General features: G+C 37.1%; 1 protein-coding gene across 1 annotated transcript; it reads left to right on the top strand.

The window, feature by feature from the left end:
* The first annotated feature begins 36,507 nt into the window (after positions 1-36,507).
* On the top strand, positions 36,508-42,589 carry LOC127079711 (mitogen-activated protein kinase kinase kinase 3). Its single transcript, XM_051020089.1, has 11 exons — positions 36,508-37,171; positions 37,959-38,282; positions 38,704-38,791; positions 38,941-39,003; positions 39,122-39,282; positions 39,373-39,448; positions 40,230-40,289; positions 40,391-40,498; positions 40,611-40,847; positions 41,740-41,843; positions 41,968-42,589. The coding sequence occupies exons 1-11, from the start codon at positions 36,699-36,701 to the stop codon at positions 42,218-42,220; spliced, it is 1,947 nt and encodes a 648-aa protein (XP_050876046.1). The 5' UTR covers positions 36,508-36,698; the 3' UTR covers positions 42,221-42,589.
* Positions 42,590-72,089: the final 29,500 nt, after the last annotated feature.

Here is a 72,089-nt window from a genome sequence, read left to right on the forward strand (position 1 = left end):
CCCAAAACGTCCTAGGTACTCCTAGGGAGCCCTTTTCACAAATTGTTGTATGAAATGTGATTTATTTATGAAATATTTATTGTGCAAACATGATTGAAGGGATGAGAAAAGAATATACAAGTTATTATTTTTGTGTTTGAACGGATGAACCCGTTGCCTACGTACCTTTCCATGGAAGGTAAGGATCAAAACGCCGTAGTTCGGCTAAAAGATTTCTAAAATATGAGTGGGTTCATTTTAAAACAAAAGCCCTAAGGTCTTTCGTTATCCACGGGAGAAAACTCAACCTTATACAAACAACAAGTCCACCATGTGAGAAAAGCTTCAACTTGCTAGTGAGGGGTTAACCCTATAATAAGCAAGGAAGTCTTACAATTCAATCACTAAGGACAAAAGGTGAGATTAACATCAACCAACTAGGATAAATTAAACCTATGGCTAATGTAAGAAAACTTATCAAAAATGGACAAAGCCACAAAACAATTGAATGAGTGAAATTAGTCAATTAGAATTTATTCACAAAAGATGGTCAAAGTATGATTAGAATTCAATTCAAAAGAAGTATTATGAAAATGAAGTTTGAAAAGTCAAAGGCTTAAGGTCTAGGTTTCTAATTTGAAAAAGAAATGAAAATGTTTGCACAATGGTTTTCAAATTTGGATTAGCATGCAAATGGAGGTTTGAAGAAACAACAGGATGGGAGGGTTAAGGGATGTAAAACTTCTTAGATGTTCACCTCTTGAAATCATATGGAAGATGATTCAAGTGATTCCTTTGGAATAGGCAACAATGCAATAAGCAAATGAACAATGTATCAGACAAAGCTAACAAAGATGGATACCAGATGCCAATCACTGGACTTATACCAATCTCCTAAAACAAAAACAATGATACCAGAGGCCAATCACTGGACTTATACTAGTCTCACAAAGGAAAGAAATAAGGATACCAGATGCCAATCAATGGACTTATACTAGTCTCCTAAAAAAACAATGATACCAGATGCCAATCACTGGGCTTATACTAGTCTCACAAAGCAAAACAAAATATGGATATCAGATGCCAATCTATGGACTTATACTAATCTCCAAGAAATGATCATGGGAAACAACTGCCAATAAATGGGCTTACAATTGACTCCTCACAAGAAACAAATAACAAATGCAATAAGCAAGAGGAAACAAGTTGCCAATAAATGGTCTTACACTCGACTCCCAGGAAATAGGATGCCAATAAATGGTCTTAGTCCTAACTCCTACCAAATCATAGGAAACAATGGCCAACATATGGACTTACAATTGAATCCTCAATGGACAAACATAGATGTCACAAAGATATGAACAATGATCATGCAATGATGTACAATTAATGATGATAAATGCACAGAGGCACACATAAGCAAATATGCACAGATGAATCAAGCAATCAGACAAACAAGTCAATTAGCACACACTATATACAAGCAATTAGGCTCAAGCAAGGTTAGACTTTACAGTCAACTGGAATGGGGTAGTATTGTGCTCTTAACCCTAACATTGAGAGTTAGGGTGAAGCAGATGAAATGGAGATGAGGGGTGTGCCTCATAGCTTCTATCCCTGGCCTGGGAGAGCTTTAAACAATAGAAGGTGTGGGAGTCCAGAAAGTAGGAACTCTTTTCCACAAGTGATTAGACTCTATAAGATCTTGGGGTTAATATTCACAATGCATCAACACCTTGTGTGAGCAAAGGAATGACACACTGAATAGCAGGAGATGGATTGCATATCTCTTTTATCTGCCAATTGCCTTATAAAAGGACTTTTCCTGCTTGGCACAAAATTAAACACACAAGAACATGGCCTCTTAAGGAGGGCTTCAGACAGGTGCCTGCCCACATAACAGGACAGGTCTTCCAGACTACATGAAGATTAGAGATTATACCTAAGTGGTTAAGCAACCAAGCAAAGCAAAGTTCAAAATGAACTTAAAGCAACTTAAGTACCTGTGGAAACATCAAACAAATCAGTACAATGCTCAGACAATCAGACAAACAGCTAATATCAAACAGTCAAACCCAATGAGCAATGGCATAAACCATAAAGCAAACTTAAATGAGTTATCAACCCTACAAAACACACAATGTTAGTAATCAAAGGCAAACATCAATGCTCAAGTGATGAAGCATCAACAACTATGGAACTTGGATGTTCAACCTGAAATCAAAGCTCAAATGTGAGAGGCAAACCACTAGGTCAAAGCCTAGGGTCAAAGGTGGAGAAAAAATTTAAAACAGAAGCTGAAATTTAACATGAATCAACTTCAAACACAACTTGAAACATTCCAAAAGGTCTCACATCAATATCATATACCAAAAGCATTTCATGATCAATTGAAGTTCAAGGCAATTTTAAAGCTCAAATGTGACCAACCAGAATGAAAAATCTCAATTAAATCAGAAATGATTCAAATAATTCCCAGAAAATTCATGCTCATTCACAACATCCATAATATGCATCACACAAAAAATCAGGACAATTGGAGATCATTTGGCAAGGCAAATACATCACATAAGTTGAACAAGCAAAGGTGTGACTCAAATTGTCACACCAACTTAACATGATCACAAAACAGAAATGACACATGATAAAAATACCAAATCAACACCAAAATGTCAAGCAACATGTCTAGTTTCATCATGCAAATTTTCAGATTCATTGGATAAAAGATGAGCATTTCACAAATGATATAGCAAGGCAAGGTATAAAATGCATACATGTTCACATACCCTAGCACAAAAAATAATCCAGCCAAGCACAATTTATGGAAAAATGATCAAAAAATAATAGACAGAGTAAGGATCATTATGCAAAAAACCTCATAATTTTTGGATGATTTTTCAATTATATATGGATTTTGTAAGATGAAGAAAAAATAAAAAATGCATGAAGCAAGCACATGAATACATGGAGGGAAAAGGAAAAACAATGAAGCATTCCAAAAAACTTGCACTGGTTGAGGATCGAATCCTGTCACAATTTGAAAGTTGGCGCCAGGCTGAATGAAACACGGTCGTTTCATTAATTGACCTGGCCGGTCAATGCATGCGTGGCTCAGTCAAACCAAGGTAAGCCAATCATAGTGCCATGCGTGCAAATATGTGGACCAATCCAAATGAAACCCTAGGCTAGCGTGTCATGGAAACAGAATAGTGTGCTAAAACATGTAAAAAACGTTGCCAAAGGGAATCCGCAGCAAACACATGAACATTGCAAGAAAATTCGCAGGTAATCTGGAAATATGAAGAACACATGAAGAACACGATGAAGATCATGAAGATCTTCATCCAACTTTTTCCAGATTTTCTCAAAAGTTCCAGAAATGAAAAACAAGCATAGCATCGTGTAGATCTTTCATCATACATCAATAATCCACAAACAATTCATCAATAAACATCAAGATATGCATGAATCGAAGCAAACAAGAATCAACACCAAAACTTCAAACAAGCATAAATCCATGTACAGTGCATCATTTTACTCGATTCAAAGCTCAGATTACTCAGTATCAAGAGATCTATAACAATATCACAACAATTTTAAGAATTAAGAAGGTTGATTCATAACCTCTTGAAGAGCAGATCTGGAATTCTCGAGCTATAGGCCTAGGCAATGCTTCAATACTCCTCCAGGATGCTTGTATGAGTGATTGGGAAGAAGATTGAAGCTCAATTGTGCATGATCTCACCAAATTCTGAATTCACCATTGTTGCTTCAAGCTTGGTGAATGCTTTGATGCAGCTCTGTTTCTACTGATTCCACGTGCAAATCTTCTTATGAACACTTCAAGATAATGAATCAAGCAATGAAATGTGCTTTGATGTGAATAAGTTTGAAGAAAATTTTGAGAGAAAAATTTGTGTGTTTTGATCTAGATCTGAAATTGTGATTGTTGTTAATGCTGAAAACAGTTAGGGTTTCATTTATATATGCTATGCTAATCACCCTTCTAATCATGTTTAGCCAATGGTAAGTGGAATTAGCAAAATGAGGTGTTTGTGCAATTTAGCTTTTTCACCCTATGCATGAAAATGCATGGTGAATAGTGCACGGGATCGTGATTCATTTTCACTTAAAACATCATTTTGGAGCCAATGGTAATGGTAGAATGTTCAAATAATGCACCAATTTTAACTTCATATTTTCCCTCCAAGAATCAAGTGAAATGGCAAATGTTCATATGATGATAGTTGATGAAATGCAATGCATGATTTGGAATTTAGAGGTCAAAATAAGAACAATGCAAAAAGAACCATCCAATTTGGAGTTTTGGTTGAGAAGTTATGCCCATTTGAAGTTCCATGCATAGTTTGCCATGTTTTGATTATATCTCCTTAACCACACATGAGAAATTGATGATCTTGGACTTTTTGGAAATGGGAGAGAAAGATCTACAACTTTCATGTTCAACAAAATTTCATTTGAAGCTTTCTTGATGATGTAATTTGAAGTTGAAGTTAGGTTAAAACCTTTCCATTTTTGGCAAATTTGAATTATAGGTCACTTTCTATGTTTGGCAAATTTTGACTGGACCTCAAATTCATCAATGTTGATGTTTGAAATGTCAAATGAGACTTGTTTGAACATGAATGAAGTATTTCTAATCACTTTCCACCTCCAAATCCACAGTTGACTTGGCAGTTGACTTTCTAGGTCTTCAGATGACTGGAGAATGTTCTGATGAAATTCAAGCCTCTACCACTTGGGATTTTGCTTCAAAATGATATCATAGCTCATATGAACTCTTGATAATGACTGTGGGGTCCAAATTCTCAAGAATGGCCACCATCTATTGCTCAATGAATGCCTTTGACTGTCTTGACCTGTGATTGCTTCATCTGCAAGACAAAGGTTAAATGACATATTTTTGTACTTTTGGTTAGTGGTAAAAAGAAAAGCAATGATATACAAATGCAAAACATGCTTGGTGATCAAGAATCACTCTCAAAAGGTAATCCACCCATAGGGAAGGAGGCAAGGTGTCCAATGATCCTTGAGGCAATGATATGATATGATATGATGCCATGAGGGATCTTAGGGACAAAATTGGGGTCTTACAGATGCCCCTATTTAAGGTCATTCTAGCCGGAGAAGTGAAGTTTAGAAATCTTCATCTCGACACGGTGGAATGGGCTTAAATAACAATAATGAGACAAATTTTGGTCCCTAAGAGACCTCATGATGCAGATGTATGCATGCAAAAGAAATCACAAAACTCTGTGGGAAATATGGTCCACAAAGAAGAAAAGATGATCCATCGGAGTAATACACTCACCAGGAACAAAGACTCCAACAGGGCTCTAATGGGGATAAGAAAAAGAAAAAGAATGCGTGAGCAGGACACGACTCTGAATTAGGGTAAAACTGACACTGCGTGAACAAGACACGACTCTGAGTTAGGGGAAACTGACATTGCGTGAACAAGACACGACTGGACTGGAGACCTCACTGGGGAGAAAAGGACTCACACTGGGAAAAGAATTCCAAAGGGAGACACATCCCTTGGAAAGACTCAAGCTGACTCAAACTATCCACGAAGGATACTTCGGATGAAAATCCGGACTCGGACTTGGGAAAAGATTCACAAAGAACCTCCCTGCCGGGAAAAATTGCATATATTGGGGAAAACACCAATACAACAAGAGGGTAAAATCACAACAGAAACTCCACTGGAGAATGTCTAACAAAGAGACTCTCCTGGGGAAGCAACAAAGAACGAGATGTTACCGGTATAAGGGTAACAAACTCAGGAAGAATGAATATCTAAGACCGGTATAAGGGTGAGAGATATCAATCAACCAAACATCTGAGAAAGACCTGAAAAAGGTACATCAACTCAGGAAAATCTGACTCCACAGGGGACCAAGGTCATAATAGGGAGCAGAAAGGAAGGAACACCAGGGATACCGGTTACTGGGTATATAATAGGTGACCGACCAAAGCGTGAATTGGTATATGTGCCAAAACACTCATCATCCGAAAGGAGGGCTTGGAAAAGCAAATCGACTTACAGGATGGACATTCGAATCCGCAACGGGAAAACGAATCTTACTCAGCTGGGGACACAAACCCAAAGAGCGCATGAGATAGAATATCCATTACCGTCAGAACGTGGATAGTATACTCGCATGAGATATATTATCTATTACCGTCAGAACGTAGATAATATACTCGCATGGAAAGAACACCAGGGATACCGGTTACTGGGTATATAATAGGTGACCTACCGAAAACGTGAATTGGTATATATGCCAAAACACTCATCATCCAAAACACAAACTTGCTAAAGGATGGATATTCGATTCTACAAAGAATACGAATCTTACTCCATTGGGGAAAATCAACAAAGGACTCCAACCAAAGAGCGCATGAGATACATTATTCATTACCGTCAGAACGTGAATAATATACTCGACAAGGAAGAGACACCAGAGATACCGGTTACTGGGTATATAATAGGTGACCAATCAAAAAGAGAGACGATCGTTACCACAACAACAGGGTAAACGAAAGATAACTCACAGGGGATAAATTGCAAGCATCCGGCAATTATCCAAGAAACAAAGAATATTCGATTCCGCAAAGGAACACGAATCTTACTCGACTGGGGAAACACAACAGGCTTCGACTGAAGAGTGCATGAGATATATTATCCATTACCGTCAGAACGTGGATAACATACTCGCATGGAAGATTATCCACAACCGGTTACTGGGTTAATAAAGGATAAATCAACCGAAAAGAAAGGCATCGGGATACCAAAACTAGGTATATAAAGATGACCGATCAAAGGGAGCAACAACATTACCACAAAAGGGTAAATGAAAGATGACCCGCTGGGGATGAATTGCATAAACAGCAATTATCCACAAGGACTTACTGGGGATACAATTGCTAGCAAACGGCAATTATCCAGAAGCAAAGAGGGAATATCAACATCGAATATTGAATAAAGATAACCTCAAAGAGCAAGCATCATTGGTTAGGATGAACAACAAGGTTAACTCTGCGAAGGGGAGAAATTAGGGTTTATAACTACCGAATACGGGGTAGAAGACCAAAAACTCTGGCTAAGGATAAAATTGCTAGCAACCGACAATTATCCACAAGAAAGCACAGACTCCGTTGGGGATAAAACCACAACAACATAGGATTTACAACTACCGAATACGGGGTAGAAGACCACAAAATCCACCATCAACCAGAATGAACCACAAAGGTTACATCTGCTAGGGGAAAAGAGATAGGACTTACAACTACCGAATACTGGGTAGTAGCCCACAGCTCTGATGAGGATAAAAAGATAGGGTTTACATCTACCGAATACGGGTAGAAAACCAGCAACTCTCTGCGTGGGGAATGAAATCACAACTCCGCACAGGAAACAACATAGGGTTTATAACAAACCACAAACTGCTGGAGAGCAGGAAAATAGGATTTACGACTACCGACTACTGGGTAGAAAACCATCGACTCTCGCTGAGGAATAAAAGGTATATAACCACAAATTCCGCCAAGAGGAAAGGAACATAGGACTTACAACTACCGGTATAAGGGTAGAGGCCCAAACTCTGCTGGGGATAAAAGAATTAATGCCGGTTACTGGGCAATTTATTCATTTACTCCACAGGGAAGCACAAGAAACAGTTGACAAATAGCCAATTCAGGATCAAACCGAAAAGACAGACTGAATTAAGACTCGTCCTAATGAGGATATAACTCAATAGGAAGCTCCATCCCAATATATGTGTTGGGAGGAAACGGAAAAAACCGTCATCCACGAGGATATATCTCAGTGGGGAACTGCAGAAGGACAGACAGACACTTTCTGCTTATGGGGCTGACTCTATATTGAGAGATTAAAACACCCGACATCTGCTTGGGGGAGATCTACTGGAGATCTATATCACCCACTAGCAGGGAACAACAAACACAAGATATATGGCAAAAAATGCAATATGAATATCTGAATGTTTATGAGTATGCATGAATATGCGTGATTTATGTTTGATGAATGCTGACAAAACAGACATATCTAACACAAACAGGGTCCAGGAATCAAACGCCCGGTACTACACTTCCAGGGGAAACCAAAGAAATCCAACTGGAGAGCCAATCTACTGGAGATCTACATGTTAAAAAGCAAAGATCTGCAGGGAGGCAAAAGATCAGAGATATCAAGAAATCACAAAACCTCTGAGTGATGGATCACCAACCGACCCAACTGGGGGAACAGAAAGTCCACAACAGGCAGAAACTGCCACAAAGACAAGTCTGTTGGGGAAATGAAGAAATCCCAAGATATCTGCAGGGGAATTCTCAGTATCAACTGGGAAACAAGAGTTCACTGCACAAGCAAGAACTGCTACGAAAGCAACTCCAAATAACTCCACCGAGGAACAACCCACAAAGGGAGAACAGATCATCCATGTAGAATCTAACTGCACAAGCAACTCTACTGGGAATACTGTCAGCCACTCCATCGGGGATAAACTCACTGAGGGAAAATAGATCACAAAAGTAGATTCTGCAACAAGCCACTCTACTAGGGATCAAAAGCATCAGGGAATCAACCAAATCTCTGGATGATAGATCACCAACCGACCCTACTGGGGAAAACAACTCTGGCGGGGATCCTGACTCTGTTGGGGGTACCAACTCTATTGAGGAATCACATAGATACAATCCACCATACCATAAATCTACTGATGATTCAACTGGGGATGAGGAGGAGAGCTGGGGATCAACCACCAAATGCTGAACCTTCCAAGAGAAACCCAACCACTGCGGAGGAGGAAAAAAAAATCACTACCCTGCTGAAGGGATAAGAGGTGAAAACCTCAACAAGCACTCTGATGGGGAGATATAGCATAAAATGCAGTATATCATATCAACAACTCTGCTAGCGACAGTGCTGAGGAAAGTGGTAAAGTACCGGGATGTCAACCCACCAACCACTGAATCTTCCAAAGGAAAGCAACCATGCTGAGGAGAGAATACTGTTGGAGAGGACTTGAAGTCCTTAACAAATACTCTGCTTAGGGAACAACCCCAACAAAAGCTCTGCTTGGGGGACAACCCCAACAACAAATCAGCTTGGGGAGAAACCCCCAATAACAGTCTGAAGAAAGAGGATACAGCCATGCCAGGAATAATGAACGAATGTCTTACCCTGTTGGAAATCATGCCACCCTTGGGAGAGCACTGAGAGATTCTTAAGTATCCTTTCGTCATTGTGAATGTTCACTTTGTTTAAAACAACAATTTGAAAATTTTCATTTGTTTAAAACAATGACATTTTATCAATTAAAACATGCAAAACATTTGTTGAATTGAAACAAATAAGAGTGCAAATAATTGGATAAAAGCCCAAATTTATTTGATGGAATGGTAGCCTGCAAAAGGCAAGACTCCATAGATCTGTACAAATTTGAAATCAGTGATATATATTGGAAGAGGGCTACATTGAACATAATGATCCTTTCTCTACCAATTTGAATCTCGATGTATTCGAAGCTTCAGTTGACGACGAATCGAGAATCTTTGACGAAAAGACAGCTGCGGAACAGAAAGTCTTGCCAGGATGCAGTTACTTGCCAAATCCCTAATTTTTGCCTAGATTTCCCCAGGGTGAGGTACTCAATCTAGAGGGATGCAAATATTCTTCTTTTTTTTTTCAAGTCTCTAACTTTTGCCTGGATCACCCTTTCGGGTTCTCCACCGAGACGCTCATTTTTGCCTAAGCCGCCCTTTCGGGTTTTCAACTTAGCGAGTTATTCTGTTTTTTATATACTCTTTTTTTTTAGGCAAAGTATTTCTTGATTGCATCTGAATTCACAGGACGAGTGAAATCCTCCCCATCCATTGTTGTAAGCATCAAAGCTCCGCCCAAAAAGGCTCTCTTAACAACATATGGACCCTCATAGTTTGGAGTCCACTTGCCCCTGGAATCGGGCGCGAAAGACAAGACTTTCTTGAGCACGAGGTCACCTTCTCGGAACACACGAGGCTTGACCTTCTTATCGAATGCTTTCTTCATTCTTTGCTGATATAATTGACCATGGCACATGGCAGTCAATCGCTTCTCTTCAATCAAATTCAGTTGGTCATAACGATTCTGAATCCATTCAGCATCAGTCAACTTGGCTTCCATCAAGACTCTCATTGATGGGATCTCCACCTCTACTGGGAGAACAGCCTCCATGCCGTAAACAAGCGAGAAAGGGGTTGCCCCTGTTGAAGTGCGGACAGATGTACGATATCCATGCAAAGTAAATGGCAGCATCTCATGCCAGTCTTTGTATGTAACTGTCATCTTCTGGATAATCTTCTTGATATTCTTATTAGCAGCTTCAACAGCCCCATTCATCTTTGGTCTGTAAGGAGAAGAATTATGGTGTGCAATCTTGAACTCAGCGCACAAGTCTTCCATCATCTTATTATTCAGATTAGATCCATTATCAGTAATGATCTTATCTGGCACACCATAACGGCAAATCAGCTGATTCTTGATAAACTTTATGACCACCTGCCTGGTCACATTCGCATATGAAGCGACTTCAACCCATTTGGTGAAGTAGTCAATTGCTACGAGAATAAACCTGTGTCCGTTGGACGCTTTTGGTTCAATCATGCCAATCATGTCGATTCCCCACATAGAGAAAGGCCATGGTGATGAAATCACATTCAGAAGTGTCGGAGGAATATGAATCTTATCCGCATAAATCTGACACTTGTGGCATTTCTTCACATATTTGCAGCAGTCAGACTCCATTGTCAGCCAATAGTAGCCTGCTCTCATCATCTTTCTAGCCATGGCATGTCCACTGGAATGAGTACCAAATGAACCCTCATGGACCTCAGTCATCAACAAGTTTGCTTCGTGTCTATCCACGCATCTGAGCAAAACCATGTCAAAATTTCTCTTATAAAGCACTTCACCACTGAGGTAGAAACTGCCTGACAACCTTCTCAAAGTTTTCCTATCTTTCACAGAAGCCCCAGGCGGGTAGACCTGGTTCTGAAGGAAATTCTTGATATCAAAATACCAAGGCTTGTCATCTTTGACTTCTTCAACTGCAAATATGTGAGTTGGTCTATCCAAGCGCATCACAGCAATATTCGGAACTTCATTCCAATATCTGACCACAATCATGGAAGCAAGCGTAGCAAGAGCATCTGCCATCCGATTATCCTCTCGAGGAATATGATGAAAGTCAACTTCAGTAAAGAACGTTGAAATTCTTCTCGCATAATCTCTATACGGAATGAGACCAGGCTGATTCGTCTCCCATTCACCCTTGATCTGATTAACAACCAGGGCCGAATCACCATACACATCAAGATGCTTGATTCTCAGATCAATACATTCTTCCAGTCCCATAATACAGGCCTCATACTCAGCCATATTATTCGTGCATTTGAAAGTTAGCCTTGCTGTAAAGGGAATATGCGTGCCATGAGGAGTAATGATTACTGCCCCAATTCCATTTCCATACTGATTTACAGCGCCATCAAACACCATCGTCCACATAGAACCAGGTTCTGGACCTTCATCAAGTGTAGGCTCATCACAATCTTTCATTTTCAAATACAGAATCTCCTCATCTGGGAAGTCGTACTGAACAGACTGATGATCTTCAATCGGCTGGTGCGCTAAATGGTCAGCCAAAATACTACCTTTAATAGATTTCTGAGCTCGATACTCGATATCATACTCAGACAACAACATCTGCCAACGGGCAATCCTCCCGGTTAAAGCAGGCTTCTCAAATATATACTTGATTGGATCCATTCTGGATATCAACCAAGTTGTATGATTTATCATATACTGGCGCAAACGCTTAGCAACCCAAGCCAAACCACAGCACGTCTTCTCAAGCATTGAGTATCGAGACTCACAATCAGTAAACTTCTTACTGAGGTAGTAGATAGCAGATTCTTTCTTCCCTGATTCATCTTGCTGACCGAGTACACAACCCATCGAGTCTTCAAGAACAGTCAAATACATGATCAGAGGTCTTCCTTCTACAGGCGGAGACAAGATCGGAGGTTCAGACAGATATTCTTTGATGCTGTCGAAAGCCTTCTGGCAATCCTCGGTCCAATCAAGAGACTGATCTTTCCGGAGGAGCTTGAATATCGGCGCACATGTGGCAGTCATGTGGGATATGAATCTGGAAATATAATTCAAGCGGCCAAGAAAACCTCGGACTTGCTTCTCAGTTTTGGGTGCAGGCATCTCTTGTATTGCTTTGACCTTTACAGGATCAACCTCAATACCTCTCTCGCTGACAACAAAACCCAACAACTTGCCGGAACGGACTCCAAATGTACATTTGTTTGGATTCAGACGAAGTCTAAACTTCCTCAGACGCTGAAAAAGCTTCAACAAATGCTCAACATGTTCAACTTCCGTTCGGGACTTAGCAATCATATCATCAACATAGACCTCTATCTCCTTGTGCATCATATCATGAAACAAGGTAGTCATAGCTCGTTGATACGTGGCTCCGGCGTTCTTCAAACCGAAGGGCATCACTCGATAACAGAATGTTCCCCAAGGTGTGATGAATGTTGTCTTCTCCATATCTTCGGGTGCCATCTTGATTTGATTATATCCGGAAAATCCGTCCATAAATGAAAAGACTTTGAATTTAGCTGTATTGTCTACCAACATATCAATGTGTGGTAGAGGAAAATCATCTTTCGGACTAGCCTTATTCAAATCTCTGTAATCAACACACATACGGACTTTTCCGTCTTTCTTAGGCACAGGCACAATATTGGCCACCCATTGAGGATATGTAGAAGTCACCAGAAACCCCACATCAATTTGCTTCTGAACTTCCTCTTTGATCTTCACTGCCATATCTGGATGAGTTCTTCTGAGCTTCTGCTTCACATGCACGCACTCAGGCTTCAAAGGCAGGAAATGTTGTACAATATCTGTATCTAGACCCGGCATGTCTTCATAGGACCAAGCAAAGATATCGGAATATTCTCGTAGCAAACTGATCAACCCCTTCTTGACAGACTCTTCAAGAAGTGCCCCAATCTTCACCATACGAACACAATCTTCAGACCCCAAGTTGACTGTTTCCAGATCCTCAAGATGCGGCTGAATGATCTTCTTCTCGTGCTCAAGGAGACGGGTAATCTCATCAGGAATCCCTTCAACATCATCTTCCTCTGCCTCGAATACAGGGAATTCAAAATTGGGAGATGGCGTTGGATCATTATGTTCAATGGGTTTTAGAATCAACCTGCATAATGATTTTGGATAATAAAAACTTCAGAATTTAAACAAGCAAATCATTATGCAGATGAAAAGGTTGTTTTTATTCTTGTTTTTAGGGTTTTTTGTGATCACTGATTTCATGCAAAAGCAAAAAAGTGAAAACAAATGGAAAAACAAATGTTTAACAATGCATTAATTGAATGAAATATCATTGTATAAATGCTGCCAATAATGTCATCACTTCTCCTTTTGGCATGGGAGAAGGGTTTTGAACAAAGTGAACCATTACTCTGATCTATGAATGACTGTAGGAACATCTACAGCGACCCAATTATGGCAGACACCACCATGTATGATGAAGTTGCTCAAATCCTCTGCATCCTCTTCCAAGATAGCAGCAGCTTCCTCAGTCTGATCAGCATGGATGAAACCTCCACTCTTGAACAGCCCTTGCTCGTTGAATGCCCCAGAGGAATAGCCAATGCCAGCCCGAGATTTATTGTCTTCAAGCTCGATCATCTTCCCTAAACCAGCAACCGCACCACATTCGATGGCCAGTTTCGCATCACGATAGGAAGCAAATGAAGGAGACTTCTTCTCAATTGGCTCAGCAATAGACAAAGCTTGGAAAGGCGTTCCAACTTCATCCTCAGCATCAATATATGAGAAAGAATACAAGTGGCTAACCAGGAGAGCCTTTTCTCCCCCTACCACAACCAATTTCTTATTCTTAACGAATTTCAGCTTCTGGTGTAGGGTGGATGTCACGGCGCCAGCCTCGTGAATCCATGGTCTACCAAGGAGACAGCTATAAGATGGGTGGATATCCATAACCTGGAAGGTAACTTGGAAATCACTTGGTCCAATCTTGATTGGGAGATCAACTTCCCCAATCACAGTCTTACGTGACCCATCAAAAGCCTTCACAACAACACCACTCTGCCTCATGGGAGGCCCCTGACATGACAATCTCGAAAGAGTGGTCTTTGGCAATACATTTAACGATGACCCAGTGTCCACCAGCACGTTGGACATGGCATCAGTCTTGCAGTTCATAGATATATGTAGAGCCATGTTGTGGTCTCTTCCCTCCTCAGGGAGATCAGCGTCACAGAAACTCAAAGTGTTGCAAGCAGTGATGTTTGCAACTATACTGTCAAACTGTTCAATTGTGACATCATGATCAACATATGCCAGGTCCAAAACTTTCTGCAGAGCCTCCCTATGGGGTTTTGAATTCAGAAGCAAAGATAACACGGAGATTTTGGACGGCGTTTGTAGAAGCTGGTCTACAACATTGTACTCACTCTTCTTGATGAGCCTCAACATCTCATCACATTCTTCATTCGCAATGCCACTCGGGCCAACAGAAGAAGCAGGAGTCTTTTGTACAAAGGAGGGTTTGGCAACAGCAAGTGCCGGATTCGGAACATTCACAGCAGTCCCAACCGGACGCTCAACAGAATCAGAAGCAACATGAGGCTTCGGGGGTGCAGAGAACACACGACCACTACGGGTCAACCCGCTCACGTCAGCAATATTAACAACCGAAGTCGAAGGCAACGGCACTTCCTTCCCATCTTCCACAGCAACGGGATTATATCTGAAAGGGATTGCTTTATCCGAAGCATAAGGCACAGGGCCTGCAGGCTTGATCACTAGAGAAGGAGAGACCTTCGGCTTGCTACCATCATAACGGATGACAACAGGCTCAGGCAATTTGAACACAGGAGAAATCACATTCACCTCTGGTTCATCTTCATCAACATTTCTGTTCTGAAGAATCTCTATGGTACCTTCATCCAACAGCTCCTGAAGCTCTCTTCGCACTTGGCGACAACCCAGACGATTAACAGAGCAGATACGGCATCTGTCATGGTCATGCTCCATATAACTGTACTGACACAGCAAACGATGCAACTCGACCAATGACTGTCGAATATGGCTAACATATTTGACTTTATATTTCCCAGGGCACCCCTGGACCATGTTCACTGATTTCCCATGCTCGGGCAATGGGTTCTTCGTAACATTGGGGCCTGAGTCCTCGAAGCTCAGAATACCGCACCGCATAAGGTCTTGAACCTTGGTCTTCAACGAATAGCAATTTTCAATGTTGTGTCCCGGAGCACCGGAATGATAAACACAGTGTTGATCTGGCTTGTACCACCACTGCGGGTTAGCAGGCACAGCCGGAGGCTCTCTGGGAGTAACCTGCTTCCGCTCCAACAAGGAGGGATATAATTCAGCATATGGCATAGGAATAGGATTGAAACTGATCTTCTTCCTATCATAATTCATATTGGCCTGATTACTGGTGCTGCCACGAGGCTGGTAAGCCTGTTGCTGTGGACGATGTTGCTGTTGATACTGAGGTTGTTGCTGATGCTGATGATTGGGCTGCTGATATTGCTGAGAATTATCTCTGAAAACAGGTGCTATGTGAGCCACCTGGTGCTGACTGCTGGCGTGACGCACAGACTTCCTCTTAGCAGAGGGTCTTCTAGGTTTAGCATGGGACTGCACAGCATGTGCCTCCCCATCTTTCTTCTTAAACGACCCATATCGTTTAGAAGAGCTCTCATCTTTAGACAAACGTCCTTCACGGACACCTTCCTCCAATCGCATCCCCATATTCACCATCTCGGTGAAATCAGAGGGAGCACTCGCGACCATCCGCTCGTAATAAAATGAACTAAGAGTCTTCAAAAAGATCTTAGTCATCTCCTTCTCTTCCAGCGGAGGAGTGATCTGAGCTGCCAGCTCTCGCCACCTCTGGGCGTACTCTTTGAATGTCTCTTTGTCCTTCTGAGACATGGCCCTGAGTTGATCACGGTCAAGAGCCATATCAACATTGTATTTGTATTGCTTGACGAAGGTTTCGCCAAGATCGTTGAAGGATCGGATGTTTGCACTATCAAGGCTCATATACCAACGAAGAGCTGCACCAGACAAACTATCCTGAAAATAATGAATCAGCAGTTGATCATTATCAGTATGAGTTGACATTTTCCTGGCATACATGACCAGGTGGGCGAGAGGGCAGGTGTTCCCTTTATACTTCTCAAAGTCAGGGACTTTGAACTTGACCGGAATCTTCACACCGGGAACTAGGCAGAGTTCAGCAGTAGACTTGCCGAACAGATCTTTCCCTCGGAGGGTCTTCAATTCCTTTCGGAGCTCGAGGAATTGGTCATTCATTGCTTCCATCTTTTCATTAACATCTGGGCCTTCAGACGGCTCAGAATGATAGATGGTGTCGTCTACCCTAGGAGTGGTATGCACGACAGGAGGAGGCATCGCAAGGACCGGGCTAGATGCCGGCATAGAAGCGAATGTAGGAGCTGGAATATCTGGCATGAAACCCGGAGGCATACCCCACGGAAACCCGGCTGGCATGGCATTCGGCATGAAATGGGCACTAGCAGCTGGCACGGTCGGAGCGACCACTTCAGATATAACAGTCCTCTGGGGAGGAGTCGCAGGCGGTGGAGAAGGTTGATTCTGAGCAGCCAAAAATTGCTCCATCAGAGCGCTCAATCTGGCGACCTCTTCCTTCAGCTCTCTGTTCTCTTGTTCAAGTTGATCCATCACTCTTGCAGAATTGGCTCGGGTGTAGTACCGGTGAGTCAGCTTGTCTTCAAAATAAATGAAGATCACAGAGCTAGGCCACAGACAAGAAGACCAGAACAACCTGCTTATGCAAAATGATGCATGCAATGCTCGTGCATATGCTTTATTTTTATTTCAAGGAACTTTTAGGGTTCTATTTGCAATTTTTGAAATTTAAAGCATTTAATCTTATATGGAAAATATCTCATCAAATATATATTCGAGACAAAGAAGTACAGCATTGTTGATTATTACAAGGGAAAAGGAAAATGAACATCCTATGGATCCCTAGAAGCTCGAGATGCTGGAAGACGAGATACACAAAGCCTCTTGATCTCTCTCTCATAGGCTGCTTCCATATCCGCTTTCTCCTTAGCAAGTCGATCGTACTTCCTCTTCCAGAATTTGGAAGACTGAGGAAGCAGAGAAGTCCAAGTATCATTCGGATCATCTATCACCTGATGTTCGAGAAACTCGATCAGAGCGTCCTTCTCCTTGATTTGATGAAGCAGCTCTTCTCTTTCACGGATCCAAGCACGTGAAAGGTCTTCTTCTCTCAACTCCTCTACGCCTTTGTTAGGGAGGGTTGAAGGCCTAGCCACATCCAACGGTATAGGTCTCGGATAGTCATATGGCATAAGATACTCAGAAGCTCTCTGTCTGACCCAAGAAGTATATGGCTCCAGAGCAATGCAGTTCTTTGGACCCAACTCATTTCTACCCTTCTTGTGAATCTTGCGCCAAGCGCAGACCATCCTGGCTTTCAGGCCTTAGGGATCTTTACCCTCTTGGAAGAACACACCTTCTAACAGAATGTTATGAGGTTTGTTCTTTAGGGGGAACCCAAGCTGACGACGTGCTAAGATAGGATTGTAGCTGATTCCACCACATGTACCAAGAAGAGGCACATTAGGGAATTCACCACAATAATCAATAATCTGCACTGTATCATACACGCGATCATACCAAGAGATATCGTCATTAGTGAGAGACATAAGTCTCGTAGACCACCGTAGACATCCCTTGTTCTCCTTGAAAGCGACCGTCTGCGGTAAGTGAGAAATAAACCACTTATACAACAGAGGCAAACAGCACACAATAACTCCTCCACCCTTTGCATTCCTCAGATGCAAAGAGACATGGGTATCACCCAACAGAGTAGGAACGGGATTAAGAACAGAGAAGATCCTAATGGCGTTCACATCCACAAATTTGTCGATGTTGGGGAACAATACCAAACCATAGATGAGCAGCACAAATAAAGCCTCAAAGGCATCCTCACTCATGGCCTTCCCATACACAGTAGCTTGAGCGATGAGGAAGTCAGAAGAAAGACCCTGAATTCCACCTTTGGTGGTCATATGTGCTTCAATCAGGGATTCATCTATGTGCAACAAGTCTGCGATCTCTCGAGAAGTCAGAATACTCTCTAGGCCACTGAACGGCACCTGATCCAGAATAGGAATACCCACAAGATGAGAATACTCCTCAAGCGTAGGCAACAGCTGAAAGTCCGGAAAAGAGAAGCAGTGATACAGAGGATCATAGAACTGCGCCAAAGTACTCATCAACCCTTCATCAACCTGAGTAGTCAACAGAGGCAGAAGCTTCCCATAACGAGCTTTGAAACCCAAGGGATCTAATACATAAGATGTCAGATTCCTTAACTCTTTCACATCGGGCTGTCGGAAGCTGTACTTCTTTGTATGCCTTTTTGGTCTTTCCATGTCTGAAAATTTTGCAAATAAACCCTTTAAGTTCCTTGAAAATTTTCTCATTTTTCTGATGACATGAATGCAGATGAATGCATGAATGCATGAATGCAACAATCACACTCAAGGATCAAGCAAATCACACCAGACAAAGGTCATGGGAAAGCTCATAGTATCCCTAATATCAATCATCCATTTTGGTGGATTATGGTTTTCACCTTATCGACACCCAAGTTCCATTGATATTAACGATACATGAACCGGCTCAATCATCCTTAATATCAATCATCCGTTTTGGTGGATTATAGTTTACACCTTATCAACACCCAGGTTCCATTGATATTAGGGATGTCTGAACGACTCAACCATGAATCACGGGTTTGCTGAGAGTCACGAGCATGGAGTCTCGGTTAAGAACCACCCAAAGGGAGTGTGCTAGGGTTTAAACCTGCCGAACATGTTCTACCAGAGGTTCCCATAGTCATCATCCCATCTTTCGAATATTATCAGAGAAACGAATACTCGTATTCCAAAAATATTCTCAAGAGAGACTCTTATGAGTGTAGTATCGCGTAACAATCGCATCAGATCTTACATCTGAACGACCTCCGCACTACGTCCTAAAAATAGGCCAAGATGGGCTTGGTAAACTAAGGTCCTTGGCTTCTAAGGCACATGATTGAAAGAATAATGCCTAACCACAAATGACTTGTGTGACATTATTAATCCAACATGACCTCCACCAAGTGAATGGACTCGCGAGTCAACTTGCTAAGGAATACTCCACACAAGTCGACAAGACTATGCCATTCTCCTATCCTAAGGTGCACTCGAGTTCGGGTATAGAACTCATCTCACAGAGATCACCAAGCAAACAGCAATTGTATATCAAGCAATTCAAACATTACAATCAATACAGTAATCCCAAATTGTACAAAAATATGTCATATAACAAATAAACAATATCATGCAACAAGGGTGAAAAGTAGGAAAAACCACCAAGGATATTGTTCCCCAGCAGAGTCGCCACTTTTCTGTAGCGGTGTATTCGTCACTTTATGATTTATTGATTAAACCAAAAGCAAAGCATACAAAGAATCGAGTTGCCACCGCACTTTTATTTATCCAAAGGAATGGCTAAAAAGCGAACAAAAGCCTAAGAAGTTTTACACATAGAAAACTAATGAAAAGATCAGAGATCGGGGTAAGGGGTAAATTACGCAATGGGAAGGTGTTAGGCACCCAAAACGTCCTAGGTACTCCTAGGGAGCCCTTTTCACAAATTGTTGTATGAAATGTTATTTATTTATGAAATATTTATTGTGCAAACATGATTGAAGGGATGAGAAAAGAATATACAAGTTATTATTTTTGTGTTTGAACGGATGAACCCGTTGCCTACGTACCTTTCCATGGAAGGTAAGGATCAAAACGCCGTAGTTCGGCTAAAAGATTTCTAAAATATGAGTGGGTTCATTTTAAAACAAAAGCCCTAAGGTCTTTCGTTATCCACGGGAGAAAACTCAACCTTATACAAACAACAAGTCCACCATGTGAGAAAAGCTTCAACTTGCTAGTGAGGGGTTAACCCTATAATAAGCAAGGAAGTCTTACAATTCAATCACTAAGGACAAAAGGTGAGATTAACATCAACCAACTAGGATAAATCAAACCTATGGCTAATGTAAGAAAACTTATCAAAAATGGACAAAGCCACAAAACAATTGAATGAGTGAAATTAGTCAATTAGAATTTATTCACAAAAGATGGTCAAAGTATGATTAGAATTCAATTCAAAAGAAGTATTATGAAAATGAAGTTTGAAAAGTCAAAGGCTTAAGGCCTAGGTTTCTAATTTGAAAAAGAAATGAAAATGTTTGCACAATGGTTTTCAAATTTGGATTAGCATGCAAATGGAGGTTTGAAGAAACAACAGGATGGGAGGGTTAAGGGATGTAAAACTTCTTAGATGTTCACCTCTTGAAATCATATGGAAGATGATTCAAGTGATTCCTTTGGAATAGGCAACAATGCAATAAGCAAATGAACAATGTATCAGACAAAGCTAACAAAGATGGATACCGGATGCCAATCACTGGACTTATACCAATCTCCTAAAACAAAAACAATGATACCAGAGGCCAATCACTGGACTTATACTAGTCTCACAAAGGAAAGAAATAAGGATACCAGATGCCAATCAATGGACTTATACTAGTCTCCTAAAACAAAAACAATGATACCAGATGCCAATCACTGGGCTTATACTAGTCTCACAAAGCAAAACAAAATATGGATATCAGATGCCAATCTATGGACTTATACTAATCTCCAAGAAATGATCATGGGAAACAACTGCCAATAAATGGGCTTACAATTGACTCCTCACAAGAAACAAATAACAAATGCAATAAGCAAGAGGAAACAAGTTGCCAATAAATGGTCTTACACTCGACTCCCAGGAAATAGGATGCCAATAAATGGTCTTAGTCCTAACTCCTACCAAATCATAGGAAACAATGGCCAACATATGGACTTACAATTGAATCCTCAATGGACAAACATAGATGTCACAAAGATATGAACAATGATCATGCAATGATGTACAATTAATGATGATAAATGCACAGAGGCACACATAAGCAAATATGCACAGATGAATCAAGCAATCAGACAAACAAGTCAATTAGCACACACTATATACAAGCAATTAGGCTCAAGCAAGGTTAGACTTTACAGTCAACTGGAATGGGGTAGTATTGTGCTCTTAACCCTAACATTGAGAGTTAGGGTGAAGCAGATGAAATGGAGATGAGGGGTGTGCCTCATAGCTTCTATCCCTGGCCTGGGAGAGCTTTAAACAATAGAAGGTGTGGGAGTCCAGAAAGTAGGAACTCTTTTCCACAAGTGATTAGACTCTATAAGATCTTGGGGTTAATATTCACAATGCATCAACACCTTGTGTGAGCAAAGGAATGACACACTGAATAGCAGGAGATGGATTGCACATCTCTTTTATCTGCCAATTGCCTTATAAAAGGACTTTTCCTGCTTGGCACAAAATTAAACACACAAGAACATGGCCTCTTAAGGAGGGCTTCAGACAGGTGCCTGCCCACATAACAGGACAGGTCTTCCAGACTACATGAAGATTAGAGATTATACCTAAGTGGTTAAGCAACCAAGCAAAGCAAAGTTCAAAATGAACTTAAAGCAACTTAAGTACCTGTGGAAACATCAAACAAATCAGTACAATGCTCAGACAATCAGACAAACAGCTAATATCAAACAGTCAAACCCAATGAGCAATGGCATAAACCATAAAGCAAACTCAAATGAGTTATCAACCCTACAAAACACACAATGTTAGTAATCAAAGGCAAACATCAATGCTCAAGTGATGAAGCATCAACAACTATGGAACTTGGATGTTCAACCTGAAATCAAAGCTCAAATGTGAGAGGCAAACCACTAGGTCAAAGCCTAGGGTCAAAGGTGGAGAAAAAATTTAAAACAGAAGCTGAAATTTAACATGAATCAACTCAAACACAACTTGAAACATTCCAAAAGGTCTCACATCAATATCATATACCAAAAGCATTTCATGATCAATTGAAGTTCAAGGCAATTTTAAAGCTCAAATGTGACCAACCAGAATGAAAAATCTCAATTAAATCCGAAATGATTCAAATAATTCCCAGAAAATTCATGCTCATTCACAACATCCATAATATGCATCACAAAAAAAATCAGGACAATTGGAGATCATTTGGCAAGGAAAATACATCACATAAGTTGAACAAGCAAAGGTGTGACACAAATTGTCACACCAACTTAACATGATCACAAAACAGAAATGACACATGATAAAAATACCAAATCAACACCAAAATGTCAAGCAACATGTCTAGTTTCATCATGCAAATTTTCAGATTCATTGGATAAAAGATGAGCATTTCACAAATGATATAGCAAGGCAAGGTATAAAATGCATACATGTTCACATACCCTAGCACAAAAAATAATCCAGCCAAGCACAATTTATGGAAAAATGATCAAAAAATAATAGACAGAGTAAGGATCATTATGCAAAAAACCTCATAATTTTTGGATGATTTTTCAATTATATATGGATTTTGTAAGATGAAGAAAAAATAAAAAATGCATGAAGCAAGCACATGAATACATGGAGGGAAAAGGAAAAACAATGAAGCATTCCAAAAAACTTGCACTGGTTGAGGATCGAATCCTGTCACAATTTGAAAGTTGGCGCCAGGCTGAATGAAACACGGTCGTTTCATTAATTGACCTGGCCGGTCAATGCATGCGTGGCTCAGTCAAACCAAGGTAAGCCAATCATAGTGCCATGCGTGCAAATATGTGGACCAATCCAAATGAAACCCTAGGCTAGCGTGTCATGGAAACAGAATAGTGTGCTAAAACATGTAAAAAACGTTGCCAAAGGGAATCCGCAGCAAACACATGAACATTGCAAGAAAATTCGCAGGTAATCTGGAAATATGAAGAACACATGAAGAACACGATGAAGATCATGAAGATCTTCATCCAACTTTTTCCAGATTTTCTCAAAAGTTCCAGAAATGAAAAACAAGCATAGCATCGTGTAGATCTTTCATCATATATCAATAATCCACAAACAATTCATCAATAAACATCAAGATATGCATGAATCGAAGCAAACAAGAATCAACACCAAAACTTCAAACAAGCATAAATCCATGTACAGTGCATCATTTTACTCGATTCAAAGCTCAGATTACTCAGTATCAAGAGATCTATAACAATATCACAACAATTTTAAGAATTAAGAAGGTTGATTCATAACCTCTTGAAGAGCAGATCTGGAATTCTCGAGCTATAGGCCTAGGCAATGCTTCAATACTCCTCCAGGATGCTTGTATGAGTGATTGGGAAGAAGATTGAAGCTCAATTGTGCACGATCTTACCAAATTCTGAATTCACCATTGTTGCTTCAAGCTTGGTGAATGCTTCGATGCAGCTCTGTTTCTACTGATTCCACGTGCAAATCTTCTTATGAACACTTCAAGATAATGAATCAAGCAATGAAATGTGATTTGATGTGAAGAAGTTTGAAGAAAATTTTGAGAGAAAAATTTGTGTGTTTTGATCTAGATCTGAAATTGTGATTGTTGTTAATGCTGAAAACAGTTAGGGTTTCATTTATATATGCTATGCTAATCACCCTTCTAATCATGTTTAGCCAATGGTAAGTGGAATTAGCAAAATGAGGTGTTTGTGCAATTTAGCTTTTTCACCCTATGCATGAAAATGCATGGTGAATAGTGCATGGGATCGTGATTCATTTTCACTTAAAACATCATTTTGGAGCCAATGGTAATGGTAGAATGTTCAAATAATGCACCAATTTTAACTTCACATTTTCCCTCCAAGAATCAAGTGAAATGGCAAATGTTCATATGATGATAATTGATGAAATGCAATGCATGATTTGGAATTTAGAGGTCAAAATAAGAACAATGCAAAAAGAACCATCCAATTTGGAGTTTTGGTTGAGAAGTTATGCCCATTTGAAGTTCCATGCATAGTTTGCCATGTTTTGATCATATCTCCTTAACCACACATGAGAAATTGATGATCTTGGACTTTTTGGAAATGGGAGAGAAAGATCTACAACTTTCATGTTCAACAAAATTTCATTTGAAGCTTTCTTGATGATGTAATTTGAAGTTGAAGTTAGGTTAAAACCTTTCCATTTTTGGCAAATTTGAATTATAGGTCACTTTCTATTTTTGGCAAATTTTGACTGGACCTCAAATTCATCAATGTTGATGTTTGAAATGTCAAATGAGACTTGTTTGAACATGAATGAAGTATTTCTAATCACTTCCCACCTCCAAATCCACAGTTGACTTGGCAGTTGACTTTCTAGGTCTTCAGATGACTGGAGAATGTTCTGATGAAATTCAAGCCTCTACCACTTGGGATTTTGCTTCAAAATGATATCATAGCTCATATGAACTCTTGATAATGACTGTGGGGTCCAAATTCTCAAGAATGGCCACCATCTATTGCTCAATGAATGCCTTTGACTGCCTTGACCTGTGATTGCTTCATCTGCAAGACAAAGGTTAAATGACATATTTTTGTACTTTTGGTTAGTGGTAAAAAGAAAAGCAATGATATACAAATGCAAAACATGCTTGGTGATCAAGAATCACTCTCAAAAGGTAATCCACCCATAGGGAAGGAGGCAAGGTGTCCAATGATCCTTGAGGCAATGATATGATATGATATGATGCCATGAGGGATCTTAGGGACAAAATTGGGGTCTTACACCAACTCAATTTTTAATTGGGATCTATTCAACCCCCCCTTCTAGATCCGTGCCATAGTCTAACAAACAAAAACATCACCATTAACACAAACCGTTTACTTGTATCAACAAAAACAACAAAATAACTCAACAAAATAACTAACAAAAACTACAATAATACCCCAATTTTTTTACTTATTTTGACAAAAACAACAACATAACTCAAATAAAACATCAACAATAACAATTTTTTTACTTGTATCATCAAAAACAACAACATAACTCAACAAAAATAACAACATAACTAACAAAAATCACATCAATAACACGGTTTTTTTAATTATCTCAACAAAAATAACAACATAACTCAACAAAAACATAAAAAATAACACAAACTTTTTACTTGTATCAACAAAATCAACATAACTCAACAAAAATAACAACATAACTAACAAAAAACACAACAATAACGATTTTTTTAAATTATCTCAACAAAAATAACAACATAACTCAACAAAAATATAAAAGATAACATAAATTGTTTACTTGTATCAATAAAAACAACAATATAACTAACAAAAACCACAACAATAACATAAACCTTTTACTTCTGTTTATTAATGAATAAAGCCAAAGTGCAAAAATTGATAAAATCATATCATAGTCACTAACAGATTTTCCTATTATGAGTGTGAAAGGATAACAAGTTTAATGTGATTGCGATAAAATGAAAAAAGATAAAAAGGGGATGAGTGAGTTAGGTTTAGGCATAATGGTGTGATTCATATTGGTTTGCATAGGAGAGAGACTTTTGACCGCAAAATGCATAATTGTGTTTTCACGATATCCTTGGTGTACAATTAGTACATATCAAGTCAATCTTGGCCAAATCGGACTTTGTAGCCACGTATGAGTATTTGAGTGTTATGGTTACTTTAAGTCTTTATACTAAAATGCTACATTTATAAAATTTTCACATATGCTAACAGATTGCTTGAGGACAAGCAAGAGTTCAAGTATGAGAGAGTTTGATAACCACAAATAGCATCACGTTTCTGACTCAATGCACAGGATATTTTAGGTTGTTTTGTCTCCTTTTTATTGTGTTATGCTAGTATATTATGTTTGTTTCAAGTATTTTCCAAGTACGAGTAGTCGTGCGAATTAACGGAACAAAAACAATGAAAAATAAAGAAAAGACCAATAATTTGCACTCACGACGCTTACCATGGCGCTTGCCATGACGTGGCAACCACCTGCGCACCAAAAAGTCAAGAAAATCAAAGGGCAACATTTTTACACTCATGACGTTCACCATAAGGCCATGGCATTCGCCATGGGCCTAAAACTCATGTTCTCCATAACTTGCACTCATGGCGTTCGCCATGAGGCCGTGACGTTCGACATGGACTTTGAGGCCTGAAAAATAGCACTTTAAAGACTCAGTTTGTTCCACTCTTGCATACTTTTCGCCTACTCATTGAACACGATTTTCAGGCGTTTTCTACTAGTTTTGGCTCTATAAATAAGCTTATTTTTCAACTTTTCATCCTCGAAATTTTTCTAGAGTAATTGTAGGCAGAAAAATCACTTTCGTAAAGTAGATATTTCTCACATTGATGAATTGTTGCACTTTAGAGTTAGAATCATATGTTTCTCCAAAGAGATTTGGATCGTTCGCAGTGTAATCTTATCAGAATATTTTTCTCAGAATTTATTTCAGAAATTTTACAGTATCAATTTTAATTGCAGGTACATTTTCATTACTAGTTTTTCTTGTTGTTTCCGTACTTAATATAATTTATATATTTACTTCTCGTACCGTTTCAAACAACATTATATATATATATATATATATATATATATATATATATATATATATATATATATATATATATATATATATATATATATATATATATATATATATATATATATATATATATATATATATATATATATATATATATATATATTGCATTATTTGCTAACCAATTAATTATCTTGTTTTGTATTTTCCATTTGCAATTAAATGACAATATAATAACCGTAAAAGATATGTTCAGCTAAGTTCTTAGAGTCAAGGATGTGTGGATCGTTGTTTCGACGGGACTCGATTAAATTATCGACACTGAATTTTTATAATAATATAATCTTTTGGTTTTTAATTTTGTTTCAAAAAGTTTAAATTTTACCGTGAAACTGAAAAATATTAAGATACAGGTTTTAGCGCGACAGTGTGAAAGTGTTATCCGATCGTTAAAATTTGGATTTTTAATTTTTAAAAATAGAGGCAACGCTTTATTAATTAATTAAGGACTATTAGTTTTCAAAAAGTTTTTCGAAATTGTAACTTGTAACGTGCTATGACATGCTATTACGATTCTGAAATCCGATACGGACAGCGCGAAAGTGAAAAGTATTTTTAAATTAGTAATTCTTCTTAAAATAATTTTCGAGTAAACTTAGGTGTTAGAGTTTTATCTGACTCCCGAAGGTACCCGAAAACTACATTCCAGTCTCCGTTTCAACTAATTCAAAAACTAATTATTTTAAACTATTTTCAAGCAAAACTTTTCTCGACAATCTTAGATTTACAAAGCAACAATAGATAACGATAACTTGACATTGGTCTCTATGGGTTCAACATTTTTTATACTATAATTGATATTTCTGTGCACTTGTGGCACACCCATCAAGCGGAAGGTTTGATGCGAAAATGAAAATTATACAGTTTGAATATTGATCAAGTCAACACAGATCGTTTCACAAATTTAAAAGATTATAATGATGAAACGCTTGACACATATTGATTTAATTGTGTAATGCACGAAAAGTATTTACACAATGATTCATTCGATGGAGTTCTAAGTTTAATTTGTTTTAAAATTATTAATCACAAAACTAGCTTAACTAGTTATCCAATTCCAAAAAACAACAACTAATGTTTATGTAATAAATCTCTATCAATGAATAGACAATATAATACGATGGAATTGAAAACTTAAGCATATAAGTACTACGAATTTAAATGCAAGAGTGAGAGAGAGAGATGACACCAAGATTTATAGTGCTTCGGTGTTCGTCCTCGTTTTGCCTACATGCACTCTTCAATTTTTCTCATTCGAACATACATAGTTCCTTGTTATTTGACAAATATTTCCAAGAGTCCATACAATCATCAATCCACAATACTACTGAGAAATTAAATCTCATATTTGGATCTTGACTTGTATACAACACACTTGCCAAACTCTTATACATAATCTTTACTCGAATTGCATTTCTTGAATATTCCAATATCACCAATTCTGCTCCAAGCCTTAGTGTGTAACTATCAAACCTTTGATCCTACCGATTCCTTTAGTGGTGAAATCGTCTGAAGATCTGAGAAGAATTCTGTCTTATCTGTAGTCTTTCACACAGTCACTACTAAGGCAATTATGGAGAGAAGAACCTACTTATTTTCAATGGAATTTATCACCACCATTGACAATCACCTCAATCTTGCTAACAACCTGAAAAACTCAATAAGATTTCTAAGAACGATTAGTTTCAAGAACGTGTCTTCTTCAATCAATTACAGAACTCTCGTTATCAAGATCTCAACTCAATTGAAGGTGAAGATACAATAATTTTATAGCAAGATTTTGAACACTCAAAACAGAGGAAATTGATTTTTCACTAAAATCACACTGAAAATCATGATCGGAATGATAAATTATGTGTTTATTAATAATAATATTATTTTTGTTTGAATTAACGTGCTATGAATATGATTTACAATCATGAATTTAGGTTGATAATATATATTTTTTGTAATTATTTTAAAATTAACTTTAAAAAAAAAATACTATTTATACAAGGATGCCAATGTGACTTTAATTAAAAATAACAAAGAATTAATCCAACATGTTACATCAAATATCTGTCATGCTGAGGTGGCTGGGCAATATTGATGAGCAAATGGTTGCGCAACTAGGAAACATTACAGTAAGGTACTGCTACCACACATGATTACAGCACCTATAGAAAATGAAGTCTAAAAAAACAAGAATGTCAGTAAACACGAAAACCATTTCCCTTAGTCAGTAGTCACTATCCACACGCTTTCGTTAGCCACCATTGAAACTCAGACCAGAATCCTTCACCCTGTTTCTGAAAGAAGAAAAAAAATACTACCCCACATTTCTAAATAAATAGTACTAGTAAATTAACTACCAGAGTAGGTCACTAATGTCAGAATCAATTTGCATATACTTACATTAAACTTCATTATTAAACGACCATTAAGTATTATTATTATTATTATAACGTGACTTAAGAAATAAATCAGTAGGTTGAATAAAAAAGAATAAAGAAACAAGTGTACGTTAAAAAATGAAAAAGAAATAAGTAAGGTTGTAACTTCTTAAATTTATTAATAGTTTAATGAGCCAAGATTGCTAGCTTGCTGGCCATTCGAGTACCACCATGTGTATATCCCAATTGGTGGATTTTATTGATAGAATCAAGAATAACTCAACACTTTAGAATATTAAAAAATTACTTCAAACTTTAACTATAATCAACTATATCATTAGTTTGGTTCTCTTTCTCTTTGCTTCTACATGAAATAAATAATAAATAACTCTTTCTTTTTACTTTAACATAAAACAGATAGATATATCAATCAAATCATTTTTTAACTCTAATTATTATTTTGAATATGAAGTGATTGAACAGAACAAAATTCTAGTATGACATAATGAGTTTTGAGTATGATAGAATGGATAGTGGATTTATAAAATTTACATTCTAATATTCAAGTTAGCGAATAAGATAATACTATTAGATAATTAACTTTTTTTTCTTATTAGGATTTTATTGTCTGTTATTGGACTTAATGATTTTTTACTTGTTATGGTCCAATACCTATTTGTATATAGTATAGTATTCTCCCTTTTGTAACTAAGAAATTTACGATTCAATGAAGCTTTAGGCCCAATGGCCCTTTTCATCCATCTATTATCAATCGTAATATGATATCAGTAGACTACACCTCATCTTTCCCCTTTTCCCCTTTCATCGTCGTCTTCTACTGTCACACAACACAATGATTCATCGTTTTCATCCCTACTTTCTATGACTTTCGACGATGAATTAGACGATAAATCCATTGTCAAAGAAAGTCCCAAGAAAGATAACAACATTAATTTCAAGATCGATTAAACAAATCCCATTATGAACCCTAGAAATCCCTTTTATCTTCATCCTGGTGAAAACCCCAGGGTCACTCTGGTTGCACCACCTCTCGATGATAACAATTATCACAATTGGAGTAAATCCATGTGTCGCGCCTTGACATCGAAGAACAAAATTTCCTTCATCAATGACAATCTCCCTAAACCGACCTTCTCTGGCCCTAATTACGAGCTATGGGATCGTGCGAATAATATGGTACTTTCTTGGATCAATCGTACCTTTCACCTCACATCGCACAAAACACCATTTGTTTCGATTCGACTTTTGATCTTTGAGAAGATCTTTGAGAATGCTTCACTAAAGGTAATCACTTTTGATTCTTCGATCTTCTTCGCGATCTGCATTCCATTCAACAAGGTGATAGATCTTTGTCTACATATTTCACTACTCTCAAGATCCTCTAGGATGAATTAGAAGATTTACGGTCAACCCTTTCTTGTTCATGCCCCAAACCCTACACCTGTGATTTGGCAAAAAAATGTTCGTAATTATAAGCATATGGAGTATGTTTCGTGTTTTCTGAAGGGTTTAAACAATAACTATAATAACATTCGGACAAAAATCTTACTCCTTGATCTGATTCCTAACACCAGCCGCATTTATTCGCTCATTGCTCAACAAAAATTAGTTGATCCACCTACTTCCGCACCTAACTCAACCATTTTATACGCCAACAACACCAACAATAACAATAACACTCGTGGAAAAGGTAAAGGAAACTCGAATAGTTCCATGCTATGCACAAATTGAAGCAAAATAAATCATACAGTGGAAACCTGTTATTTCAAACATGGTTTTCCATCGGGATATTGGAACAAGAATACCAAGTCTTCTTTGGAGTCCAAGACTACAGAGACTCAAGACAAAGAAGGTGTCATTTCTAAGGAGGATTACCAACACTTACTTCCCATCCTCCAACAATCCCAGAAGGATCATCAACATCCCAAGACTGATAAAGTTCCCAATCCTGACAACCACATAATCTCAAGTATCATTAACATAGGTACTGAATTTCAAATACCTTCTATGTGGATCCTTGATTCAGGGGCGTCTGATGTTGTATGCTCATATATCAAGTGATTTTCAGATATCAAAGTTATTGATCCTTTTTATATTCATCTCCTAATGGAACTTGTCTTGCTAGAATTTTTCTGGAACTATCATACTTGATAATTTCTTTCACTTGCAAAATGTTTTTTTATATCCATGAGTTTAGGTTTAGCCTGATCTCTATCTCTAGATCATGTCACACATCTAATTATAGCATTTCATTCTTATATAATTCCTATTACATTCAGGATGTGTCTACCAAGCGGATGATTGGACAAATGACTCATCATAATAACCTTTACATCCTTCACAGTGTCCATGTACACAACTCTCCCTACAATTTCACACATCCTAATACTTGTAACTCTGTTAGTTTTAAAGATCCTGTCAATGTAGATTTAGACTTGTTGCATCCTCGATTAGGACATCCCTGTAATGAGGTTTTACACAATATGTCACATAATTTTTCTACTATCAAATACAATAAGAATTCTATTTGACATACTTGCCATTTAGCTAAACAATATAAGCTTCCATTTCCTATAAGTACTTTTGTTTCATCTTATTGCTTTGAATTAGTACACATGGATATACGGGGTCCTATATTTGTTCCTTCTTTGAATGGTTTCCAATATTTTTTAACTATTTTTGATGATTTCACACGTTATACTTGGACTTTTCTCATGCCTCATAAATCTGAAACTAGAATTCACATTAAAAATTTCTTTACTTATTGCCAAACTCAATTTTCTTGTAAAATCAAAACCATTAGAAGTGATAATGTAATTGAATTTATTATGCCATCTTATTATGCATCTTTAGGGATCTTACATCAAAAAAGTTATATTGAAACACCTCAACAAAACTCCACTGTTGAGAGAAAACATATGCACTTACTTAATGTTACTAGATCCCTCTTATTCGATGCCAATTTACATAAGTGTTTTTGGTCTTTTTCCCTTTGTCATGCAACTTATTTGATCAATAGATTATGCAATCCTACCATACAAAACAACACTCCATATGATCTTATTTTCAAAGAACCCATATCCTTCAAACACCTTAAAACCTTTGGATGCCTTGCCTATGCTTCCACCATCATACGACATGGGGACAAACTAGATCCTAGGGCCACAAAATGCTTATTTCTAGGTTTTCCCATGGGTATTAAAGGTTATCTTTTTTTTTTATCTTAATACTATATCCATTATCACCTCCAGAAATTGTGTTTTCTATGAAAACACATTTCCCTACACACCTCATCCCACCACTAACAACTTTTTTACACATACCCTTGATAATGACCAATCAATCATTCCATTCCTTTTTGACCATCTTACTTCTATAACACATCCCATTAACTCTGACCACATACCTGACAACCTTACTCCTTATCTTACTCCTCAAGATTCCTCTGATTCTCCCACCATTCCATTCAATGTCGACAAATATTAATCCTGAGTTGCCTCTTGCCTTACACCTTATCTTACTCCTCAAGACTCCAAGCCTAATGATTCATCCCACTAAGCATACAATACAACATCATTTTCATATCAAGGATCTTGGCACATTGAAGTATTTCTTAGGCTTGGAACTGGCAAAAGGCAACTCAGGAATTAATATTTGTCAACAAAAATACACACTTGATCTCCTTTCAACTGCTGGATTACTAAGTTATAAACCTGCCACAACTCCCATGGCTCGAGACACCGGATTAAAGATAACTTATGGCATTCCTATGCAAATATCCTACTAAGTACAAAAGGTTTGTTGGACAACTTATTTACTTACTCAACACCAGGCCTGCCATCTCATATTCAGTTCAACAACTTAGTCAATATATGAGGTATCCCACTGATATTCACTATAATGCAATTCTTAGAGTGCTATGATATCTCAAGTCTTCTCCAGGATAAGGTTTATTCTTTCCAAGCAATTCTTTTCTTCAACTTAAAGCATTCTCATATTCAGATTGGGCAACTTGTCTATAAACACGCAATCCATCACAGGTTTTTGCATTTATCTAGGAGATTCACTTATTTCTTGAAAATCCAAAAGGCATCTAACTGTGTCTCGTAGCTCTACTGAAGCATAATATATATCCATGGCATCCATAGTTTGTGAACTCCAATGGTTAACCAACATTCTAAAAAAACTCCATATCTCTTTCAAGCAACCAATTCTTCTGTATTGTGACAATGCTTCTGCCAGACATATCGCAAGCAATTCATCCTTCCATTTGCGCATAAAGAATATTGATTCAGACTATCATCTGGTGCGTGAAAAGATTCAACAAGGTCTCTTTCATATCCTTCCCATCTCTTCTTCACAACAGCTCGTAAATGTTTTTACAAAGCCTTTGTACTTCAAATCTTTCTTCTCTAACATCATTAAGCTTGGTCTTCACTCCATTTACCCACAAGCTTATGGGGGTATTAGATAATTAGTTTTTTCCTTATTTGGGTTTTGTTGTCTGTTATTAAGCTTAGTGGTTTTTACTTGTTATGGTCCAATACCTATTGTATATAGTATAGTATTCTCCCATTTGTAACTAAGGAATTTACAATTCAATGAAGCTTTAGGTCCAATGACCATTTTCATTCATATGTTATCAATCGTGATAAATAATTTAAATAACATATGTTTGAATTTATATAGTGCAGACGGTTACAACAATGCTCGTGTGATCCAAGGTCTTATACATATGACCATTCGATTATATATGGCAGTGGGAGATCGTTCGAGGGGGAGGATCAAATGTAGGACTCCTGGTTGTGAGTACCATGAGTCCTCAACATCTTGGTAAGCATGTTCTTGGACTGGACCTTATCATGATTGATTTTTCCTGTCTTTAGACCTGTGGTCGAACCGAAACACTTGCCCCAAAAGTGTGTCATTGCATAAAAATTAAAAGACTTTTTAGACTATCAGGTTGTTGTCTTCCTCAATCATGGTCGTGACGGGTTCCTACCATGTAGAAGTGGAAACATCTAGGAGCGGGTGACCTTGAGAATAAGCGCATTAAATGCAAGTCTTTTTACTTAAATGTTTTTCAAAAAATAAAAGTTTTTTTTTTAAAGTAATCACACATTTTGAATATCACAATTCACTTATCTCTTATGTTTGAAGTCATTTAACACATATTATGTTCACGAAATCACGCATCTCAAACAAATAAAATCTTAGTTTTTTGAGAATGGAAAGATTGAGGAGAAACCTCAATTTGCCGAGACTAGGGGTTTTGTCAAATTTTAATCTCCCAAAGAAAGAAAATCTTATTCTTTATAAGTTTTTTTTCATATTTATGGTGCCGTCTTGTGTCAATTCATCACCCCATCTCTATTTTACTTTTAATTGCAGCATTCATTTAGAAAAAATGATTCAATTTTAGGAGAAGAAAATGGGGAAGAAGCAAGGGTGCTTCCCTTGTTTTCATGACTCAACATATTTACAATAACAATGTTTTGGTTGAAGCACTCAATGTAATCTCAGAGGGATTGATTCATGCCTTTTTATGATGACCTATAACATAATTATTGATTTAACTTCTTTTAAGATGTAGCAAAACGTATGGTAAATTAGTGATAAAGTTCTTCCTAAGAGTCAATATAACTTTTTTCGTGACTTTTTTACGAGGCCTTTTCCTTTTTTCATAGTTAGGGTGAAAGATTGCATTTTACATGTCGTCATACTTATCATCGCTAGTTTGAGACAACTTTAATGTTCTGTATATGCTCATTACGATCTTTATTTCCTTTATAAATTTCCATATGTGAATGCTTCTAAAGAGATATTGGGAAAATGTGCCTCCTAATTTTGGAAGGGAGTGATTTCTAAAAATTATAATTAATATCATTTATTAATATATTAAAATGTCCTTATTAATTTTCAATTTGAGACATTTTGTTAATGATGTGTCGCTATCCAAGATGACATCACGAAGCTAAGTCATTTTAAAATTATTCCTATTCATTTTTCTTGATTCGATATATACATTAATGTATTTTGATGAATATTTTAATTCATAGTATTTAATATTAGTTTTAGAAAAAATGTTAATTCAAATAATTCAATTTTAGTTAATTATTAATATTTTAAAGTATGTTTTTATTTTAAAATTAATTAATTAATTAATAGTTAATAATTAAATATATTTTTTCCCCAACCATTTTAGCCCACATCCAAACGATATTTTTTCAATTTGAAATCCAATTCATGAATAAACTTTATAAACACAAAAATATTTCTAAAGAAATCCATGTGGAGTTATTTGTCTCTCCAATAGTTGCTTCTCTTGATTCTCATTATTGTTTCACGTCTTCTTAATTCTTCTCTGGGCATTCTCTTCAATAGAAACACAACCTCCTCTATTCTTCCCTGCCTCTAAAGCAGTTACCAAATCATTTAGACATACCAAGCCCTGATGTAAACACATAGTTGAAAGGATTATGGAAGATCAATCTTTGATACAAGAAGAACGATACAAACACCTTATGATCAATGAAGCATGATTTCACATGGATAGCATAACAACACCTTAGGTCTTACATTGTTTTCATTACAAATATTTTTACTGTTTATATATCTTACATAAACACAACAATTCAATTGTGGGTTAATAAGATAGACCAAAGATATGGGTCAAAAAGGCTAGACCCAAACTGTTTCATTTAAATTTTTGATTAATTAATTAATTATAAAATATTAATAATTAATTAATTTATCAATTAAAATACTATTAATAAATTAATTATCTTAGTAAATAAAAAAAAATCAAATTAATTTTAAAATGATCTCGCAGTGACACGTCATCTTAGATAACATCGCATCATTAAAAAAAAATCTTAAATTGAAGAAAAGACTAAAATCAAACTCAAAACCTAAAAAAAATAAATCAAAATCGTAATATATAATGATCAAAACAAAAAAATATAAAATATGAGGACCATAGTTGCAATTATGTATAAATATTATATTTATATTATAAGAAAAACATTTATTTTAAATTAGAAAAAAATGCAAATGGAACAATGCATGAAGTAGAATATATGACATGGTAATGCAGTTGCACAATGACCAATGTGGATACTTTCGGAATTTATCCTTTTAAATTTCGTTACACATACAGTGTACAGCAGGCTTTCTAGTTTCGGGCAAACAACCAAACCAACTGCAACAAACAAGAAACTTTTAACTTTTAACCGAGTAGTAGGATAATAATAATAATAATAATAATAATCACACAAACAAAGACGCACGTGTGAGCATTTGCCACGTCACTTATCCAACCACCGTGTGCCGTCCCTTCCCAAACCCCATTCTTTCGTCGTTTCTTCCTTCCTTCATTCATCCACCCGTTCCTCTCTTTTTCTTATTATCATCACATCACTACTACTATAATACTACGTGTGAACAAAAACCGAGTCTCCTCTTTCTCCATCTTCTTCTTCTTCTCAATTTCCCTCTTTACCTAATTTCCTATTTTATAATGCCCACGTGGTGGGGTAAAAAATCAACCAAGACCAAGGAGCTTCTTCACCAGGAAGAGCCACGTGGCGGAAGCAGTAGTGGTGGAAGTAGCGGTGGCGGCGCCGGCGTGCTTCATTTCAATTTCAATAAGTCTCCGATTAGAAACGCTACCAATTATAAAAACGGTTATTATAAACCCGAAAACCCTAGAAGTTTCGAAGATGCTTCTAATTTTAGAAATTCTCCCAGATCTAGTAGAGATTTCACTCCTTCAACCACCACCACCGCCACCGCCTCTTCTTCCTTTTGGGATTCCGATGCCGGTGATAAGATAGGCCTTCCTCTTCCTCGTCCTTCTGTTTCTTCTACCCAAAGCTTGAGCAATGATCAGGGAATTACTTTTGGATCTGCTTCTGTTTCTGGTTCTAGCGTTAGCTCCAATGGCTCTTGTGATGATCCTTCAGCTTTTAACTCTCAGATTAATAGCGTTAGGTTGGTTATTTTACTCATCAATTGACTTTCGATCCATTTCATTTTCCCTTTTCTTTTTTGTTTAAAAGATGTGTTATGATTAACGGATAAAGTGACTTTTACTTTTAAACCTTGATCTCTCTCCATTAGGTGTTATTATGTGCTTAATTAAAATCATTACTACATTTGCTTTTAGTTATGGACAAAATTTTTATGAATAACTTCTTTTCAAGGCTTCTCTAACTTTTGTGGATTACCTATATTTTTCCATCTTCACTTCCCTCTCTTCAGTTTCAAGGATTGTATCTGTTCTGTGAATAATTATGCATCTGGGAGATTTGGAATTATCAGTTCTGCAAATTCTGTTTTGGGAATTCTCTGTCTTCCCGGTTGACTTATATAGTATATTTGGATTATCAAATATCAAATTCCAAAATGTATGTTGAACATGAATTTACTGAAGCTACAATACAAAACTTCTGTGCTATTCACTGCAATTTTGTAAAATTCCAACACGGATCCAAATGAAGGCTTACATGATATCTATGCAAAGTTTGTTTATCTTTTACTGTATCATTGTTTGTATTTAATAATTATTAATGACCACAATGTATGATAGTATCTTGCCTTTTAAGTGGTTGTGAATTTAAAGTTTGGGAGGTTGATAGGTTATGATTGCACACCCATTCTACACAAAAAAAAATGTAAGGAAAAGTAACACAGAGCTGTTAAGTTGTTTTTTACAAGGGTGTGTTATAGTTCTCTTCATTCTGCTGCTAAACTAATCAATGTTATTTCTTTATGCTAGGGGACAATGTGAAGCAAAGTTCAATGTGAGGTCTAAAAGCCCCGGTCCTGGGTCAAGAGGACCTACCAGCCCAACATCGCCACTTCATCCAAGGTTGCATGTTTTGAGTCTTGACTCACCTACAGGAAGGCAAGAAGATGGAAGGAGCGAGTGTCATCCATTACCTCTCCCTCCAGGATCCCCGACTAGTCCATCTTCAGCTCTTCCCAGCAACACGAGACCAAATGGAGTGGCAGAAAATTGTAGCACTAACCGTGGCAGGTGGAAGAAAGGAAAGCTTCTAGGTCGGGGAACATTTGGGCATGTTTACCTGGGATTCAATAGGTATTTTCCCCCTTTTTCAGTGATGTATATTTACTTTCAGTTCCGTTTTGGATTAGCTCCCGACAATTTTTATTATGTATACTTTTTCACTTCCTGAATATTAAAGGAAAAAAAGTGTTTTTTTCAGTCTGGTGGGTTTTACATTGTTACGATACACAAATATTTAGAGTTAATATTCAGTCTGGTGGGTTGTAAATTGTAATGATACATAAATATTACAATGCCGGTTGTTGGCAGAAACAAAACTCTGATGTTAGAGCGCAACTGTTTTACAGAATGATATCATCAGCCTTCTTTCAGATTGTGCATTCTGTCTGATTTTGTCCATATTACTGACATATCACCGAAACTATATGTATTCTGCTTCCTATGTTTGTTCTACCTCTAAAATGCTTGTATTGCAAATTTGCAACTTTGGCAGTGAAAGTGGACAATTGTGTGCAATAAAAGAAGTCAGGGCTGTTTGTGATGATCAAACCTCAAAAGAGTGCCTCAAACAACTTAATCAGGTAATTTTGTTGTTTTTTGGAAGAGTTGCGCTTCATGCTCTAAGATAACACTTTTGTAGTTCTTTTCACAGTTGCAACAGAGTTTGTTTTAATAAAGCTCATCATTTGATGGTATAATAAATCTATTCCACTTTTTCAATTTGCTGCAGGAGATAGATTTGCTGAGTCGGCTTTCACATCCAAACATTGTTCAATACTATGGAAGTGATTTGGTATGCCAAAATATTCCTGTTGTTTAATCCTGTAATATACAACATATAGAAAGAGAAATTAAAAAATTATGAATGTGATCCATTTTATTTTATAGATGTACATTTCTCATGCTTGCAGGGAGAAGAAACACTTTCCGTTTATTTGGAATACGTGTCTGGAGGTTCTATTCATAAATTACTTCAGGAATATGGGTCCTTCAAGGAGCCTGTTATCCAAAATTATACAAGGCAGATTGTCTCTGGACTTTCATATCTTCATGGGAGAAATACAGTGCATAGGTACTTTTGCAATTCATATTATTATTATTATAGCTTGAGACTGATGCTGCTTGAATCTTTTTAATTATGTACATGTTTTTATCTTCACAGGGATATCAAAGGGGCTAACATACTAGTTGATCCTAATGGTGAAATCAAGCTTGCGGACTTTGGAATGGCAAAACATGTAAGTTTATCATGCATATGCTTTAAAGAGTGCAACACTTCTGTCTCACTTGAAAAATTCGTAATTGTTTATGGTACTGAATAATTAGACAATGATATTGTAAAATTTGTGGAGAGTCTATGCTTAACATAGTGATAGAAACCGGTACCAAAATACAAATTAATGGTAGAAACTGACTTTTATTTATGGCAGAATATGTTTACAACAGACACATAATTACAAACACTATAGAGAATACATAATACTTACATAAAATAATCCAAGAAATTTGAGAGTCTTGGTCTCTCCCTCCAAGAATTAGAGAGCTTGGTCTCTCCCACCCAAAACCATTCAATATCTATAACATAATCAGTTCCTCATATTCTTTCCCTATTTATTCCTAAAATGAAATAATATAACTGCCATAATAACTTCTCATAACTGCCATTGGAAGAAGTCTAACACACTGCTTCTTGCTATTTGATAAAATTTGCCATTTTGGTTATCTGAATGCCTAGTGGTGGAGTCATTCCTCTTCCTTGAATGCACAAACTTTCTCTCAGAATTGTGAACACCAACATAGAAAATGAGAGGAGAGCTGGAACCTATCTGTGTATTACACAAGCATTGCACATTCTCATCTCCGTTCCATCTTTATATTACTTAAAACTATATGGCATTGGCATAAGCATGTGGTAGAAAGAAAATATAATTTAGGGGGCTTCAGAAAGTATAATATTATGTTTGGTTGATTTATTTATATATGGAAATCATGTCTGAGTTATGATTTGTTCTGGACCAGATAAATTCTTCATCCTCAATGCTTTCTTTCAAAGGAAGTCCACATTGGATGGCGCCAGAGGTAAAAGATTTTCCCCTTTGTTTCAGATATTGATTTTTTTTCTCCCTACTCCTTTCTCTTCCACTGTAAGTAGTAATGTATCGTTATGTTAACTTTCTTAGGTTGTAATGAATACAAATGGCTATAGTCTTCCTGTTGATATTTGGAGCTTGGGATGCACAATTCTTGAAATGGCAACATCAAAGCCTCCTTGGAGTCAGTATGAAGGGGTGCGATATTGGCTATTTTGAACTAGCATTCATTTACATATTTATTGTGACTTGTGATCCTGTTTGTAAAATATGAAGGGCCAACACTTTTTTTCAATGTTGGATTCAACAGGTAGCTGCAATATTTAAAATTGGCAACAGCAAAGACATGCCTGAAATTCCTGATCATCTCTCAAATGATGCAAAGAATTTCATTAAGCTATGCTTGCATAGAGATCCTGCAACTCGCCCTACAGCCCATATGTTACTTAATCACCCCTTTATTCGAGATCAGTCAGCAACAAAAGCTGCAAATGTCAGAATAACCAAGGATGCTTTTCCCTACATGTTCGATGGAAGCCGGACACCGGTACGGTGTTCAATTCTTATTTATTTTCTCAGTAAAGTTATGTTTCATTGGCATCTTACAAGCTTGTTCCACACATCCCTGAGTTTGTCACATAATCATTATAAAGATGTTCCGTTCTCTGAAAGATTAATGTGCTGCCAGTATTTTTTAAATTTAGTTGGCTCCCTAGTTTAAGGTGATACATTACTGGATAACATCAAATATTATACATAATAACTTAATGATAGGATACTGGAATTTTAATCACCCAGAGGGGTTATAATACCATGTTAGAATTTTATCTAATGGTTTCTAAGGTCTTTTGTGATGTCTCTATTATGTTGCTCAGCTTTATGTATTTTACACTATCAAGTTTAAACATAGAATTTAAATATGGTGTGGTATGTACTGACCACATATGGATGGTATAGTATCTGCAAATTACTAGGTGGGAGGTTGTGTTTGTTTGTTATTATATATTGATAGGCTCCTTGCATTTCCTTTGGAATTTGAACTTATTGTTTTAGCTTGGGTCATTGTTGCAATGCATATACCTGTACAGATGAAGTTTATATAATTTGAAATTGGACAATAGGTTAATGGGGTGGATGATAACTGATATTATCAAAGGAATATATTAATATACTTTTGTAGAGCATATAGCTTTGTTTTTTATGTAAAAGCCGATTACACAAATTTATTTAGCGGACTTCATGCTACCAAATTATTCTACATTGGAGCAGAGCTTGAACCCAAAATATGATATCATTTGAAGAAGCAAATTGCGATTCTAACGCACATATCTCTAGCACTGATTTATATAAGTTTATAAATTTGCATATTTTCTGGAAATCAATTTTGTGGTCAGTGTTGGTCTGGAGCTAACTTTCTCTTTGCTTGTTTGATTTTGCAGCCAGCTTCAGATCTCCATTCCAATAGAACTTGTATTGCTTCTCATGATGCAGAATATGTAACAAAACCAGTTGTTGCAGCTTCCCGAGCAATAAGGAACCCAAGGTTAGATATCCGACCTTATAACGATTATTTATGATTGAAGTCTGTTTTTCTATACCTTTCTATATATGCTTCATGTTTTTTATGTTATTTAGACTGACTTGCTGTTTATAATTTCCATATTCAGAGACAACACAAGAATGATCACATCTTTACCAGTATCTCCGTGTTCAAGTCCATTGCGACAGTCTGGTCCGGCACACAAGAGCTGTTTCCTTTCTCCTCCACATCCAACTTATTCACTGATGGGACATAATACCCTTGCTTCATATGAATCATATCCAATGAGATCAAATGCCAAGTTTACTCTTGATCCTTGGCATGAAATACCTATGTACAAAGCCCATACACCTGGTGGATCCCCAAGGAGACTCATTTGAGTTTCTAATTGTAAATACTCCTAGACTCTTTCTTGGTTTTCCCCAGCTTGCCTTGTGCTCCGTAGTTGAGCTTTATTCAATCTTAACTCTGAATGTTCAAACTATATAAAAAACACTCTGGTCCATTCTTTCTTTATAAATGAGAAATAGATGACGGTAGAAGTGACAAGTGTAGGAGACACCGTCTCGTTGCAGGCACTGGACTGGGGAGACCTTGTAGCTTGTAACATTTTTCATTGATTACTGTAAGCAGACGGTGTTTGCCATGTTTGTACTTTGTAGTAGTGTTTTTGTTGTATATTGTTAATAGTCCATGGCAGAAGAATACAAGAGTAAATTTTAATACATATTTCTTATTTCTTTTTCAAATGTTTGTTTAGCTATGACACCTCTATGGTTTGCTCCCATCTAATACCTAACTGTTACTTCAAGAGCCTGAACAAGAATGATGGATCCAGATTCTATGAAATAGGTTCATCAATCATCATAGATTCACCTTCACCTGAAGTTAGACAAAAAATTTAAGAGACACTCTCTCACCGTTCCTGTTTTTTTTATTTTTTACACATATTAAAAAAATTAATCATTATTATTATTTTTCAAATGATAGTTCTTCTTTTATTTATAATATCCTTAATTATTTATTATATTTATTTTAAATTTTGAAATGTTATTTTGAAAAGGAACATATATTTTTCAAGAAAGTGATATTCAAAAATAAACGGAGTGAGTATTTTTTCCGTTTTATAATAAATGTTTTATTTGAACAATGCATAGTTCTTAAGAAAATGATTCGATATTATGATAAAATTAATAATATTTATTTATTAATTATTGATAATAAAGTTATTGAATAAAGTGAAAATTAATAATTAAGAGTATAATAATAGAAAAATAATAGTAAGTATTATTGATATTGTAAATGGATAGGATGATTATTTTAATAAAAATATATAAAAAAGACCATTTTTATGAGACGAAAAGACTACCTGTATAAATGTGGATGATATTTGTAGCGTTGGAGTCAAATTTGATGGGTGTGATAAAGAAAGAACACATCACAATTGAGATTTGCCTATAAGTGCCGAGTTGATGTTTCTTAAATTTTCTAAAGCACTTGGAAGCAATTTTTAGTTTTCTACATTATTCTTGTAATGCGGTGGATATTATTTGTTTAACATTGTTCCAAACATCTTTCGTGTGCTCGGTATTTTAGGTTGACCAGTGTATTTTTTATACTCTAATTTAAGTGTTTTAAATCATTGAATAAAAAATTACTTTTAATTAATTAACGAAGATAATTAGAATATTTTATTAATTAATATATTTTTAAATAATTTAATATTTAATAATAATTTTAATTAAATTAATATTTAATAATTTTAATAATTTTTTTTAAAGTGTTTGGGCTCTAGACCTAAGTCTATACAATATCTTCCCATTCTACAAATAGATATTATATAACTTGACACCCCCAAATTAAATTTGACACCCTAATACTTTTATATTGTTAAAATTTGAATAAAATTTATGTTTTTGATAGGCAAAAATGAAATTTTCGGTAGATACAAAATTACCGGTAGTATATTTTAAATTTTTTACAATTTTGAATATGTTTTAAATTATTTCGAAAATTTAAAATTTACTAGTTGATGTTGGATTTTCCAAAGTGAAATTTACGGTAGTGTTATTTGTATGAAAATAAATTTTGTACATAAATCAGAAATTTAATTTCTGGTAAAAAAATAAATATTTATAATTTTATTGTAAAATTTAAAATTTCTAATAAATTAAATAGGATTTTATTTCGAAAATTTTAAAATTTAGATATAATAATAAGAAATTTTAAAATTTCTAATACAAAATCCCATAATTTTTTACTTTTATAGTAAAAAGAAATATACTGTTTTGAAAATTTTCTATATCGGCTCAAAATTTTCAAAAAAAATCAGTTCAAACGTATAAATTTGAAGAATAGATGATGTGATTTTGCAAGAAAAATATGTGTTTGTATAAGCTATATGAAAGATTGAAATTATTTGTGAATAAAATGATCTGTGGGACTTGAAGAATAATATGTATCACTCTCTTCCTTACAATAAAGACTAATATTAGCATATTAATATTGTTGTTTTGCTTTTAATGCAGTTGTGTCTGAGAGTTTTGAATGCTTACGAAGAGTTAGAGCAATTGATTGGTGAGTTTCCATCTACGACAGAGTATTCCCTCTTCCAATAACCTATTGATTAGTGAGTTTGCCTTTTCTATTGTGCATACGGCTACCGAACTATTTTTAGGAACTGTTCTGCCAGCTTGGTTCCCATGATAACTACCACATGTTTACCAAGTGGCTCAAGAAGCTTTTCAAGATGTTCTGTCCGCACGAATCAAAAACACTATAATAACTAAATATATCAAAATTTTCATATATTTTAAACTAGATACCATAAACAGCTCCCCACAACCAAAAATGAAATTTTGACAGTAAAAAGGACAGATTAACACCTTTTCTGCACAATTTGATAAATATGGAAGAACAAGTTTGCCATTTTCCCAGTTGTTATCACCGTCTGCAGCATTATAATCTCAGTAACAACACTTTTTCTAGCACTGCAGCAAGAAAAGTATTTCATACATGTAGCTTTAACATGATAATGTTTTTATTAATGAGTTGTGGCCTTGAATGTGATTAATTAGTGAAAAATTTTTATTTGTTTTGAATTCGACATAGTTTTAGTAATTACTGATTTTTGCTGCTGTTACGCATGTTTTCATATTATTTTAGTTGAGGAAGAATGATGGTGCATAGTTTGAAATAATAGTCTAAAAAATTAGAAGTAAATTGTTATTGAAGTTTCACGTTAGTTTATTGACAAATAATTTTAATTTTTATATAATTCATACAAACACCTAATTGTAACTATTTGCGGATTTAGAATATATTGAATGAAATTGTTGCGTGTGTTTTCTATTATTAAATATTAAATTAGTTAAAAATATATTAAATAATAAAATATCCTAGTCGTCTTTGTCATTAATTATAAATAATTTTTTTTATCCTAATTATCTTGTTATGAATGCAAAAGTGAAACGAGACCACATAAACTTAAAGATCATCAAAATTAAAAGACCATAATAGTTGGTTTTATATTCGAGAAAACAATTATTTAAGACGTCGAAATTAGAAAGACCAAAAATGCATTTAAGTCATTATTTTTAAACTCCGAATGTATTTTTAGTTTAACTATGTTCTCATGATTTAGGTTGTTGGATTTTTCTACTACTTTTCATTTATGGAATATCTCTTTATTGTAAAAAATAAAACAATTATATATTATGGTTCTTCTTTTTTAAATCACAAAAACAAAAAGAACAAAACTAAGAAAAACGGTGGTTCAACACAACAAATCTTAAGTCTTATAAGTCCGCACTATTCTCAGTTAGGCAGTCTGTTCAAAAATTACCTTCCAAATTTCTTTGATAACTAATATGTTCGACTAGAGAAGTACCTGAGTCACTGATATGTGCGACTAGAGAAGTATCAGAGTCACGCATGAACATTTGGTTGAGAAGGTAAATGTATTTTTAAGCTAAACTAGAAGTCATGAGTTTGAAGTCAAATTTGGGCAGACAACACTCTCTTGAGGGAGAGTATTGTCGTGTATTGTGGTCTTTCCCGACTTGAGGAATCAGTCTCAGTAATTACGCACAGAAAATATTCGATATATAAGAAAAAGAAACACGCATACAAATTATAAAAAAATACTCATTACTCACCTAAATAATGATGTGGTTTTTTTGTCATTGGTTGTATTGCTGCAATTTTATGTTCCAATTCTCGGCCTAACTTAGATAGAGTTCCAATTCTCGGCCTAACTTAGATAGAGTTCCAATAAATAACAAGTGAGGAGATTGATTATGGGATTATATCTTAGGAATGAAATCCTTATTTGTAGAGTGATTGGACTTTGATATGATACACTCCATGCATTTAGTATTTCTACTAAGATGGTTCATTGGATCATCAATGGTTAAGTATAAGCTTGTTGGCGTAACCGACTCCGATATAGATGATGCGACTCATTTTGTTTAAACATGGTCCATTTAGTTTGAAACTATGTGAGCATGTCTAAATATCCAACTATTAGTGGTGCTAGTTTGCATGAATGACCTCTAGGGAGAGTTTCGGCATTACGTCATCATCATTGTTGAAGTGAGCACCTCAGATCGTAGGCCCATGTCTCATTAGTATGCTTATTATGTACTTTAAATTGTGGAGGGTCTTGATGGACGAAACATCTGCTTAAGCCCATATAATTACACAAATGCCTTTTATCTTTAACTATTTTAATAAGATATGGGTCTAAAAATTATTAATTGTAAAAATATTTTAAGAATTTTATGATGAATTTTTTTTAGCTGAAGTGTATCTTTAATGTGGTATATGTGCCCCATAGACTTTCAACTCAAGAAGAGGTGGAAATCTAAGAGCTATGCATAGTCGCCACATCACAATTTTACACGTGTTTGTAATCTCTGTCTTGATACACTGATATAAAATATTATGAGTGCAATTTTTCGTTAAATGTATTTTATATGATGTCAAAACTAGGATACTTTAGCATTTATGTATATTAGGTGATATCATCTGAGTCTAATTATTCATTTTAGCATTAGGAAGCATGACAACATGTTTGGAAAAGGTTTAGAAAAGATTCGTGCATCAAGAAAATGTTTTATGCATCAAAAACTCATTTTTATGTGAAAAACAGCTATGTGTCAACACGTACGCATTATAGGTCGACATATAGAAATAATTTTTCTCTATAGGTAGATACATGGGTTTTATAGGTCGGCCCATGTACTGCATTTTTAAAGTCTGTAGGCTCTGTTCGAGGTGCCGCCTCTAAAGATTGACACATAACCTGTACAGATCGACGCATGGCTTCTACAGGTCGGCACAAGCATCGTATGTGTCGACACGTGACTTGCATAGGTCGACACATACATTAAAAATCTTGAAAATTTGCATTATTTTCTATTCCTTTTGCATTCTCTTTGCTTTATACTTGCTTAATTATATATACTTGATACATGGATCATTTCTAGTAAGGTTTCTAGAAAGTAAAACCTATACGAAACTGAGATTTCAAAGCATTCTCATCATCTTCAACCTCATTCTATGTATACACAGAAACAAACTACATATAATCATTCTTTTTTTGGGTGTCATATAGAATTAGGATTGATAAGGTTCAATTTAGGTTGATTATACTGTAAATTGGGTTGAGATCTTTGAGGGTTTCAAATAAGAAAACTGAGTTGGGGTTTTCCTTCAAGATCGTTTAGGGATTTGAAGGTTTTGGACAAAATTATGCAATCTGGATCCGATCGAGTGAAGTTTTTGAAGAACTGGAGGTTCTTGCAAAGGAGTATTGTGTGACGGTGGATCGGATTGGTAAATCTCGGGTTACAACAATTACATATTTTGTATTCAATCGAGTGAAAGTTTTGAAGAACAATGGGTTTCTTGCAAAGAAGTAGCGTGAGACAGTGAATAAAATCTGAATTTTTATGTTACTTGGTCAAGCTTTGATCAAGGGAAGAGAATATGTCAGACTCAACATCAAACTTAGGGTTTGTAAGGTTGGATTGCTACATCTCTCTTGTATACATAAATTTGCAAAATAAGATTAATTTCATTATCTCAATTCGAGTTCGAATTAAGGGCAGATGTACCCATAATGAGGTCAATTGGGGAACTGCCTAAGCAAATCCGTGTGTACTCTCTTTACTCTCTTTTATTTTCCGCTTGCAAATTTTTTGATTTCATCGATCGTGCGATCAACTTGTTTGGATAATATTTTTGATTACATTTTGAAATAGACGTTGTTGAGTTGATCACAGTCCTTTAGATTATGATTGGATTTTAAGATCAACAATACTACATAAATTTCCAAACAATATTGATTGCACACAAGGTGTTCGACAATTTATCTCAATTGATTTTTTGTGTGAATTATCATTGGAAGTAGACTATCCTTGTTGCTTTGCATTCAACTGGTTGTGATTAATTGTGTTTGGTCAATTTGTGATTCATTATCATATCGTGATTACAATTACGCATATCCTATCTTTTTGATTGTGAGTTCAGTTATACGATTTGATCCAGGATACTTCCGCTTACTTCCGCGCGCCATAAATTTGTCAAGACTATTTTTGTCAAAGTTTTTAACTAGTGATCTATTCACCCCCTCTAGATCTAAGTCTATCGTCTAACAAATGGTATCAGAGCACCTGTTCATTTCGTGCTTAATATTTTCTTATTATATAATGACTCCCGAACCTAAAGGGGTGTACAATAGAGCATCAATTTTCATCGGTAAAAATTATGGCTATTGGAAAGCTCGTATGTGTATCCATATCAATTGTATTTATAAGGGTGTATGGGATGTTATCATCAATGGTCTTAATCAAATTACAATGACCAATGGTGAAGGCGCCATCATACTAAAACTAGAAGATCAATGGAATGATAATGATAAGAAATTATGGTGACATGATTGAAAGGCACAAAATAATCTTCTATCCATATTAGGTGTTGATGAGTATTATCGGGTTTCCTATTGTGAAACCGCCAAAGCTATGTGGGATGCATTAGAAGTTGCCCATGACGAAACTAATGAGGTAAAACAAGCTAGGATCAATACCTTGAATCAAGAGTTTGAACTCTTTCTTATGAAGCATGGTAAAACCATTGACAACATGCAAAAGAGGTTCACACATCTTATAAACCGGTTGAATGCTCTAGGTAATCCTATTTCCAATGGCATTGCTACTAATAAAGTTTTGAGGTGTCTTAATAGGTAATGGCAACCCAATGTCACCGCAATCAAAGAGGTGAATGGTCTTAAAACACTTGATCTTACTACTTTGTTTGGCAAATTGGAAGAACATGTGCAAGAACTCACTTTCTTGGAAAAACATGAAAAAAAGCATGAGAAGAAGGTAAAGAAGGGAAAGGTAAAGACATGGAGGAAGAGAAGAAGTTTATTGCTATAAATACTTCAAGCTCAAAGAAATCTAGCAAGTCTAGACGAACCTATGTTGCTTGGGAGAGCGAAAGCGGTTCTTCAAGTGATGAAAGCTCAAGTTCAAGTGTTGAATCGACAAAGATTTACTACATGGAAAACAAAAAGAAGAAGAAGATTGTAAGTCATTCGAACCTTGAATCTACTCATGCATTAGCTTACTATCAATTATAAAAGCTTTTAAAAATATACATAGACAAACCGTAGACGCTTTCAAAAAGTTAGTTTCAAATAAAAGAACCTTTTCACACTTGGAAGCTAAAATTTTGGAAAACAAAAATAATATGGAAGCTCTTAAGAAATCTATGGTAGATATTCTAAAAGATAAGAATGAAGATGAAAAACCTTCATGGTTTGGTTGTGAAACTTTTCACATTTGACAAAAAAAGGAAAATACTCTTAAAGCCAAGTTGGATAAGGCATTACAACTAAATGTTACTTTTGCTATTGATACTTTTAAATATAAGATGCCTTCTCATTATCCTTATAGAAGGTATAATTTTTTTTTAAAAGGGTTCTAATAGAAAAAGCATATCATCTCACAACTTATATTGTTATTATTGTTGCAAGAAGGGTCACACTATTGTAAAATGCAAGTTTAGAAGACTCTTTATGCCTAAAGGCGTTTATCAATGGTTTCCTAAATGCAACCAAAGTTCCATTAATCCTCAATGACCCAATGAATATTGGGTACATAACACTTTTTGTTGATCTTGTAGGATAAATGTCTTGGATCTATGAAGAGAGTATGGGATCTCGTTTGTGGAGGCTCAAGACATGATACATGTGACATCTCTTATTTCTTTGACTTTGTGGCAAGGAAGAAGGGTTGTGTCACCAAGGAGGTCAACATCTAATGTTTTTTTAATTGGTAAAAGTGTGTTGATTATTATTAATGTTTTCTATCTGAGAAGTGTCAAAAAATGTGTTGTGTTTCATGATGTAGGTTTATCTTCAACAAGACATACTCAAGTTCATCAAATTATGGATTGATCAATCTAAGATGATGAAACCTAATGAGGAGCAAGATAACTATCACAATTTAACAAGAGTGAAATTCTAACAACAAAGGATGATCATCAATTACCTTCTTGGATACATTATTAATCACACTTTCAAGTACTTTTGGAAAGAGAAAAGTGGTAAGAGTGTTTGATTTAGAAAGTGTTTGTGGCGCATTTTTCATTTATTCTAACTTTCATTCAAGAGTTCCTTGTGCAATGCAAGTGCATCCTCTGTCATTCATACCATGAGGTAATACCGTTTCAATCTTTTTCTTGCTTTGTAAGTAAGTTCTTTCTTTTCCCTGTTTATTTCTCAAAGGTATGTGATATATTGTGTGTATGATACATGTTATAAGTGTTCATTTCCAAAAATTTCAAGTGTAACCATTGTGTGTTTCATTTAACATGTTTATAGTGGCCCTATTCTAAATATCTTCACATGAGTTCTATATCTTTTACTATTTCATGCTTACATTTGTGTGTTTGCATGTTATTAGCTAGCAAATCATTAAAAACAATCATATGCATGTGTCTCTCATCAATAAGTTATGCATGAGTCAAGTTGAGTCTTCCAAAGTCACGCCAAATTCACATGTGTCAAAATTTTCAATTTTTGGACCTCATGTGTCGACAGATGTTTTGTATAGGTCGGCACATAAAAACAACATTTTAAATTTTTCAAAATTTTTTCAATATGTGTCGACTCATGTTTGGGTAGGTCGGTAAATATAATTAATTTTTAAATTTTTTTCAAACTTGCTTTAGTACGTGTCGACTCATGACCTTTTCAGGCCGACACATGCTTCCAAGAGGTCAACTCATAAGTCATTTCTCTTCATTTCTCTTTTGTATTTGCGTGTCATATCTTATGGTGCATTTCTTTGAGTCATACTTTGAGTCTGCATGCATTGTTCTTTTTGTTGATTTGTTTTGCTGCTAGTTATGTATTGCCAATGTTACTAATTTGTTTGAATATGAGACAATGGTTTTACTATGTGTATTACCTTGGATGAGAATTACGTAATGTTGTTGTATTACTATTTATGTTGTGTTAATTTCCATTATGTATCTTCATGTATATTTCGTATATGTAAGTGCATGTTCTTATCTTTGCAAACGCCTTTGTATGGTATATTGTATATGTGATTTATTGTATCTATGTGTTACGGCTAATAACTTACTTTGTCTCTTTTTGATGTTGTCAAAGGGGGAGAAGCATGTGCAGCTATGAAGCTATGATGCATACATTCAAGGGGAGCCTTCATGGACACAAAATGCATCGTCTCAAGTTTTATCATCATTAAAAATGGGGAGTATGTGAGTGCAACTTTCCATTAGATGTATTTTGTATGATATCAAAACTAGGATACTTTAGCGTTTATGTACATTAGACGGTATCATATAAGTCCAGTTGTGCTTTTTAGCATGAGCAAGCATGACAACATGTTTGGAAAAGGTTTAGAAAATATTCACGCATCAAGAAAAGGTTTTATGCATCAAAAGCTCAATTTTATGTGAAAAATAGTTATGTGTCGACACATAAGCATTACAGGTCGACACATAGAAAGAGTTTTTCTCTACAGGTCGACACGTACGTTTTATAGGTTGACTCATGTACTGCATTTTTAAAGTATGTAGGCTTTTTTAGATGTGCCTCCTCTACAAGTCAACACATATTCTGTACAGGTCAACGCATGGTTTCTACAGGTCGACACATGCATCGTATGTGTCGACACATGACTTGCATAGATCGACACATACATTAAAAATCTTGAAAATTTGCATTGTTTTCTATTACTTTTGCATTCCTTTTGATTTATACTTGCTTACATATATATACTTGATACATGCATCATTTCTAGTAAGGTTTCTATAAAGTAAAACCTATATGAAATCAGGATTTCAAAGCATTCTCATCATCTTCAACCTCATTCTATGCATACACACAAATAAACTACACATAATCATTCTTTCTTTGGGTGTCATATATAATTAGGGTTGATAAGGTCCAATTTAGGTTGATTGTACCGTAAATTGGGTTGAGATCTTTGAGGGTTTTAAATAAGAAAACCGAGTTGGGGTTTTCCTTCAAGATCGTTCAAGGATTTGAAGGTTTTGAAAAAAATTACATAATCTGGATTCGATCGAGTGAAGTTTTTGAATAATGAGAGGTTCTTGCAAAGGAGTAGCGTGTGACAGTGGATCACACTGGTAGATCTTGGGTTACAAAAATTGCACATTTTGGATTCAATCGAATGAAAGCTTTGAAGAACAAGGGGTTTCTTGCAGAGAAGTAGCGTGAGATAGTGAATCAAATCAGCATTGCTGGGTTACTTGATCAAGCTTTGATCAAGGGAAGATAATGTGTTATAATCAACATCAAACTTAGGGTTTGTAGGGTTGGATTGCTATATCTCTCTTGTACACATATGTTTTCAAAATAAGGTTAATTTCATTATCTTAATTCGAGTTCGAATTGAGGGAAGACGTATCCATAGCAAGGTTGATTGAAGAACTGCCTAAATAAATCCTTGTGTACGCTCTCTCTCTCTCTCTCTCTCTTTTATTTTCTATTTGCAAAACTGTTGATTTCATCGATCGTGCGATCAATTAGTTTGGATAATATTTTTTATTACATCTTAAAATAGTGTTATCGAGTTGATCACAATCCTTTAGGTTGTGATTGGATTTTAAGATCAACAATACCACATAAATTTCCAAACAATATGAATTGCACACAAGGTGTTCGGCAATTTATCTCAATTGATTTTTTGTGTGAACTATCATTGGAAGTAGACTATCCTTGTTACTTTGCATACAACTGGTCGTGATTAATTGTGTTTGGTCAATTTATGATTCATTATCGTACCGTGATTACAATTACGCTTATTCGAGCTTTTTGATAGTGAGTTTGGTTAAACAATTTGATCCGGGATATTCCTCTTACTTCCGCGCGACATAAAACTTTCAAAACTAATTTTGTCAAAGTTTTTAACTAGTGATCTATTCACCCACCTCTAGATCTAAGCATATTGTCTAACAAATATATTTAGCACCTCGATTGAGAAAAATGTTTCATCATGTGTTTTATCTGTGGTAACAAAGGGTGTGATAGAAAGTGCGACATTTTTCCCCTCGAGTTATAAAGAAATAACAAAAAATGTTTACTTGTTAGTTTTCCCATATGCCTTATTTATTATCATAACAAATAACATGCACACCATCTGAATCATTTTCTTCATATGAAGTACGTACATGTGTTGGAAAAGAAGGAGTCTCAGAAATATCGATAGTTAAATCTTGATTTTTATCACTAATATGAATGTTTTTCCTTGTAGAATAGTTGATCATCTATTGTAAGAAGAATCAGTGGCAAAAAACTTGTTTTGCTTATGATGTCATGATGAATGGTTCGTTTATATAAGCTGCCCCGTGAATGTCTTCAAAAGGAGAAAAAAGTGTCTGAGGCGCGTCTTGGTGCCCTCTTTATAGAGATGAACCAGTTTCTCATCGAACTTACCAGTTAGGATAATCTCTCGAAGGAAATTGGTGATGAGGTGCAAGCATTGAGGCATTATCATCTATCAGCTGAGAAAGTGCATGTGTTGATTCAAGGGATAAAAGAGAGAGATTCAATATTAACAACAATTCTAAAGGCATTGTTAAACACTAAAACCTCTTGTTCTTCTCATAAAACACTAAGGGAGCAAGAGATATCCTTAAATGAAGTCTGTGAAGTTTTGAAAAAGGCTCAAGATGACCTTTGTAAGATGTGATCTTAGACTATTGATAGAGTATGTGAAAACGGTAAAGTATAATTACTCGATAATACATGTATCTTTTTAGAACGCTTTTAAATAGGTCAATTTCATCCACCTATTGTTGGATTGATGAAATGAAATGAATTGAAATGGAGTTATATTTCATTGTTTGGTTTTGCAAAAAATGATGAAATGGAATGGAGTGTGATGGAACCAATTTCATCCCATACCACTTTTTTAACCCATTTTTCATTCCCCCAAATTGGAGTGTATCCAATTGAATGGAATCAATTAATAACACAATTACAATTTTGTCCTAAAAATTTTCAATTTTATTAACCGTTCCTATTCTTCATTCTTCATTTCACGTTATATTTTTCTATTCATTAATTGTAACTCTTCTCCTTCTCAGACCTTCTTCTTCTTCTACCCTAACAAGGTATTTCTTCTTATTTTTCACCTATTTATATGTGTGTTCTATTGATTTCTTTTCATGTTCATGAGTATTTCAATTTTTAGAAATTAGGTATGGTGCTCTTGTGTGCTTCTTGTTGCTTTTTCCTATTGTTGTGTGTCTTTTTCTACCGTTACTGTTCACGGACTGCTTTTCTTCACAATTTATAATGCTAGTTAGTACTATAAAAATTGGACTTGCAGTGCTATATAATATCTGCTATAAAAATTGGATTTGTATCCAAAATTAGATTTGCAATGCTATAAAAATTGAATTTGCAGTACTGTAACATTTCCGTAGCATACAGTAAAATACCTGCAATAAAATTGGATTATTAGTGCTATAAAAATAGGATTTACATTGTATAGAAAATAATTATTAGTAATATAAATTGTTGATTTGGTATAAATATTCTTAGTAATATAAATTATTGATTTGCAGTGCTAATAATATTATGTAACATAATAGTAAAATAATTATTAGTAATATAAATTATTGATGCTATAAAGATTCTTAATTGATTTGGGTTTGAAATTATGCATTTGATTTGTTATAAAAATTATTAATTGATTTGTTCTAATTTTAATATGATGTGTTTGATTTGTTATTAATATTTTAATTTGATTTATTTAATTATGGATTTAATTAAAATAAAATTTATTATTTAATTTATTATAGATGAGTAACGAAGACATAAGAATCAAATATATGAAATTGGTTCAAATGATGATTCTTCAAGTATCTATCATTATTGTTCTAATATGTTCGCTAAAAAAACAAGCGTAAAAGATCTCAGATACCTTATAGAATCACAAAGCAAAGAGAGAAAGTTAGAAATGAGTTGATGAAACATATTGTAGGAAGTGAATGATGTTATGATATCATTTGTACGGGTACCAAAGATTTCTTAAACTTATGCACCTTATTACAAGACCAAGGTGGACTTACACATACACGAAAAGCGTCTGTCGAGGAACAAGTAGCAAAGTTTCTTCACATAGTTGGACATAATTTCAGAAACCGTGTAATGTCCTTCTTTTTTAGACGCTCTGGTGAAACTGTTAGTCGTCATTTTCACAGAGTGATAGATGCTTTGATAGAGGTGGAAGGAAATTTTTTTAAAACAACTTGATGGAACACAAGTGCCTCCGCGAATACTTAACAGTCATAGATTCTACCCGTATTTTAAGATAAATAAAAACCATGTCTTATACAAATATTGATTAGTTTTATTATACACTTTTAATGTATAAATTGAATGTCAGGACTATATTGGAGCAATTGACTGCACACATGTGCGTGCTAAAGTTCCAATAGAACTCGCACCTAGATATTGTGGTAGAAAAGATTATCCCACACAAAATATATTGGTTGCATGCTCATTTGACTTGAAATTCACATATGTCTTGGTTGGATGGGAAGGAACGACATTTGACTCAAGAATAGTTAAGAGTGTTTTGACACGTGCATACCCTTTGAAAGTTTCACAAGGTATTAAAAAATGATAAAAAAGTATTTGTATAAGTATTTAGATTAGACAAACTAATAAACTAATAATTTTTTAAAGGAAAATATTATCTGTGTGATGCATGATTTCCTTTAAAAGCATGTCTCATCACACTGTATAGGGGAGAACGATACCACTTGCAAGAATACTCTAGAAATCCACCTCGAAACCCTCACGAGTTATTCAACCATCGATATTCCTCACTACGAATGACGATTGAATGTGCATTTGGAGTGTTGAAAAAAAGATTTCAAATTTTACAAACTGCAACAGAGCCTACGTTTGGTATTAAAACTCAAAATAAAATCATCATTGCTTGTTGCATTTTACACAATTATTTGATGGGTGAAGACCCCAATCAAACTCTAATATATGAGGTGCAAGATGAGCTTGAAAATGAAATAGGTTTTCAAGAGGGTCATCAAGATCAAAGAGAAGAAAATGATGATATGATTAGTGGAGAGCCAATTAGAGATAATGTTGATGGTTCTATGTGGCTAGATTATTAAAATTATTCTTAATGAATTGTTACTCTTATGAACGATGTTTTGAAGAATTTTATTTGGATTGAATTTTGTATTTGTAATTTGTGGGTGGAATTTTTTATTTGTAATTTGCGGATTGAATTTTAGTGTTTTGAATTTTCACATAAAATGTTATATTTTTCATTGTGTTTTTTAGTGATAGTCATGAAAACACATTTAAAGAGGCCAAGAAAACTCAAAAGTCTAGAAACATGCAAGTGGACAATTGCTATCAATGAAGTTTTAATTGATGCATATTTGCATCAACAAACATTGGGAAATAAAAATAGTAATAGTATGACAACAAGTGCTATGGATAGCATTCTTAAAGAGTTGAAAATTCACTTTCCGGAAAAATCAATTTCCAAAGAAAAGATGAAAGATCACATGAAACACATCAAAACAAAATTCAATTCTTGTTACGACCTTTTTCAGAATGGCCTGAGTAGGTTTGGATGGGATTCAACGACAAATATGTGGATTACTGAAGATGAGGTTTAGAACAAGCTAATTGAGGTATTATTTACTATAATTGTTTTACCAAATTATTTTTATTTGATTTCATTTAGTGATTCCTTGTTTCGTTTATTATGGTGTGGGCAAAACCCGAAGTTGCTGAATGAAAAAACAAGCCAATATTATTTTATGATAAATTGGCCAAACCTTTTGGAAAAGATCGAGCAACAGGAGAGCATGAAGATACAACTACTGAAATGAGAGCAAAAAAGGCTGCAAATGTTGAAAAAAGTTATGGCACAACCATCAAAGAAATAGACCACCTAGTTGAAACCAATGGAGTTATTTTTGAGGGATTCGATGATGATGAACACCATTCCAACAATTCTCCTACAAGACCTTATGTTATCAATTCTCAAGATGCATCATCATCTAGGACTAAGAAACGAGTAAAAAAAGCTATTGAAGATGATACAAGCATGATTGAAATTTCCAAAACTTTCAAAAAAATGGTTGATGTGTTTGAAATGGACACAATGAAGTTGGTCAAACAGAGTAAGAATGCTAATGGTGGAGATATTTGGGCTGAATTGGTCGAGATTGGCGTTGAAAAAAGTTCTTTGTCTCTTGTATACATGTACCTTGTTAAGAATGTTGACGCATTGAAAGCTTTTAATGGAATTCTGATCGATAAGCGCAAGAAAATGTTACATCTCATTGTTCCAGACTATCCTTTTTGTTAATGGTAACATATTTATTTATCACTTTTATGTATTTTTGTATCTTTAACGAATGAAATTTAACGTAATTTATTTTATGTATTTTTACAGGTTCTGTGGAATACTTAAAGAAGAGAGTGATTATCTATAATGGTCTTATATTTGTCTTTTGGTAAGACTTGATATCATTATCTTCAATAGACCTATATTTATCTTTTAACTTTAACAAGACTTAATTTTATTTATTAAGTATGGTGTGAAAAACTTATGCACTTGTTAAGTATTTTGTTTATTAAATTTATATACTTCAAATTTATGATAATATGTTTCACTTTCTTTGAAATGTTAAGTTGATATTTTTGTATGATTATATATATTATTTTATTGTGTGAATGTTGAATCTATCAATATTGTAACATTTTTTATGTTAAGTGTTAAGTGTTTAAGGGTAAAAATGGAATAAAAGATTATAATGCCTTTCCACTCCGTCCAATTTCCAAACAGTGAAATGAAATATTAGTCCCGCTCCGTTATAAAATATCCAAACAGTTGAATAGAGTTTATGTTCTCTTCCGTTCCACTTCAATCCATTCTATTCCGTCCCGTTCCATTAGTTTGAAATTATCAAAACATAACCTAAAATTTAATAACCTAAAATTTAATATCCTTTTAAATATAATGTAAATAAGATAATTTCGTATTCTGAATTAAAATTATTTTTTGGATTAATTTTGATATTTTTCATGAGTTAAATGTTTTTGTGCATATTTTTAATTGTTTAAAAAAACTTCTGACTTTTCAAAAATCATGAAATTTTTTGTCTAAGGTCCTTTGACCTTGTTTGACCTAGGATAAATCTCTTGGCCATTTATTTGGTGTTTTGAAGAGATTTTAGGTTTTGACCAAATTAAATTGTATTTTAATGCATTTTTAATTTGATTTTTAATTGATTAATTGTGTAAACATTATGTTGAGCCATTTTTGTGGTCTTGTGATGTTTGACTATTTGTTTTGGCCTTGGTCAAGGTTGATTTGACTTTCGTTGGATTAAAACCATTGGATTTAGGGGATTGATGAAATGAACATTTCATCTCCCAAGATGAATGAATGGTTTTAATTTGATAAAATTCCTCACGTGATCCATTTGTGTTTCCCTCATTCCCCTCCCTCTTCATCTTCATCCCTATTATTTATCATTCCTTTAATTGACCAATGAAATATCTAATGTCTTAAGGCTAATCGGTTTATCAATGACCTTGTGTCAGATGAACCAATACAAGTATGACTGAGATAGGTCCATCCCTCTTGATCTTTTCTTTTAGTGTGTGGTATGTTTTAGGAGTTTGGTTCATTATACCAAATCTCTAACATGCATTAACACAAATTTTTTTATTGCCCGACCTCAGATAGTTGCGATTTCTACATAAGTCCAATTACGATTGCTTAACATAGAGCTAAATTTGACCCTAAAGGTATATCATTCTAGTAAGTGAGATTGTAAGTCTCCCATCCTTCATGGTATTGTGTCGAAACTTGACCTTTTTTCCTTCCTATGGAAGATGTCTTGGTTTAAGGATTCATGCTTGTGAATGGATGGTTGAGTGTTCTCCAACGAATGACTCAATCAATTAAAACAAACATTACTAACACTTGACTAACATTTGACTAACTCTTATTAATATTGCTTTACTTTCAAGTCATTTACTTTATGCAATTTAAATTTCAGTCATTTACCTTTTGTCGCATCACGCGAAAAACCGGCGGGAAAACAAGAACAACAGAGCCGCCACCGTGCGTTATTTATCCCAAAAGAGGGAAAGGAAACGCTCAGAGTAAACCTGGAAAAGACATGGTCTTGCGACCAAAGAGAATGGGATCGGGAGTCGGTTATGCGAAGGGAAGGTATTAGCACCCCTACGCATCCGTCGTACTCGACGGGATCCACGCACAAAAGGAAGGAAAATGGTTGCTGAAATTACTGCTCACACACACACAACTGGCTGAAAGAGACACAAGAAAACAAAAGAGACTGACTCGGCAGGATATCGCATCCTGGGCCTACTTAGTCTATCAGGCATAGACATCAGAGTCGAAGTAGTTCGGACTGGGGGAAAACATGCTCGCTAGGATATCGCATCCTATGCATACGTATCTCCTTTGGACGAAGGAGAATCAGAGCATTCGTAGCTCGGCTGACACGCACACAAACCAACACTGGCAAAGGCAAACGTGGAGCCTGACTGCCAATCACTGGACTTACATCAGCATCCGAACCAAAACACACACTGGAACCCAAATGCCACTCGATGGACTTACATCAGCTTCCAAGCACACAACAAGACAAAACAAAGACACAGGCGCCCGGAGAGATCAGCTCATCTCCTGCCTACGTACCTCATCTGGTATGAGGATCAGGGCGACGTAGTTCCCCTACGGAGGGATAAAGGACTAGCCTAACCAGATAACAGAGGGAGACACAACTCTAGGGAGACTACGACTCGAGCCTAGATGTTATCATGCAAAATCATCCCTAAGTTAAGGTTTCTAGCTAACTGGCACAGGGAGCCAGCCTATCCTAATCATGACTTGCACAGGAAGCAAGCCACACACACAGTTAACTTGCACAGGGAGCAAGCCAAGCAAAACCTAACTTGCACAGGAAGCAAGTCTAAACTAAACCTAACTTGCACGGGAAGCAAGTCAAACAAACACACAAGCACAGGTAGCACACACTATACACAAGCAAATGGCTCAAACAAGGCTAGGTTTTAGTCGAGGGGTCATATCAACCTCAACAAACAAACCTCTGGAACTGGGTGAATGTGCTCTTAACCTTGCCATTGAGGGGCTAAGGTGAAGCAGATGAAAGGTGAGTGAAGATAAGACTTCACAGCTCTTATCCCTGGCCTGGGAGAGCTTAAGACAAGAATGTGTGGGTTCAGAAAGTGGGAACCCTTCTACACATTTAAAACTGACTCAACTGTACAATTGTACAAGATCTTGGGTTTGTATCTGCAATGCATCAACACAGCGATGTGAGCAAAGCAGATGACACACAGAATAGCAGGGGATAGGTTGCATATCCCTTGGGTTCTGCCAATTGCCTCTTCACTTAGGAGGTCTTTGACTCTATGCAAGGACAAAATTAAACATCCACAAACATGGCCTCTTAAGGAGGACTTCAGACAGTTGCCTGGCCAAGTAATAGGCCAGGTCTTCCAGACTACATGAAGATTAGAAATATACCTCAATGCAAATTGCTTATATAAGCAAAGCAAAGCAAAAGTTCACAAGGAACTGAGCAACTAAAAGCACCTGAAATAGTCAAGCAGACATTAGTATACAACTTCAAACAAAGCAAAAGGAAACAGAAGTCAACAGTCAACACAAGCAAGTGAATGCGCAAGGCACAAGGCTTAAGGCATGTGAGCCAAGCAACCTACGAAACAAAGAGGTTAGCTCATGATAATCAAATGAACTCAATCAAATTGTAATGATCTCTTTGAAGCATTTGTAGCTTAACCAAGTTGGAAGAGCAGTGTCGATTCGGTTGTTTTTTGGCCATGTTAACGTGAAACAGATGCTTTAAAACCCTCCTAATGATGAATGGTGAAGATGCTTTGGCTTGCAACAGCTTGAAAAGACTTCAACCACACTTTGCCATTGATGACACCTTGGGAAAACAGTCGGGCAAGAGGCTTCTACAGGTGGAGAAACAATGTTGGAATGAGCTCAAGATGTTGTTTGGATGATGAATCAACAAAGACAAGGTCGGGTTATTTGGAGTTTTTTAGCAGATTTTGAAAAGATGAAGAAAATGAGTTTTTTGAGAGCAAGTGTTTTTCTGTGATATCTTGTGGCTGCTGCTAGGGTTTCAGAGAGAATATGTTGAATATATATGCTGTTTGATGTTGCTAAGTGGAATGCTAATCATGGTTCATGAAAATGTGGAGTAGAGTTGGTAAAAGTGTACTTTTTTTCCAATTTTCAAGCAAGTTGGCATGGGTGTATGTACTGCACGAATTTGGGCTTTCAAACATGACACAAACCACATTTCTGAACTATTTCAATTGGCCAAATGGTTTAAAAAAGATTATTTTGAAAAGTCAAAATTCAACTCACTTGAAATTAATTAAGGCAAGTTCAAAAAGGCCATTTTGCATGGTGATGTTTTGGTGCATTAGGATGACATATTTGGAAAGATGAGGTCAAATGTGACTTGTTGGAAAAAACCCCACCAAATTTGGCCAAATGGTTTGAGAGATATGGCCTTTTGAAGTTCAAGAATTTCTGAAAATGATTCGATCATAACTTGCCAACCATACATGGGAATTGAGTGTTCTTGGACTTTTTGGAAATGGGAGAACAAGATCTTCAACTTTCATGTTGGGCAAAAATTCATTTGAAGCTTGTATCATGATGTAAGTTTGAGGATCAAGACTTTCCATTTTTGGTAAATTTCAGTTACAGGTCAAGTTTCCCTTTTTGGAAATTTCTGATCTGGCTTCAAATTCTTCCATGATGGTGTTTGACATGATATATGAGGCCTATTTGGACATGAATAAGCTCTCTCAAACCAAATCCAACCATCAAAACCATAAAATCAGACACAGTTGACCAAGTTTGACTTTTTAGGGTTTCTGGCAGGCTGTGCATTGACTGATGACTTCTGAACATCCAATCCTTGACCAAAACACTTCAAATGGATCCCCAAGTCATGTGAACATGTTGGACCAACCCTAGGGCCTTGTTTCAATGAAAATTGCACTTGCTTGCTTGATTGACTGATCTCCTGACCAGTTTGACCTAATTCTTCTGATGACTTGCACTTGGGGCAAAGGGGACAATGCAATGTTATGCAGTGGACCATGTTATGTTATGACCTAATATGAGAATGTATGTACAATGATAGGTGCAAATTTGAGGTGCTACAGCTGCCCCTATTCAATCAGCTGGGAACCCGAATGGATGAGAGCAACGGCTGTCAGACTTTCAGGGTAAACAGGGATTGAATACCAAGAACCGTAGAAATTTGCACTCTGCCGGATATGATACAAGGAGAACCACGTCATTTACCGATGACGCCTGCAATTGACAACTTCATAAAGGCGAAACCATTTACCGATGGTTAGAAACTGGAAACTTGATATTTACCGATATCAACTTCAGCAAGACCATCTACCGATGGCTGCTGGGAAACAACTCTGATGTAAAAGGAAGCAAGACCATTTACCGATGGTGGCTTCAAAGAAACTTGACATTTACCGATATCAACTTCAACTCGACCATTTACCGATGGCTACTGCAACTGGAGATCCGATATTTACCGATATCGAAGAAAACGGGGCCATTTACCGATGGCGGATAAAACTGGGCATTCAATATTTACCGATATCGAAGCATACAGGGCCATTTACCGATGGCGTCCCCACTTGGGGAGGAACAAAATCTTTGTGGTGTAATCAGACAAGACGTTCACCGACGACTTCTGGGGATCTTGATTTTATCAACAAGGAAACAAAGCATGACCAGACATTTACCGATGACTGGGATGAGACTCGACGTTTACCGACATCGAAAGATGATGTTTACCGACATCCAAAAACGACCAGACATTTACCGATGACCGGGGATGAGAAATTTATTGGGAAGAGAAAAACAAATATTCGCAACCGGAAACCAGACAGGACATTTACCGATGACTCTACTGGGGATCTCTAGCTGGGGATTATCAGACATTTACCAATGACTGCAGAAAAGACTCGATGTTTACAGACACCGAAACAATGGTGTTTACCGACACCAACAATGATGACCAGACATTTACTGATGACTGGGGAGAATATCCGATGTTTACAGACACCGAAACAATGGTGTTTACCGACACCAAAAATGATGACCAGACATTTACTGATGACTGGGGAGAATATCCGATGTTTACAGACACCGAAACAATGGTGTTTATCGACACCAACAATGATGACCAGACATTTACTGATGACTGGGGAGAATATCCGATGTTTACAGACACCGAAACAATGGTGTTTACCGACACCAAACAAAGAAACACACGCGAGTGCTAGTATGACACTTACCGGTATCACAAGAACGACTTTTTAGATATGTCAAGGCAAGGTTGACCACCTGCTGGGGGTCTCACTGGGGAGAAACAAACTTTCTGTCGCCAACGGGTGAGGTAATAAACCTTTGTGGGGATATCAATCCTGAGTGCTGTCAAGAGCAACTGTAGCAGACTTGCTGTGCTGATGTTGAATGAAATGATCCGCCTCTGCCGGGGATACGGTCTGGTGAGGTTAACACATGAATGCATATGTTTGAATTTTTCTATGGCGTAATGCTCCATATTGAATGGGAATGCTACGCAGTTTGAGGATGCAATGATCACTACATGCAAGATGCAAAAAATGATGAAAAAACTCCGACTGGGGAGCCAAAACTGATCGGGTACTCCAACTCCGCGGGGAGACTCTGCAGGGAGAGCAACGACTTTTCACTCATGTTGGAGAATAGCACTGCTGCTGGGGAAAGGTAAACTCCGCTGGGGATATCCTTCAGTCCACAGATAGGATAAATGTTGGAGATAAATTTCAATGAACCTGCCTCACTCGGGGAGGAAATCGGCAAATACAGGCCTGCTGGGGATAGGCAATCCTTAGATCTGTTGGGGAATAGAAGGCACTATCCACAAACGTCTCCGCAGGGGAACATAGCTCTGATAGCTTCCAAACTTGCTTGGGGAAAATATCTGCTGAGGAAACGTCCTCACAGATGCCAATCTGAAAAAACAGCACAACAAAATGCCCCCAGGGGATACATGGACAAGATACGCTCAAGTGTCCTCAACATTCAAAATGATTTTCAAATGTTTCATCATCCTGCAAGCTATTGTTTAGCCTTCATGTTTTTATATGCGATGCTTATCAAAAAATTCGGACATTTTTGCAAACAAAACAGTAAAAATAAAAACAAAAGAGCCATTTATCTGAATAACGACTTTTATTGATTGAAAATGTGCCTGAAGAGGCAAATACATTGGAAGGCAATTCCTAGAAAGAGGTAATTGCGCACAAAAGGAAAAAAAATCTATCCTAATGGCAATGTGAACACGGCATCCACTATTTCCCAATTCTGTTATAATTCACAGATCATCAGTTTTCCTCCCAACTCCTTGCTTTCTGAGAAGAATGACTGGACGGATCACATCTTTCGAGATGGCAGACGACAAAGCTCGATGAAGTACAGACAACTCAGACTGTAGTCTTCGCTTTAATCCCTCTTTTGGCTGGATCGCCCTTTCGGGTTTTCAATCCACCGGGATACCCATTTTTGCCTAAGCCGCCCTTGCGGGTTTTCGACTTACCGGGTGTACAAATTCTTTTCATTTTATCCCTAATTTTTGCCCGAACCTTTTCTTTCTGTTTTTTGGTTCGCCGGGATGCCCTTTTTTTGCCTGGACTCTTTTTTTCTTTTTGTCCAGCGGGTCAATTTATGCGAAGTATTTTTTGACTACATCTGAGTTAACAGGAGACGGAAAATCTTCACCATCCATAGTTGTAAGCATCAAGGCTCCACCGGAGAATACCTTTTTCACAACATACGGACCTTCATAATTAGGAGTCCACTTGCCCCTGTTATCTGCACCGGGAGGGAGGATCCTCTTCAAAACTAGATCACCGATCTGATAGCTTCGAGGACGCACTTTCTGATCAAAGGCTCGCTTCATCCTTCTCTGATACAACTGTCCATGACATACAGCTGCTAGCCGTCTCTCCTCGATAAGGCTCAACTCATTAAACCTTGTTCGAATCCACTCGGCTTCGTCCAGCTTGACATCCAATAAAACTCTCAGAGAAGGAATCTCCACTTCAACAGGTAAGACAGCTTCCATACCATACACAAGGGAGTAAGGGGTTGCCCCGGTCGACGTACGTACTGAGGTACGGTACCCATGCAAAGCGAAAGGCAGCATCTCATGCCAATCCTTGTACGTAACGACCATCTTCTGCACAATCTTCTTGATATTCTTGTTCGCCGCTTCTACAGCACCATTCATCTTCGGTCTGTAAGGAGAAGAATTGTGATGTTCAATCTTGAAATCTTTACAAAGCTCTTTCATCATCTTGTTATTGAGATTCGAACCATTGTCAGTGATGATTCTCTCAGGAACTCCATAACGACATATGATTTCTTTCTTGATGAACCGGGTAACCACTTGTTTGGTAACGTTAGCATAGGAAGCTGCTTCCACCCATTTGGTGAAATAGTCAATCGCAACCAAAATGAAGCGATGTCCATTCGAAGCAGTAGGCTCAATCTTCCCAATCATATCAATGCCCCACATGGCAAACGGCCAAGGCGAATTCATGACATTCAGAGGGCTTGGTGGTACGTGCACCTTATCAGCATAAATTTGACACTTATGGCACTTCCGAGCATACTTGAAACAATCGGATTCCATAGTCATCCAGTAATAACCCGCTCTCAACAATTTCTTAGCCATTGCATGTCCGCCGGCATGAGTACCGAAGGAACCTTCATGAACTTCCTGCATTAACATGTCCGCCTCGGGTCTGTCCACGCATCTGAGCAAGACCATGTCAAAGTTTCTCTTATACAACACATCATCCTGATTCAAATAGAAGCTTCCAGCTAGCCTCCTCAGGGTCTTCTTGTCATTCTTCGACGCACCTTCAGGATACTCCTGAGTCTTGAGGAAGTTCTTGATGTCATAATACCACGGCTTCTCATCAATCACAACAGACTCGGCTGCAAACACATACGCAGGCCTCTCGAGTCGATTCACCGCAACATGTGGCACATGATTCCACCAATGAACTTTGATCATAGACGACAAAGTAGCCAAGGCATCAGCCATTTGATTCTCATCCCGGGGGACATGATACAACTTCACCTTCTTGAAGAACGTCAGTATTCTTCTGGTGTAATCTCTATACGGAATCAAATGCGGCTGATTCGTATTCCAATCTCCATTGACTTGATTGACCACTAGAGCGGAATCTCCAAATATATCAAGGGTTTTGATCCTCAGATCAATGGCTTCTTCTATCCCCATGATACAAGCCTCATACTCAGCTTCGTTGTTGGTGACGTCAAACGTCAATCTGGCAGAAAAAGGTATATGAGCACCTTTAGGATTGATCAATACTGCCCCAACACCGTTACCGTTCATATTCACAGCCCCATCAAACATCAGTGTCCATTTGTCATCCGGATCCGGTCCCTCCTCGACAAGAGGCTCTTCGCAATCTTTCATCTTAAGATACATGATGTCTTCATCAGGGAATTCAAACATCATAGGCTGATAATCTTCAATCGGTTGCTCGGCGAGGTAGTCTGACAGAATACTACCTTTGATGGCCTTTTGTGACGTGTACTGAATATCATATTCTGTTAGAATCATCTGCCAACGAGCAACGCGTCCGGTGAGAGTCGGTTTCTCAAAGATGTACTTCACTGGATCCATCTTAGAAATCAATAAGGTAGTATGGTTCAACATATACTGCCTCAGTCGGCGAGCAGCCCAGGCCAAAGCACAGCAAGTTTTCTCGAGCAGTGAATATCTTGTTTCACAGTCGGTAAACTTTTTGCTAAGGTAGTATATGGCATGCTCTTTTCGACCAGACTCGTCATGCTGTCCCAATACACACCCCATCGAGTTCTCAGTCACTGACAGGTACATTATCAGAGGTCTCCCTGGAACTGGAGGTATAAGGATTGGAGGTTTCTGTAAATACTCCTTAATCTTGTCAAAAGCTTTCTGACAGTCATCGTTCCACCTGATTGCTTGATTCTTTCTTAGCAATTTGAAAATTGGTTCACACGTGGCAGTTAGGTGAGATATGAACCTTGCAATGTAGTTCAACCTCCCTAAAAACCCACGGACCTGCTTTTCCGTTTTTGGTTCAGGCATCTCTTGAATAGCTTTGACTTTCGCTGGATCAACCTCAATCCCTTTCTCACTGACAATGAAGCCTAAAAGCTTCCCTGATCTCACCCCAAACGTACACTTGTTCGGATTCAACCTCAGCTTGAACTTTCTCAACCGGTCAAACAGCTTCTGCAAATTAACCAGGTGCTCCTCTTCTGTCTGCGACTTCGCAATCATATCATCTACGTACACTTCAATTTCTTTGTGCATCATGTCATGAAAGAGAGTCGTCATTGCCCTCTGATAGGTAGCACCAGCATTCTTTAGCCCAAATGGCATCACCTTATAGCAGAACGTGCCCCAAGGTGTAATGAATGTCGTCTTTTCCATGTCCTCTGGCGCCATCTTGATCTGATTATATCCAGAGAAACCATCCATGAAAGAGAATACCGAGGATTGAGCCGTATTATCAACCAATACATCAATGTGAGGTAATGGGAAATCATCTTTCGGACTCGCTCTATTCAAATCCCGGTAATCGACACACATTCTGACTTTGCCATCCTTCTTCGGCACAGGAACGATGTTGGCCACCCATGGGGGATAACTTGTAACAGCCAAAAAACCCGCATCCCACTGCTTCTGAACCTCTTCCTTGATCTTAGTTGCCATATCAGGACTCGTTCTACGAAGCTTCTGCTTGACCGAAGGACATCCTTCTCTAAGAGGTAATCGATGCACCACAATGTCTGTATCCAACCCAGGCATATCTTGATATGACCAGGCGAATATCTCCACATATTCTCTCAGCATCTCAATCAGCCTCCTCTTGACAGAGTCCTCTAAAGCAGCCCCAATCTTGATTTCTCTTTTGGCGTCCTCAGTACCCAAATTAACAACCTCCAACTCCTCCTGATGAGGTTGGATGACCCTTTCCTCCTGCTTCAGCAATCTGACCAATTCTGCAGGAAGTTCACAGTCTTCCTCACTCTCCTCTTCAGCTTGGTAGATGGGATTGTCGAAATCATACTGAGCCATAACAGAACTGTTCATAGTGAATGCCATAAGATCGCTTCTGCATGTTTAATGCTTTGTTTTAGAAAAAGAGTTCAATAAAGTCACAAAAAACAAAAACATTGCCATTTTTATTGTTTTTGAAAAAAAATGAAAACAAAAAATAGAAAGACAGGGATCACAAAGTTTGATTTCAAAAAATGTCCTTCATTAATGATAATCATTAAAACATGATGAGGCCCTACAATGAATCACTACGCCTTGGGCAGATCGTAGGATTTTCATGCAAAATGAAAAAACAACAGAAAATTACTCTGTCAGAAGAGTAACTTGAACCACTTCTTCAGCCGTCCAGTTGTTGATAGACCCCCCTGGTGCACACGGGCGAACCCAGTTGTCCAAATCACAATCACTGTCACAGTCTTCACTACCGGTTGCAGAGACGTCGCCATGATTCATCAGCCCAGCGCTGGTAAAGGTACTCGGACCCGCTTGACCATTCTGCTCTGCTTGGAGAGGCTCATAACCAACGCCAAATTTGTCTTCTTTGACAGGCAAATCCACCATCTTGCCCCAGCCTTCAGCTTTGCCAGAATCAACAACCTCCTTAGCCTGCTTGTAAGAAGTAATTGAAGCACCTGGCTTCCTCTGCTCAGCGTACGCCACTTTCTCAAGAGCCACAGTCTCAAACGCCTGGCATAAGGTTTCGTGGATCTCGCCATCCACCTCAACATATTTGAACGAGGATAGATGACTCACCAGAATCTCTTCTTCACCGCACACGTCACAATCTGACCGTTCCAGACATACTTGAGTTTTTGATGGAGAGTCGACGAGACTGCCCCTGCTGCATGAATCCATGGACGCCCCAATAAACAACTATAGGCGGGCTGGATGTCCATAACATAGAAGATGATATCGAATACCTCAGGACCTATCTTCACAGGCAAGGTAACTTCCCCACACACAGAACGTTTGGATCCGTCGAAAGCACGAACGATCAGGTCACTGGGAGTAAGCACAAACCCTTCCACATCAATCTTCTTCAGAATCTGCTTAGGCAGCACATTCAGCGACGACCCGGTGTCTACCAATACGTGAGACAACACTGCCCCCTTGCACTCCATGGTGATGTGCAAGGCTTTGTTATGGTTCCGCCCTTCAGGCGTTAAGTCCAGGTTGGTGAATCCTACACCATGCCTGGTGCTCACATTGGCCATCACACCCTCCAGTTGATTGACAGAAATCTCCTGAGGCACGTAAGCCAGATTCAACATCTTCAGCAAGGCATTACGGTGTGCCTCAGAGCACAACAACAGTGAAAGTATAGAAATCTTGGACGGAGTTTGATTCAACTGATCTACAATCTTGTAGTCACTCTTCTTGATTATTTTCATAAACTCCTCCACGTCCTTCTCAAATGACCCCTCGGGCGCTTCCTTCTGGACAGGTTCTTCCTCAACCACAGCTTGCTTACCCTTTGCTTTGGCGAGAGCCTCAGCATTATTGTCCCTCAAAGGCTGCGGTGCGAACAGACGACCGCTTCTGGTAAAACCTCCTGGACCCCCTACATTATCCACAGCCGGACCAACAGTTGCAGGAACTCTATTCGGTAAACCAATTGTCACTGGAGTTTGATTCACTGGTCTCGTCTGACTTTCAGCCCTTCTGTAACTGCGGTAAGCATTATCATACTTCCACGGCACGGCTCTACTATTCTCAACAGCCCTTCTTCCAGACGCGGCGATAGTAGTTGGAGCACTGATGGTTACAGGCACGGAAATGGTAACTGGGGTACCATTTGTTGCAGGTGCACTAACGACCCTTTGTCCACGTCCTTCAGACGGTTTAAAGTAAATGGTGATAGTTGACACTGTCCCACGATCTTTTACAGCCCTACTGAATTGCAAACAACCCTCATCCATCATACCCTGGATACCGGCCCTTAACTGGTCGCAACCATTCTCAGATTCTGCACAGCCCAAACAATCCTCATCACAGCCCGAGTAGACACCCCCATTCAGCAGACGGCCCTTCACAACTAGCAGAGAAGTCTGAACATCATCAACATTAACAACCAGATCTTCAGCTTCTTTCCCCTCAATATTGTTCACTCTATGCCCACCATGCTGAGGCATAGGGTTGTTTACGACGTTAGGCACTGGAGCGAAGTTGATCGCCTTGGCATCGATCAAATCTTGGACCTTGTGCTGGAGAGCCCGACACTTCTCAGTATGATGCCCTGGTGCCCCAGAGTGAAAGTCACAACGGACGTTGGCGTCGTACCCAGGAGGCAATACTGTAGGCGGAGCCATTGTACGCAACTCAACCAACCCCAACCTGAGTAGTTCGGGCAGCAGTTCGGCGTACGACATGGGTAGCGAATCAAAACGTCGATCAGGCATCCTTTGTCTGGGCTGATACGGACGTTGTTGTTGTTGTTGTTGCGGTTGTTGAACTCTTTGTTGTTGTTGTTGACGAGGTTGGGGTGCCGGAATGGTCACTGCAGCAACCTGACGGTGTTGACTTCTGTTCTGATCTCTGCGGTGTTGAACAGCATTAGTTTCACCCTCTCTTCGACGAGGTGCCCCAGCAAACGGCTTCTTAGAAGAAGAGGAACCAGCATCTTGGATCTTCCCAGTTTTAATCAAGCTCTCAGTCCTCTCTCCACAAATGACAACATCAGAAAAACTACCGAATGGGCAGCTCCCCATCCGGTCCATAAACACACCCTGAAGAGTACCGATAAACATATCTGTCAACTCCCTCTCCAGCATAGGGGGTTGAACTCTAGCAGCCAGTTCACGCCACCTCTGGGCGTACTCCTTGAAGCTCTCATTGGATTTCTGACAAAGACTCTGCAGCTGAGTCCGGCTCGGTGCCATGTCCATGTTATGTTTATATTGCCTCAAGAAGGCCTCACCCAGATCCCTCCAGCATCGGATCGAATCTCTCTTTAATTCCATGTACCAGTCCAAAGAAGCCCCAGATAGACTATCTTGGAAAAAATACATCCACATCTTTTCATCATCGGTATACGCAGAGATTTTTCGATAATAAGCCTGCACATGGGTGCGAGGGCAAGAAGTACCGTTGTATTTATCGAAGGACGGTGCTTTGAACTTGTAAGGGATTCTCAAACCTTCCACCAACCCCATATTGGTAACATCAAAACCGAGAGAATTTTGACATTCCATAGCTCTAATTTTCTCAGCAAGGGCATCAACTTTACGATCCCTCTCATCAACCCTTCCCAGAACGTCTTCGTCTTCACTGAGCAGAGTGAACATATCCTCTTGTCTGTCAACAATCGGAGCAGGATTACGGGCCGGGGCACGGACTGCTCTGGCATTAGCGGCATCTGGAGCAATAGGTTGACCGTTGATTCGAATACCCCCCAACTCATCACCTACAGCATAGTTGTTGATG

The sequence above is a fragment of the Lathyrus oleraceus genome, chromosome 5 (genome assembly GCF_024323335.1).
Source record: "Lathyrus oleraceus cultivar Zhongwan6 chromosome 5, CAAS_Psat_ZW6_1.0, whole genome shotgun sequence".
NCBI lineage: Eukaryota > Viridiplantae > Streptophyta > Magnoliopsida > Fabales > Fabaceae > Lathyrus > Lathyrus oleraceus.

Coding starts and splice junctions, on each gene's coding strand:
- LOC127079711 (XM_051020089.1), top strand. CDS start 36,699: ATGCCCACGTGGTGGGGTAAAAAATCAACCAAGACCAAGGAGCTTCTT. Junction 39,004..39,121: donor AATACTATGGAAGTGATTTG/GTATGCCAAAAT, acceptor TCATGCTTGCAG/GGAGAAGAAACACTTTCCGT. Junction 40,290..40,390: donor CACATTGGATGGCGCCAGAG/GTAAAAGATTTT, acceptor TAACTTTCTTAG/GTTGTAATGAATACAAATGG.